Source organism: Kogia breviceps, chromosome 12 (genome assembly GCF_026419965.1).
Source record: "Kogia breviceps isolate mKogBre1 chromosome 12, mKogBre1 haplotype 1, whole genome shotgun sequence".
In the NCBI taxonomy this organism is placed as follows: Eukaryota; Metazoa; Chordata; class Mammalia; order Artiodactyla; family Physeteridae; genus Kogia; species Kogia breviceps.
Window position 1 is genome coordinate 35,777,684 of NC_081321.1, and position 72,089 is coordinate 35,849,772.

General features: G+C 39.8%; 1 protein-coding gene across 1 annotated transcript; it reads right to left on the reverse strand.

Moving 5' to 3' along the window:
* Positions 1–9,020: 9,020 nt before the first annotated feature.
* Positions 9,021–51,432, reverse strand: DBX2 (developing brain homeobox 2). The gene is made up of 4 exons (XM_059081622.2): positions 50,907–51,432; positions 35,450–35,545; positions 19,620–19,807; positions 9,021–13,707 (listed from the first exon to the last, which is right to left on the reverse strand). Exons 1-4 carry the CDS (start codon positions 51,304–51,306, stop codon positions 13,375–13,377), a joined length of 1,017 nt encoding a protein of 338 aa, XP_058937605.2. The 5' UTR covers positions 51,307–51,432; the 3' UTR covers positions 9,021–13,374.
* Between the last annotated feature and the right edge of the window lie 20,657 nt (positions 51,433–72,089).

Here is a 72,089-nt window from a genome sequence, read left to right on the forward strand (position 1 = left end):
TACGGTGGAGAAAAGACAGCCTCTTCAATAATTGGTGCTGGAAAAACTGGACAGGTACATGTAAAAGTATGAAATTAGAACACTCCCTAACACCACATACAAAAATAAACTCAAAATGGATTAGAGACCTAAATGTAAGGCCAGACACTATCAAACTCTTAGAGGAAAACATAGGCAGAACACTATGACATAAATCACAGCAAGATTCTTTTTGACCCACATCCTAGAGAAACAAATATAAACAAATGGGACCTAATGAAACTTAAAAGCTTTTGCACAGCAAAGGATACCATAAACAAGATCAAAAGACAACCCTCAGAATGGGAGAAAACATTTGCAAATGAAGCAACTGACAAAGGATTAATCTCCAAAATTTATAAGCAACTCATGCAGCTCAATAACAAAAAAACAAACAACTCAATGCAAAAAATGGGCAGCAGAACTAAATAGACATTTCTCCAAAGAAGATATACAGATTGCCAACAAACACATGAAAGAATGCTCAACATCATTAATCATTAGAAAAATGCAAATCAGAGCTACAATGAGATATCATCTCACACCAGTCAGAATGGCCATCATCAAAAACTCTAGAAACAATAAATGCTGGAGAGGGTGTGGAGAAAAGGGAACACTCTTGCACTGTTGGTGGGAATGTAAATTGATACAGCCACTATGGAGAACAGTATGGAGGTTCCTTAAAAAACTAAAAATAGAACTACCATACGACCCCGCAATCCCACTACTGGACATATACCCTGAGAAAACCATAATTCAAAGTGAGTCATGTACCAAAATGTTCATTGCAGCTCTATTTACAATAGCCAGGACATGGAAGAAACCTAAGTGTCCATCAACAGATGAATGGATAAAGAAGACGTGGCACATATATACAATGGAATATTACTCAGCCATAAAAAGAAATGAAACTGAGTTATTTGTAATGAGGTGGATAGACCTGGAGTCTGTCATACAGAGTGAAGTAAGTCAGAAGGAGAAAAACAAATACTGTATGCTAACACATATATATGGAATCTAAGAAAAAAAATGTCATGAAGAGATTAGTGGTAGGAGGGGAATAAAACACAGACCTACTAGAGCATGGACTTGAGGGAAGGGTAAGCTGTGATGAAGTGAGAGAGTGGCATGGACATATATACGCTACCAAATGTAAAATAGATAGCTAGTGGGAAGCAGCCGCATAGCACAGGGAGATCAGTCTGTGCTTTGTGACCACCTAGATGGGCGGGATAGGGAGGGTGGGAGGGAGGGAGACGTAAGAGGGAAGAGATATGGGAACATATGTATATGTATAACTGATTCACTTTGTTGTAAAGCAGAAACTAACACACCATTGTAAAACAGTTATACTCCAATAAAGGTGTTAAAAAATAAAATAAAATAAAATAGAAAAAAAAATAAACTGCCATCAACTTTCTCCATGCCACCATCATTTCCTCATTTCCCCTCTAGTCTACTAAATAGTCTTTTCCTTCCTCCCTCCTCCCTTCTTTCCTTCCTTCCTTCCTTCCTTCCTTCCTTCCTTCCTTCCTTCCTTCCTTCTTTCCTTCCTTCCTTTCTTCCTTCCTTCCATCCTTCCTTCCTTCCTTCCTTCCTTCCTTCCTTCCTTCCTTCCTCCCTCCCTTCCTTTCTTCCTTCCTTTCATCCTTCCTTCTTTCTATTACAGAGCAACATGCCCACAGTGCAGAAAGCCAATCTCTGACAGCAGGTGTTTGCAGCAAAGTAAGAATTTATTTGCAGGAAGTCAAGCAAGGAGAATGGGTAGCTCATGCTCAAAAGACTCAACTTCCCAATGGCTTTCAGGTAAGGGTGTTTAAAGACAGTATTAGGGGAGAGGTTCGTAGAATGCGTGATCACCTCTTGGACTTTCTTCTGATTGTTTAGAGGTGAAGTAACAGGGTAATGTTTCAGGAATCCCAACCTTCTGGTTCCAACCAGTCTGGGGTCTACATCTTATGGTCAAAAAGTAGTCATAATCCTCCACCTAGTTGGGGGAGGGGATCTTAGTTTCTACAGAGCGACTCAAAGATATGCATCAGATTGTTATATATATCCCTTCAGGAGGATTTAGGAGTCCTGTGACCCTATTGTCCTAATCATTAACTGCTTGAGCCTGCTCTCTGGAATGGAGGGAAGGCCTAGGAGACTAAAGCCCTTTTCTCTACAAACAAGAAATAGGGAACACAGAGGGGCTTTTACCTGGGAAGGACCCCCAGGGTCCTGCTTGGTTTCGGTCTCCCCTTTTCATTGATACTCCTCAATCCTGAGAGGAACAGGGGAAGGACAAGAAAGGGAATAAAGTTTTGGATAGACAGATTAATCATAAACTCAGCAAGGGAACTCAGTTTTAGGGGGACTCGGTTTCCCTTCCTTCTCTTTCTTTCTCATTCTTTCTCCTTCCTTCCTTTCTCTTTCTGCCTACTTTGTAATCTCTTGCCTATCCCTTCCTACTCCACTCCCCGCAACAAGAAAGTGATTTTAAAAAATAATAAGAAGATTACTCCCTCACCCTTCCTTGGGTTCTATTGCACTTATAATAAAATCCAAACCACTTACCATGTTTTATACTACTGGGCTTCATCTAGTCCCTGCCCAATGCTACAGCCCCTTCCCCTTTGCTGAACAATGCTTATCCCCATAGATTCTGCCCCAGTTCCACAGACATAGCATATTTTTCTGTTTCAAAGCATCTGCACATTATCTTTCCTCTGCTGGGAACCTTCCTCCCGCCACTCCTGCACATCCAGCTTCTTCCCATTCTTCACGACGTGCCTGAAATGTTACCAACCAGGGTAAAGTTTGCCTCATCTCTACCTTGTTTCTTTTCTAGAACTTATTATAATTTACACTTTTTTATTGACTTAGATTGTTCAGTGAAACTGAATATAAGCTATGAGGGCAATGACCACATTGAACTTGTTCACCATGATATTCCTATAGTCTAGGACAGAGCCTTGCAAACATGTATTTCTTGAATGAATTAAATACTGAATCAATGACATACCTGGAGGGGAGTGACATGATCAAATCCATGTTTTAGGGCAGTGGCTCTTAACTGGAGGCAATCCTCCCTCTCCCCCAGAGATGTTTGGATGTTTTGTATTGTCATGACTGGAGTGAAGGAGGGAGGACTTGATAGTGAGTAGAGGCTAGGTTGCTGATAAGCATCCTGTAAGGCAGCCCTACACAACAAAGAATTATCTGGCCCCAAATGCCCACAGTGTCAAGGTTAAGAGATCCTGATTTAGAGAGATCAAGGTAAAATTTAAAGAATAGATTATTGCTAATCTCTTCCTCAGTTGGCAGTGGGGAGACCAATTAGAAGGTCGTTCCAGGTAACAGAGGATGTCCTATAATGTTAAAAAGTATGTGGTAAGGAGAGAAGTAAATACACCTTTAGGATGTTTGGATATAGGGTAAATGTTTAGAGCTAACTATACTTTGTAAATAACCATTGGAGGAGAGATAGAGTCAGACAGACAGACAGACAAAGATATCCAGGATTACCCACAAGTTTCTTGTTTAGATGTCTAGATAAAAGCAGTGCATTCATTGAGTCTGAAGATATAGGAAGTTGAGCTCACTTGGAGAGGAAGATGCAATCAGTCTTGAATGAAACATGAAGTTAATAAATGGTTGGGGAACTCACAATTGGAACCTAACAAATTCCATCGCTGAAGTAAAAAAAAAGCCAAAAACCCAAGATATAAATTCTCAGAGATAAATCAAGACAAATCTTATAAAGGTGAAAACAACATGGTATGAATAAATAGCATACAGTACAATTACTGAGATATTTCACAAAAGGAAAGAAAAGAGAATAACATGAAATAAGGTAAAAAGGAATAAAAACTTCAGAAATGCAGTGATTCAAAATACCTAGAGAAATCATTGAGAGCATAAAATAAAGCAGAAACTGAATTTACAATAAGATGATAATGAGAGTAGAAAACCTTTAAACTGATGTATAATCCCTTTTAGCACAAGTGAGCAATTAAATGGCCAGTTTGGATTACTCATGTGAAAGGAATCTAAAAGTTTTATAATATATATAGAAAAGATCTTTTCTGTATGTATCCCCTTTAAAACAATGGCGTTAAGGCTTCTGATTTTATTTCTGACCTTTATGACTTGAAGTTCTTCATCATAAAGAAGATTTATAGATGTTTACAGAACCACAACATAGAAATATACTTTTGATTGAAAGAAATTATACTTTAAGATCAAGGCTTAATTGTAAAAGACTACAATATTTTAAAATACTGGTGGTGGGACTTTCCTGGTGGCCCAGTGGTAAAGAATCTGCCTTACAATGCAGGAGACACAGTTTCGATCCCTGGTCAGGGAACTAAGATCCCACATGCTGCAGGGCAACTAAGCCTGCGCCACAACAAGAGAAAACTTGCATGCTACAACTAGAGAGAAGCCCGCGCACCAAAGAAGAGCCCGCACACTGCATGGAAAGATCCCGTATGCCTCAATGAAGATACGCGTGTCTCAACTAAGACCCAACGCAGCCAAAAATAAATTAAATAAATAAATAAACAATAAAGAAATTTACAAACAAATATATAAATAAAATACTGGTTGTGGTAGGCTGAGATATCTTCCCTCCAAAGATATCAGATCCTAATCCCTAGCACCTGTAAAATTTACCTTATCTGGAAAAAGGGTCTTCGCAGATGTGATTAAATTAAGGGTCTTGAGATGGGGAGATTATTCTGGATTATCTGAGTGGACTCTAAATGCAATCACATGTAATCTTGTAAGAGGGAGGCAGAGGGAGATTTGATACAGGCAAAAGTAGGGAAAACATAGACAGAAGAGGAGGCCATGTGACTATGGAGACAGACTGGAGTGATACAGCCACAAGCCAAGGAATGCTGGCAGTCAGCAAAAGCTGGAAGGGGAAAGGAATAGATTCTCCTCTAGAAGTTCCAGAAGAAGCTACCCCTGCCAACACCTTCATTTCATCCCATTAATATTGATTTTGGACTCCTTGCCTCCAGAATACATTTCTGTTGTTTTAGGACACCAGTTTGCAGTAATTTCTTATTATAGCAGCCATAGGAAACTAATACAAAAGAATATTATAAATACTTGTATATTTAAAAAACAAGAAGGAAAGTAGGGAGAGATGAGACGAGAGATGTGCAGATATCTGATCTCAGAGGACACTGTAAACTATATGAGGGAGGTTGGTCTTGATCTTAGCTTAGGGAAGAACCACAGAAAGATTTTAATCAGAAGAATGGTCTGATCAAATTTGCATTTAAAAAGGATCCTTCTGGGCTTCCCTGGTGGCGCAGTGGTTGAGAATCCGCCTGCCGATGCAGGGGACACGGGTTCGTGCCCCGGTCCGGGAAGATCCCACATGCCGCGGAGCGGCTGGGCCCGTGAGCCATGGCCGCTGAGCCTGCGCGTCCGGAGCCTGTGCTCCGCAATGGGAGAGGCCACAACAGTGAGAGGCCCGCGTATCACAAAAAAAAATAAAAATAAAAAAATAAAAAGGATCCTTCTGACTACTGACTACAGCCTGGAGAAGGAGTTGGAAGGAAGCTAGAAGGAAGAATGCAAAGAGACTTCTAGGAGGCTTCCCTGGTGGTGCAGTGGTTGAGAATCCGCCTGCCAATGCAGGGGACATGGGTTTGTGCCCAGGTCTGGGAAGATCCCACATGCCACGGAGCGGCGGGGCCCGTGAGCCATGGCCACTGAGCCTGTGTGTCCAGAGCTTGTGCTCCGCAACGGGAGAGACCACAACAGTGAGAGGCCCGCGTACCACAAAAAAAAAAAAAAAAAGAGAGAGACTTTTAGGAAACAAGAAGGGGTTGCAAACGAGAGGGACTGGTGATCTGGAATGCATTAGCAGCTGTGGGGATGGTTAGAAGGGGCCAGATTGAAGAGATGTTTAGAGAATGCATAGACAAGACTCAGTAATTAATTATATATGAGGGGAGCAGGGAAGAGTCAAGCTGACTCCCATGTTGCTGACTTCAGCAACTGTTTGTCCTATTTTACTATTACCAAAAGAAGGGAACACTGCTAAAGATTCGAGGTGAAAGAAGAACTCATTTGAATTTGAGATGTCTTTGAGACATCCAAGTTAATGTGTGTTTTCTAATTTTAAAAGTAATATGATTTGTAGTAGATTATTTGGAAAATGGAGGGAAAAAAGAAAGCAAACATCATCTTTAACCCCACTACTCAGAGACAGTTACAGTTAATACATGGGTGTATAGTCTTTTCTTTAAACCTGTATACACACACACACACACACACACACACACACACACACACACAAGCAATATTAGGTGATTAAAATATTGTTTTGTAATCTGTTTTTCCCTTTAACAATGAATCATGGCCATTTTTATCAATCATCATTCTTCTACAATACTTTCAACAGCTGCATAAGATTTTATTATATAAATTTGCTACGACTGATTTTAGCAGTCCCCTATTGTTATCAAACCCCTTTTGTCATCAAAATATATAATGAGAGGACTTTTACGGCAGTGAAACTATTCTGTAGTTAAATGTCATTACACGTTTTTCAAAACACATAGAATGCACAACACCGAGAGTGAGCTCTGACGTAAACTATGGATTTTAGGTGATAATGGTGTGTCACTGTAGATTCTTTCATTGTAACAAACGTACCATTTTTGTGTGAGATGTTGATAGGAAGGGAGGTCATGTAAATGTGGAGGCGGGAGGCATATGGGAACTCTCTGTACCTCCTGCACAACTGTGCTGTGAACCCAAAACTACTCAAAAAAATAAAGTCAAGTGTCTTATGATGAGCATCCTTGTATGTAACTCTGTTTGCATATTCCTGACTATTTCCTTAAGATAAATTCAGTAAGTGGAATTGTCTGGTCAAAAGGTATGCTCATTTAACAACTGGTTTGTGTTACCAAATACCCCTCCAGAAAGTTTATGGTAAGTTACACCCCTACTAAGAGAGTACACTTGAGTTGATGTCTCATCCTTGACTCAACACTGCCCATATTGTATTTCACTCCACACCTCCATTTACCCCATCCTCAAAATAATGCTATCAAAACATTATTGGATGTTTCCATCAAAAAATCCCTACGTTCTTAACCACAACAGAGTACCAAGTTCACTCTGTTTTTTGACTACCAGCTAGCTGCATCTCTGAGAAAATGTATGCCATGCTAATTTGTCTTTATTTAAATAAAGAAATTCCCACATGAATCCCAGATGTTGACCATTTAATGCAAGAAGGTGTTTCCTCATTATACAAACATGGTATGTGTCCTAAATATTGGCATTGTTTCATTTATGAATCACTTAAAATAACTACATCACAAAAAACAATGGTTCACGTGTGAGTCATAAATTAAACAATGCCAATTTTTTGATGTGCACCACATTTGTAAAATAAGGAAACACCTTGGATTAAATGGTCAACATCTGGAATCCATGTGAGGGCTTTAAAAAATTAGTGCTACATTTTCTTAAATTTTCCCATTGTAGAAAGAAATCCAAAATGGAGGCAATTTTTACAAAAATTTCCCTGCTCCAAATATCCTTGCAAGTAGTGCATTGCTTGATTGGTACAAAAGCCTAAGTCAAAGCAATATAGTCAAATTCCATTACAGGGAATGCCATAGGAGTCTAAGTCTTCTGTTTTCATTTATTTTAGATCTTATGCTATGATACTGAGGAACACAGTTGTAGTGGATTGAATAGTGGTTCCCCAAAAAGATATGTCTATGTCCTAACTCCTAAAACCTGTGAATATGAACTTCTTTGGAAAAAAAAGGGCCTTTGCAGATACAATTAAGGATCTTTAGATGTGATATCCCTGGACTTCAGCTCTAAATCCAGTGACAGGTGTCCTTATAAAAGAAAAGCAGAGGGAAGTTTGTGACATAAACACATAGGAGAGAAAAACATAAGAAGTCAGAAGTAGAGACTGGAGTCACACAGCCCAAACCAAAGAATTCCTAAAGGCACCACCAGAAGCTTAAGAGGGGGCTTCCTAAAACCTTCTGAGAGACCAAGGCCCTGCTGACACCTTGATTTTAGATTTTTAGCCTCCACAACTCTAAGAGAATAGACTTCTGTTATTTTAAGCCACTGTGTGGTCTAAAGCCACACAGTTTATGGTAATTTGTTATGGTAGCCCTAGACAACCACCATGGAAATTCATTGTAATAGGATTAGATTTACATTATGAATTGGTTATGACACGCACTTTTTTCAAATTTAACATGCTTGATATTTTGACTTTTTATTAGCATCAAGCACTTAACAGTTCTATTTTGGGTTTAGATAACATTCAAGGCTCTCTTTTAACCTTGGAATGTTCTGATCCCAAAAGATTCTCTCCATAATTTCTGTTGTTCAAGCACATTAGAGAGAATATCCACAGAGTTGTGAGAGCTGGGGAATTCTAGACTGGACAGGCAAAACAGCCTTATCAACGAAGCCTTCAAAATGGTGACACACGTCAGATACCCATTAGCTTACTTGACCTCTGCCCACATTGTGAACAAAAATATGTACCTGAAAAAGCTAACTAATGTATCAATGTGACCATAAAGCACAATTTAAAAAGAGAGGTAGACTATTACCCTACACTAGTTATGTTTGCTGCTGGCTACTTACTGAAATTCATGTGTATACACTCCCTTTGATTTTGAATGGATGGGGGATGTTTTGATAAATTTCATGGTGGAGTTTTGGAAGAGGCTCTCCAGTTAATATATTTGATATTCCTTGATATTCAACAACACTGAAAGTATAAGCCCAAACTTCCTCAATTTTCATTCTACATCTAGTGTTTGCTGGGCTTTCATTTAGTTAAAATAAATAACAAGCATCAGATTGTTTTTCTTAAGTAAATTTTTGGTACAGGAGCCCAAGATCATTCTTCCCATGACCTACCATCTCCTGGCCCCATCCCCTGGTCCACCTCAAGAAATGAAGGAGTTACAAAGAAATAATATTATGCAGCTGTCAAAACCAGTTTAAAGAATTTTTAATGGCATGGAAAATATTCTCTATAAAGTTGAGTAAAAAAAAAAGATAAACTAGATATACACTAGGATCCAAATTTGTTTAGACATACACATTTACATACACATACATTCATAAGTGAAAAATTTTCACAAGAGCTAAATTCGCTATCTCCAGATGGCAGAATTACACATGAATTTTTCTTTGTTAGCTACATTTTCAAGTGTTTCTTAATAATGAGCATGTATAGCTTTTATAACCAAAAATACTAATGTAATGGAACCCAACTAACAGCTGGAAGTTAAGAACCATCTTTGGGGGGCTAGTACTTTGTCCTTAAGGTATTTGCTTAGTTAAGAACTGGTTTATAAAGGATATAAATTAATTCTGCAAGATTTTCCCTATATAATCAAGAATACTCATCATCCTGATTTCCTCCCACTTGTGTTATTTGCTTTTTCTTCGCTCTTAACACTCACCATGGTTGCAAGTTGATCTGAGGCTGGGAAGGTAGAAAGACGAAAGTAGAGGGTAGAGTGCACTATGAACAAAAAAGTCACTATATTCTTTCCTTAGACTCTTTCTGACTCCTCTTGGGACCAATTGTGGCCTAAATGGAGGGGAGAGAGCACAGAAAATCAGCAATGCCAACTAGCTTGTATTTTTCTGAAAAATGGAGCACTCAGTAATCACCCTCCAATCCACCACCACCACTGCAAATGGATAGATAGGGTTTTGGAGGATGTTAGATTATTTTTTACCCCAAATTTACTGGATCCAGTCACTGGTAACACGGAATATTTCAAAACTAGTTTGGCAAGAAGACTAGATCATAAGTTCCTTAAGGGCAAGGACCATGCTCTCCCACATATTTGTTTACATAGAACCTAGGACAGTGCCTCACACATAATGCCTAAGAAGTGTTGAGATCCAGAAAGAAAAAAATTTTTTGTGGATTTCAAGAGTGCAGAGGCAGTGTCTAACAAGCTTATGAGCGCAGTGGAATGAGCTTTGTTTTATTAAAGGCCAGCAGAACTTGACGAAATCACTGGTCATCAAGGAATTGGAGGTGGAGAAAGCTGGGGAGTATGTACCTTTGCAAAAGATGCATCAGAATGGGGAACGAAGGGGGCCAGAAAGGACATGTGTGGTTTATATTTAATTATGCTTTTATATTTGAAAAGTGAAAAGAAGTATATGTATGATTCTAAGGGGGTGGAGTGGGAGGTGTGGGTGCTGAAGAGTATTATGAGGTATATGCCAAATCTGAGCACGTACCCAAAACTGGTTGGAAGGTATGGCATGTTCAAGGGTACAGATTTTTAAAGACTGTGAACCACTAGACTGAATAATTCGGTTCCCCATTCAAACCACTTCATTACTAAGAAAACAGAATTGCCTTTTAAACATCAGTAATCATGGCCTCACTGTCTCCAGACCCAGTGACCATTCCAAACCTGGTTATACACTTCCAACCCTTTATACTTAGTGTTATAAAATATTTTCCTGTATAAAAGCTGAAGGATGGTGTTCACCATTTTTTTCTTTCTCTTCCATCTAAGATAATTAGACAATGTCTTTAAAAAAATTTTAAACACTTTTGCCTTCAGGCTTATATGGTCCTGGTGCTTTCTGGAAAGCAGACAGAAAACATATTCATATGTGATCATTTGGAGAAAAGGAGTCTGCATTTAGAAAACAGAGGGAAATACATGTGTAAGAACACTGTAGGTGGAAGGAGCATTGGTAAAGCAGAAGTTAAAAGGGAAAGGAGACCTCTGTCAATTAGAATATGAAGCTCAGCACTCCTCTCCAACAATTTGGGTAAATGAAGGCAATGTCAAGGCACAGCAAGCATATGCCTGTGGACCAAGTGCGTGTTTGTGTGTGTTTCCCGAGCACCCCTAATATATTCATCCAAGATGTACTTTTCCTAAGCCTTTAACACATTCTGAGGTAGAAACCAATTAAAAGATGTATCTGTGTATATGATTATCAGGCCAATCATACAGAGAGAAGCCTCCTCTGGGTCTCAGAGCTTGAGATGAAACCCTGGGGGAAGATCATTTAAGCACCAAGTAGCCCACTTCTAAAACCTGGGTGATCGGATGGCCAAGACGCAGGTTTCTCTCATTTGATTTTCAAGTTATTCTCAAGAAACTCTGACCGTAGATAAGCACTCTATGATTTCTAGCAACAGGTGATAGAAAATAACACTTCCATTTCATACTTAAACACCCCTGAGTGATTATTCTCTACAGAGACTTCAAAGTTGAAGACTTTCGTGATTCTTTACTTTCCCAAAACTTCAAAATTAATAGAGAAGATACTGAAGAGAAAATCATTCCCCAAGTAAGAGATTATCAAGTACAACGTGCTTCTGAATTTCTTTAATAAATTTCTCCGCAATCCTCAAAATGTATGTCTTACAATGCACCTGATAGCTGGGTGAATACATTCACAGTGGTATACACCCCCGCATGGTTGGTTAGATTTCAAGAGATGCAACTTGACTGCCAGGGGTCAAATCCCATTTATTACCCTCAGTACCTTGGGCAAATCACCCTAACCATACTGGTCTGGGTCCCTTGTCTGAGTAACAAGAATCCTAATAGTAATAGTCCCTACACTTCACAGGGTTATTTGTCATGAGGATTAAATGAGTTAATCCACATTAAAGGCTTATTAGCAGTCTCCAGCACACAGAAAGGACCTGATAAATGTAAATGAGGTTAACATTATACAAAGAAAAGAAACCGTATTATAAATCATTTTAAGACAGGTTTTAAAATTTAAGTTGTTGGCAGCAGATCCCTGCCTCTGCTTCCCACAAAGAGGGACTGAGACAATCTTCTGAAATTATTTTTGATCTTGTGATAAAGACATAAGCTAGCATACACCAAATCAAGTTCCATTCATACAAAATAATTCCCTGGTGTTGACAAAAACCATTATCATCTGAAATATTACCTTTGCTAAAACTCTAAACTCTCAAAGTCTATAGCTAAGGACATAAGCAAATTAGAAGCTACTCTCTTTAGGCAGCTTTCTTGCTAACAAAATTCCACATCATGTACTTCTACTAATGTTTCTTGTCCACAGATTAATAACAACCTAGTTCAAAGCCACATCATTTCCTTTTTCTGCCTCATTTCCTTCAAAGTGAAACATAAAATTTTCTTGGACCTGGAATAAAAAATTCTAGATGAACTAAGCAAATCGTTACCAGAAATGCAATTTTATAATAATACTATTTCAGAGTACTCAAAAAACATAAAACATCTGTGGTGATGTTTTTGTTAATACATAAAAATAACCTAATATATACTGCATACCACCTAAATGGAAAATTGAGTCTATAACTAGAAATGCAAACAGAAATCACTATAGATCCCATCAGTATCGGGTTTTGAAGACCAGTTGGGAACATTTTAAGAACTGTGACACTTCTTTAAGTCTTGGTTGAAGGTCACAAATTGCTTGGCACAGATGTTTTGTTTGGCCAACACAGTATTTAAAAATTATTAAACTCAAATATCTTTAGGTGAGTCATGCCCTCTATTTACCTGACAGGCCTTTAAAGGCATTTTATTTGGCAGACCCTGATTAAGACCCATCCTTACAGAAAAGAGATCAAATGATAATCATTAGTTAAATGGGTTCCTCCCTCACTGACAGCCTGATAAAGTCCAGAAACCTGCAAATTAAAGATACTAACAGTTACATTCAGAAATTCTTCTAGTTGCTTGTTGGATTAATTTTAAATACATACTTTCAGTGCATGTATCTAATAGTGGCTCATTTGATTAGGATCTCTGAGCTGAGTTGTTAAAAATCATTTACATCTGGATACTGAAAGAAACCAGAAAGTAGAGAGTTTTTTTAAAATGTTCTTTTGATATGAAAATTTGTACTGAAGTCCAAATTTCACATAATTTTCAAAAAATTAAAAACATTCAGTCATCGTTGGTTTTTCTTCATATAAAAGGAAGTGAATTTGCTCAACGCACTATTTAGAGAGAAACTAATTTCTACTAATGTATTTTAATGAATATTTATATATATACACATAGAGACACACGCATATATACACATATTCAGAACAAGGACTGAGCTGACCATTATTCTCGTTCTTTTCAGTTCCATCGTACTTTCTGGGAGATTCTGTTCCATTTACAAATTAAGTCTGAGTCTAGGACCCAAATAAGAGAACACTGGAGAGGGGTTTCCTAAAACATTAGTCCATGCTTCACTCCAAAGGTGTTAGGTTTTAGGCACTGATGAGACACAAGCTAGCAGGCTTAAGAGTCCAAACATTAATAGCTAACTGTTCTTTACGTTTACGTGGCAGAATGCTTCCATTCACACTGAGCCAGTAAGTACACCCTTGTCTCTGGCATCCTCTTCAGAACACAAATACAAGGCACCTTGCAGTGACTTTGCTTCTGGGGCCAATGCCCCTGGACTCTCCAGGATTAGTCTCTCTGAAGGTTCTGGTGAATTCTCCCTCCATCTTGGACTCGAGTGCTGTTGGGAGATTTCCCAGGGTGAAGGACATGGAGAAGGGAAACCCAGAGCAGATCGTGAGAGGGGGTCCTCTTGAAGGACTACTTCTTGGATACACCTGTTGGAAAGCACTTCCTTTTCTTTGGAATTCCGCCATTTCATCCTTCTGTTCTGAAACCAGATTTTCACCTATTGAGAAAGTAATTGGACAAAGTGATCACTTACATCACATTACTTCACTTCAGCATTTTAAACTGTAATTTCTTCCACTGTGACTTCCATAGAATACCTTATCCTGAGAGCCAGCCTAGCAAAGTCCTTGTGGCTTTTTACTTCAGAAATATCTGAGAAATTACTTTAGTACAGCATCTCCACACACTTATGAACCAAAACAACTGTGGTAAGCTGCTAACATCCTGAAAGTCAGACATCTTTCAAGACTGATTTAACTCTCTTCGATATTTTAAAACCTCATTTAGTCTGTGCTAAATTATTTATCCAAAGGAAATGTTATTGACTAGTAATAGCATCTGAGTGTTTATTTTGTGCCAGGCACTCATCGTGAATTATACAATTTGATCCTCACAATGACTGCAAGAAGTCCTTATTTCACACATAAGAAAACTGAGGTTCAACGCAATGAACCAGTTCAAGGTCACATAGCTAGTAAAATAGAAGCATTTAGACTAGAATCCGTGAAGGTCCCACTCCAGCGCTGAGGCTTTTATAAACATTCAGACCTCATCAGAAACTTCTGGAGACTAAATTAAGATTAAGTTTTATAATGCTTGGATAAATTGCAGGCTTTATACAATTTCCAAGTTCGAGTACTTCCAGGATTTATCAAACTCGAAGAATTAGGCTCAATAAATAACAATTGATTGTAATTAACCTAAAAGTGCTTATGATGGTAGTTTCTAATTTGAGACATACCTTCCCCCACTCCACTTGAGACTCTCTTTACTACTAACCTCCCTCTGACTGTGTAGTCAACTGTGCCGGAGCAGGAAACTTCACAACTGGTTTCCTGATAGCTTAAAAGCCAATCACATTGCTCTCCTGTGCATTACATTGCACCCTTTTTTGGTAGCTTTCTCCTTTTAAAACAAAAACTGGAATATTTTTACCTAAAGAAGTAATTATTAAAGTGTACCAACCATTTTTTGGTAGCTTTCTCCTTTTAAAACAAAAACTGGAATATTTTTACCTAAAGAAGTAATTATTAAAGTGTACCAACCAGATATTTCTCCCAATGAAGTAAAAAATTCTACCTGAGATGGTCTTTCCAGATCGGCAAAACAATTCTTTCATTCTTTCAACGTGATGGGCAATGTCCAAAATGGCTACAAAAGAAACCTGCTACAGGCAGTTGAGTCCGAAAGACTGACATCTCAGTTGTAATCCTGTGATTCAGGCTTTTCACAAGAAACCAGTCCTAATGCATACATAGCAGAGAATTTGCTTCTGTTCACAAACTCATTTGTTATTTGCAGTAGGCATTTACTCCCAGAATGCCTGCCAACTATTTCTAATGGGTTTTCACCAAGACAGTTATTTGCCATTAGTGTTTTTTGTCTTTGTCATCACATTAATTATTTTCTTCTCCTCTTAGCTTTTCTGTATATCTAGAAATTTTTAAAGTAATATCTCAATTTAAAAAAATCATGAAAGGAGTTTCTTCATAATCAGTGGTATTGGGACAAATGTACATATTTGGGAAAAATCATAAAATTTCTACCTCTCAACAAAAACAAATTCCAGATGGATTAAACAGCTAAACATAAATACAAAACTATAAAAATTCTAGAGGAAAATATAAGAGATGATCATTACAGTCTTGGGGAAATGAACTTTTTCTTAAGCATGACATAAAAAAATAAGGCTACAAAGGGAAAACTAGATCTGACTACATTAAAAAAAAGAGAAATTTTTGCACAAATAAAGATGCCACAAGCATATGAAAAAGCCACAAACTACCCAAGAGAATTAAAAGCAGGGACTCAAGGAGACATTTGTACACACAATGCTCACAGTAGCATTATTCATATTAGTCAAAAGGTGGAAGCAACCCAAGCGTCCACTGATGGAGGAATGAATAAACAGAATGTGGTATATACATACAATTTAATATTATTCAGTCTTAAAAAGGAAGGAAATTCTGACACATGCTACACCATGGATGAAACTTGAAGACATTATGCCTTGTGAGATATTCCAGTCACAGAAGGACAAATACAGTATGATTCCACTCATATGAGGTTCCTGGAGTAGTCAAATTCACAGAGACAGAAAGTAGAATGGTGGTTGCCTGATGCCTGCGGGGAGGGAGGAATGGGGTGTCATTGTTTAACGGGTGCAGAATTTCAGTTTCGAGAAATGAAAAAAGTTCTGGAGAGGGATGGTGGCGATGGCTGCATAACAAGGTGAATGTACTTAATGCCACTGAATTGTATACTTCAAAAAGGTTAAAATGGTAAGTTTTATATTATGTGTATTTTACCACAGTAAAAAAAAGCCACAAACTAGGAGGGGATTTTTGTGGCAGCTGTTAACAGGAAAATGTTATAAACCATAATATTCCAAATATTTTGATTCACAGCCAAAATAATTGCTGTATATCTATCAACAAAAGGCAATAGAAAAAAAAAGTGGTGCAGCCATGAAAAGGTTAAATTCAGATGAAAAATGACCAGTAAAGTGATTAAAAGATTCCCAAGTTCTGCTAATTAGGAAAAAATAACAAATACAACTGCCCATGAGGTTGGCAACATTTTCAAAAATTTAAATAGTGGAGGGATTGCAAAAAAGGACTGTTTATTAGGAAGAGTAATATTTGATATAATTCAATATCTTGATACAATATTTGGAAAGGAATTTTTAAGTTGATCACAACTTAAAATGTACATAAACTTTAACTTATAAATCCGACTCTTAGTTCCCTATCTTACAGAAATATTTTTAAAGTGCACAAAGATATGCAATAGTAAAAACTAGGAAGTAACTTAAAGCTGAGGATGGCTAAGTGAATTACAGTATATCCATGTACTGGTCTGCTCTGAGACACTCACTAAAAGGAATGAAGTAAATGTGTATGCAAGCATGGAAAGATGTATCCCATGACATTTGAGTGGGGGGGAAGAAAGCAAAGTGCAAAACAATACTCATTGTCAGCAGCATTAATCATAATAGCCAAAAAATGGAAACAATCCAAACACCCACCATTAGAATGGATAAACCCTGGTATACCATGTAATACTAAACAGCAATAAATGTAAATGAGCTACTGCTACAACACAGCCACATGGATGAATCTCACAAACATATGGTAAGTGAAAGAAGCCATATACCAAAGAAAATGTACTGAGTGATCCTATCTATATAAAGCACAAAAACAGGCAAAACTAATATATGTTGTTCAAAGTTAGGAAGGAGCAGGTAGTGACTGGGAGGGGGCACTCAGGGGGCTCCTGGCCCGGTGGTAATGTTCTACCTCTTGAGCTGTGTGCTGGTTACACAAGTGATTTGCATTATCCTTCAGAAAATGTTAAAATATATGCAGAGTGTGATGCCATTTTTATTTAAAATTATATACACGATTCTAGGTCTCAGCTTCTTCATTTGTAAAACAGAAATAGCAAAAGTAGCTACTTTTATTATCCGTAAATAACATCAAGTGTAAGGGCACATAGTAGCCATTATGAAAGTATCTGTGTTTTTATATGTTTGTGCATATATGACACACATGTTTATTTTAAAAATAATACATGATATGTCAATAAACTCAAACAAGAGCCATATATAAATGACAGTAGTAACCAGGGAGTTGGATTGGAAAGGGAACAGATATGTTTTCATTTTTAACTTTACCAATCTCCCTTTTGTGTGAATTTACCGTAATAAATACCATGTAGTAACTGTATAATTAGATATAGTGTACATGCAAATAAGAAAACGTTAAATTACTTCCGACCTGTTCGCCAAATTCAATAAGGTAAAAAGCATTCATTCCTGAAGCACTTGAATTTTAAAAATGATATAATCGGCTATGTAAAACTATGTGCCTATGGATAACAACTGGGAGATAACATACAAATATGGAAACGGTTTGTTATCTCAGAGTGGAAGTATTATGGTCGTGCCCTCATAAATATTCCTTAATAGGCTTGCAGCATTCCCTTTTCAACAGTTCATTGTAAAGAAGATGCTATGTACTATCACGGATTTTCACACTTTCTCAGAGCACTGTCAGATCAATCAATCCTAGCCACTTTTGATCTTTTAACACCTACCTCAAGTACCAACTCCACCAGAAGCCCCCAGCCTCCCAAACCTGCACACTTTCTCCCCTCTGACTCTGGTGTGTCTTACCCACACCAATGCAATGCAGGCCAGGCCCACTGAGCCCCCCACGTGATCCTCTCTCAGGCCCAGCAGTTCCTCTGAGGATCAGGTAATTCCCATCACTAGACTCCCCAGGGGTATAGGAACCAGTCCTATGACCATCCTTTCCAGAGATGGGGATTAGTATAAGGCTCTAGAGAGATACATAAGTTCTAGGAGAACCACTGATCTAGCTCCTTTATTTGGCAGTACATCTAACCTACCAGGGGCTGTTTCCTATATTAATGTCTTATATTGTTATCTAACTGTTCACGAGCTTCTGCTTTGTTTTCCCAGTTGGTTGTATAAATTCCTGGGGTCCAAGGAGTGTTAGTTACCTTCATCAGTATTTATCAATATTCCCTCTTACCTAGCACAGTATCTTACACACAATAGACCACCAAGATATACCTATTGATTTGTCTGTCATAGACACAAAATTGCTCTGTGACATAGACAGAATTCCTATGTTTGTCCCTGTTTTTAAAGTGAGAAACTGAGGCACAGAGCAGTCAATTAAGGTTTTGGGCTCATTAGTCCCACACACGAGGAAAGCACAGACTGGCTGATCTAGGCCAATTATCCTCTACCACACCTCGTACTGCTTCCTACGACTATAAAAAGTCGGGGGACAGGGGGACAGATCACTTCCCTTGGGAAAGGAAGCAAGGTTAAGAAGGGTTTCATCCAAAAATAACTGGTTTAATAACATCCAAAGTTAGAAACCAGGTCATTTGTATTGAGGGAAGTACAGTAGAGCATGGTGGTTAACACAGAGCCTCTGCTAGCCCTTCAATGCCTTTATGCTGATTCAGAAATTCCAGGTGGAAGGAGGCTTGCACCTGGAAAGTCAGTTTGACAAGCAGAGTACCTGCTGCATTTCAGGTGCTGCCATCCCTCTTAGCCAAATGCCCTTGTGCAGTGAACATCCTGCACAACTGTACATGGTGGCTCCAGGTTAAAGAGAATGCAAACTCCAGAGTCAGATTGCCTGGGGTGGGAGCCCAGTTCCAAAGCAGCTTCACTTTGTGACACTGGACCTCTGTTTACCTCTCCACATTTCCTCATCTAGAAAATGGGGATATTTCATATCGTGATTATAAGAAGGATTAAATAGGAAAATGCTAGTGCCTTATACTGTTAATTATTTATAAGTAGGCCAATATTTAAATGGAGTATGCTGCACTTCCCAAAAGGCCAGAAAGTCTCTTTCAAAATTATATGAAATATCATTGTACAAGAAAGGTTTGTAAAGGTTGCAAATGTGAAACTACTTGAATGTACTTGACATAAGCCTACAGTGCAAAATAATGAAATCTATTAAGAGGTATTTATGAGTCACTCATTCATGCCTTGATTTTGGACTGGAAATGAAGAAAAAGACAGGAAAATTGGTTCCTGCTTTTGAAAGCAATTATGTAACCTGTTTCTCTGAAAACAGAGCAAACAATGTAATGATGTAAATGCCACAAGCCTTCGCTTTTCTCTTCATTTGGGAAGAATTAATCAGGCAAAAACCTAGACCTCTTCAGCAAAGGGACCGATTTCCAAATAGGAATTTTGACATATATTTCCACCCACTAAAAAATTATGCAAGTCATTTCAATAATGCTTAAGGGTCCAGTGCTATGCCTACTACAACAAATAGTTACCAAATGAATGGATATCATTGGATTCCTTTAGAAATCAGGAGCAGTAGATATCTTCCTGCTCATTAGTACCTGTGATTCCTTTAGTCCCAAGTTGACGGCAAGTTTCTTTCGGTCTGTTTTGCTGATATATTTCTGCTTCTGAAACATTTTCTCCAGAGCCTTTCTCTGGTCCTCAGAAAAGACAGCTCTTCTTAAAATACCCCTCCGAGCTTTGGAATTCGATTCCTGTGTCAGAAGAGGCAGCACACTCTCTTCTCCTAGAGGGGAGAAAAGATACAAAAAGCCCCATTAGCTGTAGGGAGAATTCCATCTGTCTTTTCCATGACAATATCCTCCTTCTCTGTACCATGGCCAAATTATCTCATCTCTGAACTCTGCACATTTAGAGAGCTTCTTAACCTTTTTTGGGTCATGGACTCCACTGAGAATCTGATAAATGCTCTTTGCTCCCCACTGGGAAAAAAAAGTACATATGCTTGCCTTCCCAATTTTGCATGCCATGTCAGAAGGTCCATGGTCCCAGGTTACAAAGCTCCAGTGCAGAACTAGTAGGAGGTTTAAATACTTAATTTTTCTCTAATTCTTCATTTATTTATTCATTCATTTATTGTCTCAAACTATTGAACACTTACCATATGCCAGGCACTCCTCTCAATACTACACACTGAGAAATAAGACATATGTTTTATCGTACTCATTTAAAATCAAGTGGGAGGCATTTATTGACCCGACATCACAAGTGTGATGAAGTATTCCTAAGGAGAGGGTGCACTGGGAGCACAAAACGATGGGCTTAATCTTCATCTGGGATGTCAGGGAAAGCTTGCTAGAGTCAGAGATGTTTAAACTGAGAAGGAAGGTTTGGAAGACCTCCAATCAGCCCCTCCCTGATTCAGTTGACCATCAACTCCTTCAGAGCAGAGACATTTATTACTTTTTCTGCCTTTCTGCTGCTAGCACAACACTGGTTCCCACCCTCTGTGAGTTTCATTCATCATTCACTATTCATTTATTCAGCTTCCAAGCTGTGGTAGGAAGAATAATGTCCTTTCCAAAGATGCCATGTCCTAATCCCCAGAGCCTGTGAACATATTACATTATATGGCAAGGGATAATTAAGGTTGCAAATGGAATTACAGTTGCTAATCAGCTGAACTTGAGGTTAGGAGCATATCCTGGAGTATCCAGGTAGGCCCAATGTAATCACAAGGGTCCTTATAAGTGGAAAAGGGAGACCAAGAAAGGAAGTCATAGTGATAGTTTTGAAGATGCTACACTTCTTCCTTTGAAGATGGAGGAAAGGGCCATGAGCCAAAAATGCACTAGAAACGGGAAAGGCAAGGAAACAGATTCTCCCCTAGAGTCTCCAGAAGAAATGTAGTCCTGCTGACACATTGATTTGAGTTCAGTGAGACCCATTTCAGGCTTCTGACATCTATAACTATATGATAATAAGCTTGTATTGTTTTAAGACATGAGGTTTGTGGACATTTGTTACAGCAGCAAGCGGACACTAATACACTGGGTATCTGCTGAGGAAACCAGACAAACAGCACATGGTCTCTGCCCTCAGGGAGTTCACCTTCTCATGGGAGGACCAATACATGAACATCACTCCAGGATACAGGCACCAGGGGAGTGGGGACTCCAGTTTACGACTGTATCTGATATGCATTTTGGTGCTTAATAATTATTTCTAAATAAAGAAGCAAATGCATGTCTTAAGTACTGAAACAGAATGATCCCTACAATGCTCTGGCATCACAAAAAAGGAAGTGATGAGTTCGAGAAAATAGTTAGGTTGAGTCAAGTCTAAAAGGACAATTCAGTTCCAGAGAGAAAGAACCAAGGCCAATCCAGGCAGAGTGACTAGCATGTCTCAAAGCACTAAAGCACAAAGGAATGAAGTCTCTCCAAGGAAAAGTAAGCAGTCTGCAAGGCCTTGGAAGGGCATGAAACAGAGGGTGCAAGCTGGCAACCGTATCCAGCCTGCAGACGGGCTTTGCTCAGAGTGTTGGTTAAAAATTCTGACTTAGTTGTTCACATTTGATAATTGGGAGGTTTCATATGAAGTCCAGGTTTCTAACACCTCTTCAAAGGTAGCCACACTAGGCTCACCTTCCCATAAAGCAAAGATCTACCACAGTGAGTGGCAGGTGCCCTCTTTAGATGGAGCATGTGGTCCCCAGTTTGCCATAGCCTCACCTAACTTGCTTCTTATCTGACAGGCTATTGAAGACATCTAGACCTCTGGCACAGAGATTATGGAGTGGAATCGAGCCAGACCATAGAGGACTACAAGGGTTTGGAACATTACCCAATAGTTAGTGAAGACCAATAGAATATGTTTAAGCAGGGTGTGACATGATAATAATAAACCTACACTGAGCACTTCCTCTGTACTCATACTTACTATGCTAAGCCGCCAACATGCATTATTTCATTTAATCCTCCCAACCTATCTATGCCATGAATGCTACTATTATTCTTCCCATTTCACAGATGAATAAAAAGAAGCTTAGGTAGCTTATGGAACTTTGCCCAAGGTCACATGGCTAGGGCTTCAAACCCAGGAATACTGATTCCAAAACAAATGCTCTTAACCCTACAGTGGACTGACACAATCTGACTTGTATTTTAGAAGAAAAATGTCAAAAAGTGGATAAATCTCGTCAATTTTACCTCTGTAATATAATAGCTTCCCTTGCTATTTGTTTAAAAGATTGTAAACATCTCCCAGCTAGTCTCTCAGCTCTGGGTTGTGCCTCATTCTGATTCATCCTGACACTCCCAGAACTACTGGCCTTTCCCTCTTTCTTCCAGGTCTGTAACACCCGCATCTCCGTAGAAATGTCAGAGCCCCTGGGTTGTAATCAAGCCCAGTTCTTTACAAAAGTCTATCCTCTCATGGGATCTTGGTTAATTCTCCATCTACAGAACCAATTATTTTTACCTCTCTCACACCAAGGTCATATCTTGAAGTCAGGCTTTGGCACCTGGATTCACTATTTCTTAGCGATTTGAATAGTTTTATGCAATATTTGTCAATAATAAAAATAGTATAAACATCTCAATATGTTCATATCTTTCTAAATGCTTTTCTTCTCTGAACTATCCTTTGTATAGAGACCATGGAATTGGCCCTTCTGCACTATTTCAGATCACAGATTCATCTGTTGAGACAGTGTCTCTCTAGGAAGCCTCAGGACAAAAGTCTCTGGAGGATGGAAGAACTGGGTTTGGATCTCAGTGCTTGGAGTGAGTTACTCTTTCAGTTTATTTTACAGAGTTTCTTTAAGGACTTGATGAAATAGCACAAAAAATGTCCAGTGCCTAGCCCACAATAAGGATCCCTCAAATATATTTCACTTGCCCCTATTGAATTTCATTTTATTCTTATAGGAATCATATGCCACAGAAATCCTCTGTACAGATGAAGAAGTGTTCAGAGCAGTTAAGATCCAAAGCAGCACAAAGGACACAGATCTCAGTGGTAGCAAGACCTTCTAAATCCAAATTCTTGGCTCCTTTCTAGGCTTCCCCACACTGTTTCTTGATGGGTCAAGAATGGGAAGAAAGGAACATTTACAAACATAGCCAGAGCTCCTGTCTGTGTCTATGGGCTTCTGCCCTGAGTCCCTGTCCTGGGTCAGCCTGTGAGCCTGGACCATAGAGCATCTCCTATACAACCTGGTAACAGTGTCCTCAGATTCCAGCATACCCTTCTCACTTCATATTTTGATCTGGAATTCTTAATTTGTAACTGTATACAATCTACCATTATTATGGCCATATGCATTAAAAATTAGGAAAGAAACTTAAATATGCAAAGGTAAAGAAATGCATAAGCACATTATGCTACATCTACTAGGTGAAATTTTAAAGAACCACTAAAGATGATGACTAGGAAGATCAGGCAGCAGCAAAACAAACAAACAAACAAAAAACATTATAATACGTATGATATTTAAGATACATACTAAGCTCACAACTAAGTAAAAATGCAGAGAAAAAAGACTGAAAGGCAAAAAAACTCCACTAAGATAGGCTACTGTTGTAGAGTTAGGGACAAATAATTCCCCTCCACTCTACACTTTAAGTCTGGCTCAGTTTTCTAAGGAAAACAAGCAAACGTTGTAGTAACCTTTTGGGGAGTAATCTGGCCAAGTGACTGAGTCGTCGCTGAGTGACAACTGAAAATGAATCCACTCCATCCTTCACAGATGCTCACGGTTGATAAGGAGAGGTACGAGAAGAATAGAGACAGCCAGGGTACAAGTGAGATAAACACCCGCAGACCACCACAAAGGAGGCTTTTAAGCACCAGATAAGAAGCCACTTAGTCTTGGAGGCCAACAGAGTGAGTCCTGAGAGAGAAGAGCTGCCAGAAGACTAGCAATTCCTCTTGCTGGCAATCCTGACAAAAGTGGGCAGAGAGAGGGACTGACATTTGCAGACGCATGAGTGGGGTGAGGACAAGTGTGAAACGTGGTAAATCTAGGAATCTCACACAGCTTGGAACTTCCAGACTGCAGGGGATGAGCGGGAAGAACACAGGACATTAGCTGGGAGGTAGATTAGGGCCAGGGGTGACTGAAACAAATCTAAGGGATAATTTGCCACAGAGGAAAGCCTTTCAAGGACTTGACCAACTTAGTATTTTAGAAAGGCCAATACTTTTTGAGCTAACACAACTTTCTACTTTTTAAAATAATTTTATTTTGTTCTTATTGAAGTATAGTTGATTTATAATGTTGTGTTAATTTCAGGTGTACAGCACAGTGATTCAGTTATATATATATATATATAGTCTTTTTCAGATTCTTTTCCCTTATAGGTTATTACAAAATACTGAGTATATATAGTTCCCTGTGGTATACAGTAGGTCCTTGTGGGTTATCTATTATATAATACAGCATTTTAAATCTGTATAGAAATACAAATTTTGGACCAATAAAGCTAGTTGTTTTGGTTTTGTTTGTTTGTTTATTTTTATTTTTGTGGTACACGGGCCTCTCACTGTTGTGGCCTCTCCGGTTGCGGAACACAGGCTCCGGACGTGCAGGCTCAGCGGCCATGGCTCACGGGCCCAGCCGCTCCGTGGCATGTGGGATCTTCCCGGATCGGGGCACGAACCCATGTCCCCTGCATCAGCAGGCGCACTCCCAACCACTGCGCCACCAGGGAAGCCCAAAGCTAGTTTAAAAAAAAAAAAATGTGCCTACATTTTTTTCTAAGCCGAGGTTTTATAAATAGGGATCATGATTTTACTCATTTTCACCCCCTTCTTCACCAAGATCTACATGTTTACATAAAACAATGGGGTAACACATTTAAATGCCCCTAAGACTTTTAATAGGAACCTACAGGTTTTCCTATTGAGTTATGTTTAAGTGAAGAGAAAGAAGAGTCCCATCAAGGGGATCTACAGATAAATTATTCTCACCAACATGGTAAAAGCTAACATTGAAGGGTCATGCACACAAAGCAGACCTCAATTTCTGAAAGACAGAGCTGGAGTGGTTGTGAGGGTCAGAGGGTTAACTCCTGGGTCTGGTCTTCGGGATTCGGTGCCCTATAACAAACACGAATACAACCACTGAACAAGCAAAAAACATGGCAAAGATAAAGAATATTCCATTCTTCCTTTCTTTGCTAGTTGCCTGGTTTCTCTTAGCATTTCTCTCAATACACAAATTGCACTTGTTTTCATAAACGGATGTGGCTCAGTTTCCTACAAGAGCATGTGACAAGATGCTACTTCTACCACTGATGTTCCTCTCCTTGTCTCCCCCATGAGTCTTTTGTGGGCTGTCTTTGGATCTAGCCATAAACTACTGATGAACCTATACCATCTTCCTACCTTCTAAATCTAGGAATATGGACTCAATTACACCTGCAAAACAAACATAGTGACTTCAAGAACTTGGTAATTCAAAAATCTCTCAGAAGCTACTGAAAAGTTATAAGCAACAAACACCTCTGATTATTCCTAAATTCATGACAAAAGCCTGATTTATGTGGAAACTTACAGGTAACAAATAAAACAAAACAAATAAATAAAAGAAAAATAACAATTAACAGGGACAGAGTTTAAGGCATGCAGTAGAAAAGACACTTTAAAATCCAGGGCCGCCAATTCAAGGTGCTATATAGGCTCTGCTAATTTGCGAATATCATTATTATTATTTTATAATGTGGCTTCCATATATATTGGGGGCTCAACATGTGCTGATGTATGCGCCATCGACAGGCAGCATGGCATGAAATCTTTACCACAATCCCCAGAGGTACATATTATCATCCCCATTTTCCACAGGAAGAAACTGAGGCTCTGGAAAGATAAGTTGTGCAATTGAGGTCATACACCCAAGCAGAGTGAGGCCAATCAATGCTCTTTAAAATTATACCAAAGGGCTTCCCTGGTGGCGCAGTAGTTGAGAGTCCGCCTGCCGATGCAGGAGACACGGGTTCGTGCCCCGGTCCAGGAAGATTCCACATGCCGTGGAGCGGCTGGGCTCGTGAGCCATGGCCGCTGAGCCTGCGTGTCTGGAGCCTGTGCTCCGCAACGGGAGAGGCCACAACAGTGAGAGGCCCGCGTACTGCCAAAAAATAAAAAAATAAAGCATAAAATTATACCAAAGATTCTCAAAATTACCAATGTGCTGGGAAAGAGGTCGGGAGGTGGGGAGAGTCATTAAAATGGCAGAATGACCTAGTATAGAAAAGTTTACAAAGGCCTAATTCCCTGCATCCTGAGACAGCCCCCATGTACCACATCCCCCTGGGAATCCCTGTGTGCAGCGAGCCTTGTGAAGGCCATTTTGAACAGAGGTATGCTGTGTGTGAATGATACAGTATGGGGTGGGGGACAGCGAAGAGCAATAGAGAAACACAGCAGTAGATAGGCCTCTGTCTACCCCAGGGTAGGCTACTACTACTACTTATGAACACTTGGGGAGAAAGGGAACCCCATTCCAGGAACAACCCTCGAATACTTTCACTGCCTCTGTGGAACTGCTGAATAGAGCCATCAACTTGGAAAATCTATTGTCTTCGAGTCTCTGACTCCTTTAAACTTTCCTCCTGGTTGACCAAGTGTCATTTAACTCCCTTCACTATTGAGAAGTCAAAACCTATGTTCAACTTATCACACAAACACAATTATGTTTTCACCACAATACATTAGGCTTCTTTCTCTGTTAGCACAAAATGTTGCATCCCTCTGAAAATCTTAAGAGTTCTAAAGATAAATCCTTATAAAAGAAGCTCTCAGGCAGCCTTGTATGGATTTCCATAGGTCTTGATCAGTTCCCTAAGCCCACTCACTGCTCCAGCTGAGAACAGGAAACATCCAGGTCAGGTGGTAAGAAGACCCATCAGAGCACTGCCACCTTTGACAGTGTCACTCATAGGACGAACCTACAGTAATAAAAATAAGGTCCTTTCCCTGCTGCCTTCAACAAAATCCTAAATTCAAATTTGAAGAGTATTCTATGTTCTTTTAAGTTTTAATGAGAAAGGGAAGATAGTAAAATGATCTCAAAATGCAGAATCTAAGTTCACCTCCCAAGAAAAAGGGAGAGCAATTTATCCCAGAAGAATATTTCCTCACTCATATTTTTATAATGCTGCTCCAAATCTAAACTTTGTCTTTTAATGCATAAAAGTCTTGAAAGGTCAAATTCAAGTTGGGTACTCAAAGACAAAAACGAAATAATTATCTCATTAATTCAATTAGCTATTCTACAAAATTAAGACTCCTATACATTGTCATGTAGTCTTTTTCTTAAGGTCATTCTCTGCAGAACTTCTACAACTTTCCACCTCATTTTATGAAGTATGTTATTTTGAAAAGAACCTTATGGATATACTATCAAAGATTATCCTTACACTGCTTTGGGAGAGAGGAGAACTTTTACCACTGCCTTTAAATTTTTCCCCACTGTAAGGATTGTGCTTAAATAGCCTATTAAACTATTTATTATATGGGAGAAGGGCACTAGATGACTGATTGTTTCCACACTGCCACAAGTCAATCATAAATCTAAAAGGTTAACAAGAAAAACTAAATCAACTTTAAACAAGTGAATCATGTAAACAGTCAAAATGATATATCACTTGCTAGCTAAGGATGTGTTGCTCTAATCCTACACTTTTTAGAAAGAATGAAGTCAATATTGTGAAACGATGAGGGCCACTGATTTCATCTCTTATTAAAATTTTTAGTGTAAACCATAATTTTGGCTATCCGAACTGAAATACAAAATAACACAAAATTACTTCAACAGTTCATTTTCCTTCTTTCGTACAAATGGAAAAAAACTTAAATGCTTGGGCATAAAATCATTCTTCTTATTAAAAAAAGAAGAAAAGAAAATCTAGTAAATGCCTTAAATTAAAAAGCTTACTGGGCAGTTGGAAGTCTTATTAACTGTTCCTTGGCATCATGATTATTTATGTAATATTCTTAATTGAAAGCCTAAATCCACCATTTCATTATTATTTGCTGCCAATACAATGAACATCATAAGAAAATAAGAAATTCACTTCAGATTTATCACTAATGAGACACCAATGTTTATTAAGAACACTTGTGGCATCTCTAAGCTGTTTTATTTTATTTATTTATTTTTTCTAGTGTTCTTTCTTTTTTTTTAAACATCTTTATTGGAGTATAATTGCTTTACGATGTTGCATTAGTTTCTGCTGTATAACAAAGTGAATCAGCTATATGCATACATATATCCCCATATTCCCTCCTCCTTGCACCTCCCTCCCACCCTCCCTATCCCACCTCTCTAGGTGTTCACAAAGCACGGAGCTTATCTCCCTGTGCTATGCAGCTGCTTCCCACTAGCTATCTATTTTACATTTGGTAGTGTATATATGTCCATGCCACTCTCACTTCATCCCAGCTTACCCTTCCCCCTCTGCATGTCGTCAAGTCCATTCTCTACGTCTGTGTCTTTACTCCTGTCCTGCCCCTAGGTTCATCAGAACCTTTTTATTTTCTTTAGATTCCATATATATGTGTTAATATACAGTATTTGTTTTTCTCTTTCTGACTTACTTCACTCTGTATGACAGACTCTAGGTCCATCCACCTCACTACAAATAACTCAATTTCGTTTCTTTTTATGGCTGAATAATATTCCACTGTATATATGTGCCACATCTTCTTTATCCATTCATCTGCTGATGGACACTTAGGTTACTTCCATGTCCTGGCTATTGTAAATAGTAATGCAATGAACACTGTGGTACATGACTCTTTTTGAATTACGGTTTTCTCAGGGTATGTGCCCAGTAGTGGGATTGCTGTGTTGTATGGTAGTTCTATTTTTAGTTTTTTAAGGAACCTCCATACTGTTCTCCATAGTGGCTGTATCAATTTACATTCCCACCAACGGTACAAGAGGGTTCCCTTTTCTCCATACCCTCTCCAGCATTGTTTGTAGATTTTTTGATGATGGCCATTCTGACCAGTGTGAGGTGATACCTCATTGTAGTTTTGCTTTGCATTTCTCTAATGACTTGTGATGTTGAGCAGCTTTTCATGTGTTTGTTGGCAATCTGTACATCTTCTTTGGAGAAGTGTCTATTTAGGTCTTCTGCCCATTTTTGGATTGGGTTGTTTGTTTTTTTGATGTTGAGCTGCTTGTATATTTTGGAGATTAATCCTTTGTTGGTTGCTTCATTTGCAAATATTTTCTCCCATTCTGAGGGTTGTCTTTTCATGTTGTTTATGGTTTCCTTTGTTATGCAAAAGCTTTTACGTTTCATTAGATCCCATTTGTTTATTTTTGGTTTTATTTCCATTTCTCTAGCAGGTGGGTCAAAAAGGATCTTGCTGTGATTTATGTCATAGAGTGTTCTGCCTAAGTTTTCCTCTAAGAGTTTGATAGTGTCTGGCCTTACATTTAGGTCTTTAGTCCATTTTGAGTTTACTTTTGTGTATGGTGTTAGGAAGTGTTCTAATATCACTCTTTTATATGTAGCTGTCCAGTTTCCCCAGCACCACTTATTGAAGAGGGGGTCTTTTCTGCATTGTATACTCTTGCCTCCTTTATCAAAGATAAGGTGACCATATGTGCGTGGGTTTATCTCTGGGCTTTCTATCCTGTTCCATTGATCTATATTTCTGGTTTGGGGCTAGTACCATACTGTCTTGATTACTGTAGCTCTGTAGTATAGTCTGAAGTCCAGGAGCCTGATTCCTCCAGCTCCATTTTTCGTTCTCAAGATTGCTTTGGCTATTTGGCATCTTTTGTGTTTCCATACAAATTGTATAATTGTTTGTTCTAGTTCTGTGAAAAATGCCTTGGTAGTTTGATAAGGATTGTACTGATTCTGTAGATTGCTTTGGGTAGTACAGTCATTTTCACAATGTTGACTCTTCCAATTCAAGAACATGGTATATCTCTCCATCTGTTTGTATCATCTTTAATTCCTTTCATCAGTGTCTTATAGTCTTCTGCATACAGGTCTTTTCTCTTCCTAGGTAGGTTTATTCCTAGGTATTTTATTCTTTTTGTTGCAATGGTAAATGGGAGTGTTTCCTTAATTTCTCTTTCAGATTTTTCATCATTAGTGTATAGGAATGCAAGAGATTTCTGTGCTTTAATTTTGTATCCTGCTACTCTCCCACATTCATTGATTAGCTCTCGTAGTTTTCTGGTAGCATCTTTAGGATTCTCTATATATAGTATCATGTCATCTACAAACAGTGACAGTTTTACTTCTTCTTTTTCCATTTGGATTCCTTTTATTTCTTCTTCTTCTCTGATTGCAGTGGTTAAAACTTCCAAAACTATGTTGAATAATACTGATGAGAGTGGGCAACGTTGTCTTGTTCCCGATCATAGAGGAAATGGTTTCAGTTTTTCACCATTGAGAACAATGTTGGCTGTGTGTTTGTCATATATGGCCTTTATTATGTTGAGGTAGGTTCCCTCTATGCCTACTTTCTGGAGGGTTATCATAAATGGGTGTTGAATTTTGCATTTGTTGTAAAGCTGGTTTGGTGGTGCTGAATTCTCCTATATTTTGCTTGTCTGTAGAGCTTTTAATTTCTCCATCAAATCTGAATGAGATCCTTGCTGGATAGAGTAATCTTGGTTGTAGGTTTTTCCCTTTCATCACTTTAAATATGTCCTGCCACTCCCTTCTGGCTTACAGTTTCTGCTGAAAGATCAGCTGTTAACCTTATGGGGATTCCCTTGTATGTTATTTGTTGCTTTTCCCTTGCTGCTTTTAATATGTTTTCTTTGTATTTAATTTTTGATAGTTTGATTAATATGTGTCTTGGCGTGTTTCTCTTTGGGTTTATCCTGTATGGTACTGTCTGCGCTTCCTGGACTTGATTGACTATTTCCTTTCCCATGTTAAGGAAATTTTCGACTATAATCTCTTCAAATATTTTCTCAGACCCTTTCTTTTTCTGTTCTTCTTCTGGGCCCCCTATAATTTAAATGTTCATGCATTTAATGTTGTCCCAGAGGTCTCTGAGATGACCCTCAATTCTTTTCATTATTTTTTCTTTACTCTGCTCCCTTGCAGTTATTTCGACCATTTTATCTTCCAGCTTATTTATCTGTTCTTCTGCCTCAGTTATTCTGTTATAGATTCCTTCTAGAGTATTTTTAATTTCAGTAATTGTATTGTTCGTAACTGTTTGTTTGCTCTTTAGGTCTTCTAGATCTTTTTTAAATGTTTTTTTGTATTTTCTCCATTCTTTTTCTGAGATTTTGGATCATCTTTACTATCATTACTCTGAATTCTTTCTCAGGTAGGTTGGCTATTTTGTCTTCATTTATTTGGTCTTGTAGGTTTTTACCTTGCTCCTTCGTCTGTAACATAATTTTTAGTTGTTTCTTTCTTTCTTTTTTTTTTTTTGATGGATGGTACTGTATTCCTGTCTTACTGGTTGTTTGGACTGAGATATCCAGCACTGGAGTTTGCAGGCAGTTGGATACAGCCAGGTTTTGGAGCTTAGATGAGGACCTCCAGGAGGCCTCACTCTGATTAATATTTCCTGGGGTCTGAGGTTCTCTGTTAGTCCAGCGGTTTGGACTCAGAGCTCCCTGCACAGGAGCTCGGGCCCAACCTCTGGTCTGGGAACCAAGATCCCACAAGCTTTGTAGTGCAGTAAAAAAAAAAAAAAAAAAAAAAAGAAAGAAAGAAAGAAAGATAAGAGCAGTACAATATCAAAGAATAAAAAACAAAATAAAATTAGAATGATAAAAAATATATTAGGAAAAATAAAACTATAATTGGAAGAACTGCAACAAAGTAAAACCACACCAGAAAAAAGAAAAAGAAAAAAAAGGGGGGGACAAGCCAAAAGGAGAGAACAATAACAAAGTATAAAGAATAAAATAGGGCTTCCCTGGTGGCGCCGTGGCTGAGAGTCTGCCTGCCAATGCAGGGGACGCGGGTTTGTGCCCCGGTCCGGGAGGATCCCACATGTCGCGAAGTGTCTGGGCCCGTGAGCCATGGCCACTGAGCCTGCGCGTCCGGAGCCTGTGCTCCACAACGGGAGAGGCCACAACAGTGAGGGGCCTGCGTACCGCAAAAAAAAAAATAAAGAAAGAAAGAATAAAATAAAATTAGAAAAATAAAAGAATTGGAAAAATAAAAATATAAAAGAATCAACCACAATGAATCAACAAGGTAAAACAATCCCAATCTAAAAGAGGAAAAAAGAAAAAAAAAAATAGCCTTGGCTATGGGGGTGGAGTTTAGGCAGGGATGGAACTTAGGCAGGGGCGGGGTTTAGGGTAGGGCGGGACCTAGCTGGGTGGGGGGGTCACATTTGAGCCTGGGGTGGGGCGTTCAAGTGTGGGGCGGGGCCTCTGCTTAGGACTTGCGTGGAATAGGAGAGGCAGCACGTCAAAAAGAGGGACTCTGGAGTGCAGAGTTGAGGAGTTTGGAAGTAGCGCCCTGAATGAGGGTACATGGGTGGGGCTTGGGTTCTGCATGGCAGTAGGGAGGCTCCAAGGGCAGAGCATTAGGCCCGGGAGCCCAACAGGCTTCCCGGTGCCTAAGTGGACAGGGAAAGCACTGGCGGCGTTCCTTCACGGCCCCCCCCCCACCTCCCCCAGGGTCTCCCCTGTCACCACTGCTGGACCCGTAACTGTGGGTCAGTCCCACTGGGTGTATGAACTCCTCCCCTCCCCCAGCCACCCCTCAGGGGTGCCGGTCCTGGAGGTCTGGCCTTAACTTTTGCTCCCCCTTTCCTCCCTCCCACTCCTCAGGACCTGCACGGCTGGAGGGGGCCTCAGTGGGCAGAGGATCAGGCCCGGGATCTCAGCAGGTTCCTGGGGCCCCAAGTGGGCAGGGGAAACCTGGCCATACTCCCTTTTGATCCTCTGCCCTCCCAGTGGTTCCCCAATTTCCCCCTTCGGGTGTGGGATCCCTTCCCCTCCCCCAGCCGCCCCTCAGGGATGCCAGTCCCATCCCCGCTCCAGTTCTCCTCCCCCTTCCTTCCCCCAACTCCCCATGTCCTACCCGGTCGCTGGGGGCTCCTCCCATCCCCTTAGGTGTCCGTGGTTCCCCACCGGTGCCTGGTAGGTGCCCTAGTTGTGCCGAGACGCGAATTACGCGTCCTCCTAGTACGCCATGTTGACTCCATCCTTCTACGCTGTGTTAAAATGCCAACTTAGAAATGGAGACAAACCAAATGCATTCTCATCCTCAGTCTGAACTGTGCTGATTTTCCCCTTGTATGTTTTATTAAATAAAAAAGATAAACACAGGACTTCATAAGCCTCCAGGGATAGACACCACAATTTACAACAGCTACACAAATGCATAAAGTGGGAAGGGCTGAGAAGGAGATGGAGAAACATGAGACATGCTTAGGGTGATTTTTTTTCAAGCAGTCAAGAAGATGAGGTTATCTAGGAAATGACTTTGGACTTACTTTTATGTGCTCTATTTAGTAAACTAGCCTGGGCATTAGTATACTTTTATGGCTTAGAGACTCATTAAAACAGTACTATAAAATGAATACACACACACATTCATGCATACATGAAAGTCCACCTGTTACATGGAATATTTGGGTACATTGCCCCTTACCTGTCTACATTTCCAGAGAGTTTCTAAAGTAGAAGACCAGTATTATAACAGGGTGAAAACACTGAAACTAGGGGTTGGACCTTTTTCAATCTCCACCTCTGGAATACCACACTGAAGATTTAATTCCACAGAGATGCCACCATGCTGTGGTATCAGATATTTGGGGTTTAAGTCTCTACTCCAGGCGTCCTTTCCTGATACTCTAATATATGGTGATAAATGTCTCCTTAATCTGTACAACAGTTTTCAATTATCCTCATAGGAGACCACCTTGAAGGAGCGAGAAAAAGGTTTAGTCATGGTTTCTATTTTTCTGTTTGAATCAGTACATTCTAGTTAAATGGACAATTAATAGGTCACTTCCAAAATAGTGTATCAGTCCTGGTTAATAAACAATCCCCACAGTGGATAATGGGCCCTATGTATTCAGCAAGTCCTGTATACACTCAGCTCATCCACTAAATCCTTTTTCAGGTGGACAGGGTTATATGGGAAGATGAGCTAGAATGAGTCTATAAAAGTCAGTTTCATTCACTGCTTTATTTTTCAGCCAAGTGCTTTAAATGGTGTCCAGAAATTCACTTGGAATGTGAGACAGGAGAAAAGACTGACACACAGAGCCTTGCTTTATGACCATACAAAAGGGCAACTGACCCTTGCCCGAGCCTTTTCCCTGTGAAATGGTTCTGAAAGTTCATCTGCACAGTGAAAAATCGTGGTGAGGTCGCGTGTGGATGAGTCAAGTGAAAGTGACGATTGGTCACGGGTCTGTCACCCATTGTGGCCGGGTCCCAGCCATGTAAAGTGCTCTGTGGGAAAGTATCAGCCCCCTAAAGAGATGCTCAGAAGGTTGCAGCTCATTAAATGGCCAGCATTTGCTGCCTCACTTGTCAGGAATCATTCTGTTGAGCAACTGCTCTCCTGAAACATTCATAAAACACATGCAGAGAGGCAACAGGGAATCTGAATTCAACCATGATACAGCTCTGGACTTCTGCCTGACTCTACCCCTATTTCACTTTTCACCTGACAGAGATGTTAACCTGAATCAAAGTTTTCTCTTGGGCAGCTGAAATAAATGTTCCCTTCCTTTAGACTTCTTTATCATAAATTCTAATCCTCTGTCTACAGATTCTCAGCTGACCTAGAAATCTCAAGATCAAGGTGAACTTTATTTCTTTTTATTTTCAGTTAGACATTTTTTTCTTTGTGCGTGTGAGCATGTGTGTGCTCTTCAAGTTTTTGAAAGTTGTCATTCTCCCTCTACCCTGCATGCTATTACAATTGTATAATGTTTGAAAAGTTCTCTTGAAAATGTTTTCTACAACCCTGGTTGGTTTTCTTAAAGATCATAAGAGAAGGTATTTATCTCCTTTTACAATCTTGACAATTTTTGATGATTTTCCATGGATATCTAGTGACTTTCTGTGTCACATGTTCATTTGAATGGAAATTTTACACAATTTCTTAGCTTTCTTTCCTTCCTTTCTTCTTCTTTAAATGAGCATTGCTACACGTTTCAGACAAAGAGCCAAATGGGTCCCTCTGAGATCTTTTACATCAAATGGAAAATAAGTTGCTTTCCTTGGTGTGTCAGCCCTGGGTTTCAATGCCATTAGAAGCCGCTCACAATCGCTCAGTGTGCTGAGGTTCGATAAATCTCTGGAAACCTCCTGAATAGGATCGCTGTGATTTTTAGTGAGGAATTATCTCCTTGCCATTGCATTACCCATTAGTTTTCCAGAGCACATTAAATCCTGCTGCTTTGGTTTACAGAGTAACTGAGGCATTGCTGATGAAGTATAAAAACTTACTTGGAAAAGCAGTGGGGGAGGAAGGGCACCGACAGGACCCACCACAGCACGACGAGTAGAATGGCGGGACGCTCAGGAAAAAAGGCTTGGAAGGCGCTGCAGAGAAAGCAGCACATTGATTAGCCATATCTCTTAGACAGTATTCAAAATTCCAATTTCCCCGAAATCATGGAGTAAAGCACTACCTCTTCTGAGACTTTAGTTAAACTTTTACTGGAATTAAAGTCATTTTAAAGCAGGCTTTACCTGTCAGAGAGCTTGCTAAATAATTGAATCAAGATTTGGAAGCTGTGGTGTAAACAATCAAATGATCAAAACCAAACTTTAGTCATTTGTTTTCTGTGTGGTTATAAGTAGTAAATATCAAATAGTCCTTTATCTAATATAACCTCGAGCAACACTGCCCAGGAGAACTCTCTGTGATGATGGACATGTCCTCTACTTGCACTGTCCAATACGTATCCACTTGTCACATATGCCACTAAGCACTTGAAATGTGGCTAGTATGTCTGTGTAACTGAATTCTTACTTTAAGTTCTTTTTAAATTTAAATAGACTCATGTGTCTAAAGGCTTTCACATTGAACAGCACAGGTCTGGATATAATACTTATCAAGAAACAATCTGGATGTTACACACTTCAGTTTACTCTTTTAAGAGATGGTATTACTCTACTGTTCATTTTCAGAAGGTTCTTTGAAATATATAGATAGCTAGATCCAAAGATGATAATAGTTAATTTACTGAGCAATTCCATAACAAAAAGTGGTCTTCCTGATTACTTTTACATGATTCAAAGTATTTGAGAATAGTAACAACATTTACTCTCAATAGATATCTATTAACCTGAAAGCATTTGTTTATAGTATAGGGAGTTGCCATATAATTCTGCTCTTCTCATTTTATTAAACTATTCTATTCAGAACATTTTCAATTCATATACACGGAATATTATCATTACTCTTGTAAATAAGGAAATTTTATACTCTGTTCCTCAGTAGATGAAAAATAGCTATAAAGGTTGTCACAGAATATTAATGGCTCTTCTTTATTAAGCACTTACTATATGCCAGGCTTTGCTTTAGTACCTTAGATACAACATGTCCTTTAGTACAGTGGGGTTTAATACACTATAAATATGGGTGATATTTCTTTAGGTGGGCAACTTGCTTTTACCATCACATACCCAGCAGAGTGCATGGCACATTCTAAATAGTCAAAAAATGTTCAATAAATGAATGAATAATCTTAAAACTAAGAAATAGGAAATCACGAATTAACCTCCTCCCTGCTCCCCTGACACGCCCTGAAACAGTGTCTTCCATTATAGATGACCTTGAAATCTAGAACATGACTTGAAAATAAATATTTTTACTACTCTCCCTTCATTTTCAATCGAAACTTTTTTCTTTTCTTAATCATATACAGTGAATATTATTTTGCTACAAATACATGTCTTTTTCAAGAACACAGTAATTTCAGACTCATATTTTAACCAACTGATAATAAGTATGTGTTTATTTTACCAGTATCTTTGAAGGATATATTAAAATAAGTATATAAGTATATATAAGAATTTTATGGTCTCATGGTCCTTAATGCAAATTAATCATAATGCAGGGTCTTTTCTATAATATGATGGAAAGTTGTCAATGTCAGTGTTTTTAGTTTTTAAACATCTGGATTTTCAAATAATAAAATGTCTTAATGCTACCTTGAAAATAAGGCAACTAAGCAAAGTATGAAAAGGAGACCCACTTTGGTGCTCAATAAGTTCTATGAAACTTTTAAAAAATTTTCACTTTTATCATAAGTTCTAATACTGACTGAAAAACCATCATAGAAATGATAAATTTACTTGAATTTGATATCTTAAATTATAAGAGTACGGCATAATTTAGGAAGAGTTACATTTTATAATGTTTCTATGAATGTATGAAGCACTTTGAAAAGTGGAAATACATTTCCCTGTATAAAAGTTACCTCATTACGTTTATTCTCAAGTATTTCTGTTAACTAACTTACTTCACCTCCAAACTAAACACTCCATAGATAATTAAGTTATGGCTATTGTGCTGTTTGGCATTTTTTAAATTGAGGTAAAAGAAAAAGGCTGAGCCATGTTGCATTTACATACATGTGTGTAAGCATTTATCATGATAGTTGGAAATACACACACAAAAAAATGTTTTTGCTCAATATCTAGTGCAGAAAATAAGCACATTACTATTAGTATGTAATAGTATTACATACTATTAAAATAACAATGCAGGACATAGACAAATTACAAATTTTACTATTCTAGCCAAAAAGTTTCTTAGTCTAACCCTATGGCCCTAAAATGAAAAAATAAATAATTTTTTTTTAAATGGACGGTTCATTTGAGACAAGTGTTCAATTAAATTCATTTGTGATGATAAATGAGGTTCTGACACATAGGATCTTAGTGTTAAATTTAACCAGAAAACTGGTTAAAAAGTTTTAATCAAACAGTTTGTTATAGTGCTATATATTATCCTATCTTAATATAGTAAAGCTGTAATCAAAATGACATTCTGTCTACAGTAGCAACTCTAGAGGCTAAAGAACTACATGTGACATGACAAGGCTTAAAGTTCCACCGTGTAGCATTTCTTCACCATTTAAAATCACCTCATTGACACACATATATTTACACACCTTGTTGAAGCTGGTTTATGTAGAAATCACTGTGAAATTCCAATTAAGTGCTCCATTTTTTTATGTGCTCCTACTTGGACATAAGTCAAATGCTAATCCAGCTGAGCATGTGACTGCAGGGATGTTGAATGGTGTGAGGAAATAGCCATTTAAAATAATGTAGTGCGTTAAAAACATGTATAACACTTTGAAGTGTTTGTAAACCACATGGTTTTTAAAGTGGTGAGCAAAAACAGAAACTCAAGTGTGATAAAAACAAAGTGACGAGTTAACAGATGCATTAAAACTTTTGTAAACCATTTAAGAACTACCTCGAAGAAGCTCTGAAAAGGGCAAAAAACAAGGCAATTTCAAGCAGATGATATGCATTTCAAAGCCCATCAGTATAATCTAGATGCAGTCACTTTATCATTTATCATGAGAGGACCAATTCATTTTAGGCATACTGAGCAATACTTATGATAAAACTATTTAAGGAATACCTCCTATACACAGGCACTGGACTGGCTATTCATTTAACACTTGCTATTTCATTCATTAATATTCAACCTCAAATGGGCAAGCATCTGGAATGTGATGATGACTGGTCTCAGCACATTTTTTAAAAGACCAGGGAAACACAGATATTTTAGCACAGTATGTAGTTATTAGCCATGAGGGATAAGGATGTCATGCACACAGACTGCCAGTTATCCAGTAAGAGATGGAACCCAGAAAATGGACATCTCCACATCTCCCCAGCTTTCCATAAGAGAAAATCGAATGGCTTTCCCTGTGGCAAAAATGCATGCTGTCAGGTTCTATAGAGTAATGTTAGGTTCCCTCAGCACAACACTTCAGGATACTCCAAATTTTGTATCCTGTCAACAAATCTGCCTTCTGGGTTCTGTGGGAATCTCTTACAAATTACAAACAAATGACTTAAAATTTCCGGAACAAGACTGTCTGAATCCAAATGACTAAAATCACTTATTGACAGAAAACGTCATGAACTTTTAATTTCTTAATCATATATTCTGACTTATTTGAAGACACAGAATCAAACTATCTATTAATTATTTTGAATGTTTAATTAAGATGGGAACTTAGAGGCAACGTAATGGTGAACTGGCCTGGTTTGTTTTTTTTTTTAACTACACGGCTCTGTGACAAAAGCATCCCACAGTCAAGGATGGTTACAAGCCTAGATACAGAAAAATTATTTTCAAAACTATGTTGTCTAGAAAGCAAAAAAAATTTTTAAATTGTTTTTTATTATTTTCATTTTTATTTACCAATGGAGAACAGAGTGTATCTACATGGGGTGAAACCACAGTCTTTTTATTGTCAGAGCAAACTGGTATGAACTGATTTGTGCAGACATTTCAAAGGACGGATCCTAAAGACCACTGATAATACCTTCAAATAAATTTCAGGAGCTACTGCGATGTTATGCTGACTGGGCAGCACATTTTTTTTTTTTTTTTTCCTGCGGTACACGGGCCTCTCGCTGCTGTGGCCTCTCCCGTTGCGGAGCACAGGCTCCGGACGCGCAGGCTCAGCGGCCATGGCTCACGGGCCCAGCCGCTCCGCGGCATGTGGGATCTTCCCGAACCAGGGCACGAACCCGTATCCCCCGCATCGGTAGGCGGAATCTCAACCACTGCGCCACCAGGGAAGCCCCTGGGCAGCACATTTTAGAAGGACAAGGAGAAATGAGAAAAGGTTCCAAGGTGTCTTACAAAGGCAACCAAAAGGTCAAAAAATACCTCTGGGAAAGAATAACAGGGAATTAAATAATTTCAAAAGAATGGTTTTAATGACCTCCTTCAAGTGCTGGGTACATGGCACCGGGAATAAAGATATCTAAACCCCTGACCTTGAAATACTACACAATCGAACTGACTATAAGGAATAGAGTGGACCCCCCCAAAAGACTCTAAAGAATGACAACCATCTGTCTTGAGTAGTAAGACCTAAGAAATAACACTTATGAATAAGGTGTGATTTATTTTATCACACAACCTGGACGGAATTCATTTATGTGATTCACGTGCAAACTTGCCTTCTATCACAAGGCAAAGCAAGTTAAGTCATCCTTTACTTTTCTGCTCATCAGAAAACAAGAGAAGTCTGCACTTATTTTTGCCTTGAGTATTTCAGAGACAGCAAAACAAAGGTCTTAATGTTCTAGTACAGGTCATGAGAATATAAACCAAATGCAGAGTCTACTTGTTTGATTCTGTCCTTTTAATTCCACGCAAGTAATACTTATTGCATATCTATCAAGTGCCACATAATGCACCGTGTGCTGGGATGACATAGATTCAAAAAGGATAGCTTCCCTCCCTGGAAGAATTTCTACCTTTAAATGTTCCATACCTTACAGGTCTGAATCTGCTGATCAAATAAATGAAATACAACTATCTTCATACTCCAAATTCAGTTTTGTCCTATAAAATCTGGCATTTTCCAAGGCCATGAGATCTAAAAAACATAGTACTGTATGTTCCCCTAGCCAATGTTTCTCAACCCTGAATACACATCAGAATTATCTGGAGTGCTTTTCAAAGATACAGATGCCCAGGTCCCACCCCAATTGGGTTAAATCAGGCTGGCGAGGAGTGGGCCCCCTAGTATACCATTTTTTTTTCAAAAGCTGCACTGATTATAATTTATAATCAGGATGAGGCCACTGAAAATAACACAAAAAAATGCCTGACATGCAGCAGGTACTCAATAAATGTTAGCCTTTATTCCTACCACTATTATATAATTTGGGATCAATTCTAAGACAGCATATAAAAAGAAGCAGCATGGTCCAGATTTCCACTAAAATATACTATCAAGAACAAAGAAAGGAGTATTATTGTTAGGAAGCGTTTGTCAAAGAAGGCTTTAAGCAGGAAAAGCATCTTGATCTGGAAACTTGATTTGGAAAGTATTTGAATGGCAAAAGAAAAGAAAGGCATTCCAGGAAGGAAAGGTGGCATGAACAAAAGGAAAGAAGGCAAGGTTGATGGTGACACCCAGGGCAGGTTAAGGAGACCAGCCTGACTGCTGGCCCAAGGCCAAAGATGTGAATATTAAGAATGGAGTTGGACACCCCAATGTTCACAGCAGCAATTTACAATAGCCAAGACATAGAAACAAACTAAATGTCCATTGACAGATGAATGCATAAAGAAGATATGGTGTAGATGTGTATGTGTGTGGAATATTACTCAGCCAAGAATGAAATGATGCCATCTGCAGCAACATGGCTGAACCTAGAGATTGTCATACTAAGTGAAATAAGCCAGACAGAGAAAGACAAGTATCATATGATACCACTTATATGTGGAAACTAAAAAAATAAGATACAAACGAACTTACTTACAAAACAGAAATAGACTCACAGACACAGAAAACAAACTTATGGTTACCAAATGGGATAGCAGTGGGGAAAGATAAATTAGAAGATTGGGATTAACAGATACACACTACTATATATAAAATAGATAACCAACAAAGACCTATTGTATAGCACAGGGAACTGTACTCAGTATTTTGCAATAACCTATAAGGGAAAAGAATCTGAAAAAGAATATATATATATATATATATATATATATATATATATATATGTAGATGTATAACTGAGAAAAAAAAAGAATGTGGCTGGAGGAGCTAAATGCAACTGATGGAATGAAGGTCTTGAAGGACAAACAATATTTTTATTTGATCTGATAGTCAAATGGGGATAATTAAGGTTTTCCTAAATAGCTTGATGATATGATGAAAGCTACATTAAAAAAATAATCACCTGGGGCTTCCCTGGTGGCGCAGTGGTTGAGAATCCGCCTGCCGATGCAGGAGACACGGGTTCGTGCCCTGGTCCGGGAAGATCCCACATGCCGCGGAGCAACTAAGCCCGTGAGCCATGGCCGCTGAGCCTGTGCGTCCGGAGCCTGTGCTCCGCAACGGGAGAGGCCACAACAGTGAGAGGCCCGCATACCGTAAAAAAAAAAAAAAAAATAATAATAATAATAATCACCTGGCAGTAGTGAATGGGCTGTAGTGGAATATACAGGGGGCTAAATGGAAGGATTCTACTGTGGTCATATGCTGCGTGGCAAGAGGTAACGACCAGTTGTTTGGACACTCCAACTAGCATCTTCTCTTCTGTCCTCACAACACCAACAAGGGGGTGGAGTCTGGCTTTTCCTCAAGCTGTGGGGTTCTAGTTCATTGCAATTATCAAAGGTAGTCCCTTTCCCTTCAAGGAGTCTTCATTAGACAGCTGCCTCTCCCTTCAAGGAGTCTTCATTAGACAGCTTCCAAAAAATGAGCAAAATTTGAGGAAATCCCTTGCTCTTTTTATTATAAAGTCAGTGTCACAGAAGAGAATACCATGGCAGAACAGTACCTGTAGCTCTCCAAGCTCTAAAATCCTCAATAAAGGCTCCTTGAGTTCCCAGCTCTACCACCATATGTGATTAATTCCTGCACTGGTCTCCTCCAGCAAGAGACAGACCTGGCAGAAATTGTGTCTGATGATGGTTATCCTAATTTTACCTTGTGGCACACTTTATTTTTTTATTTTTATTTTTTATTATTTATATATATATATATATATATATATATATATATATATATATATATATATATATATATATTTTTTTTTAGCGGTACGCGGGCCTCCTACTGTTGTGGCCTCTCCCGTTGCGGAGCGCAGGCTCCGGATGCGCAGGCTCAGCGGCCATGGCTCACGGGCCCAGCCGCTCCGCAGCAGGTGGGATCTTCTCGGACCGGGGCACGAACCCGCGACCCCTGCCTCGGCAGGCGGACTCTCAACCACTGCGGCACCAGGGAAGCCCCCTTGAGGCACACTTTAAATGGCTGCAAATTATTTGGCACTCCTCCCATTGAGAGCCATCTCTATTTCCCCTTCTCTTGTATTTGGGATAGTCTTGCTGCCTTGCTTGACCAAGGGATATGGAAGAAGTGACATTCTGGAACTTCCAAGGCTAGGTTGTAAGAAGACTTACAGCTATTGCCTGGGTTTCCAGGATGCTGCTCTTAGAACTCTGCCTTTCAGAACCCAGATGCCATGGTATAAGAAGCTCCAGGCCCTTGGAAAATCCAAGTGTGAATGCTGGAACAGCTCTAGTTGAGCACCGCATCAGCAGCCAGCATCCCTGTCAGCCAAGAGAGTCAGTGGACATCCATCTTGGACATCCAGCCCAGCTGAGCCCTCAGATGATGGAGGCCCCAGCTGATCTCTAATTGCAATGAGAGTCCAAGTGAGAACCACCCAGCTGCGCCCTGTCAGTCCACAAAACCGTGACAGAAAATAATAAATTGTTCCTTTAAGCCTCTAAGTTGTGAGATGGTTTCTTCACAGCAATACCCCTTTTCCAGTATGTAGTTTACTTACAGCGGAAGGGTGGAAAGCTGTCTTTCACATCTTTCCCTGTGTGTTGTCAATGGGCTCTTGAGGTATGTGGTTGAAAGTCAAATGGTGAGCCTAACATCTGCGCTCATTTTGAAATGAGGCTCAATGCAGTTTCATGAATTGCTTAGGATTATATAATCAGTAATTTAAAGACCTTAGATTTGAATCTAGACTTTAAAATTAAAGAAATACTGCTAAAACCAGCTCAGAAAACTATACATTCTTTTAGAATTGACTCAATTTGCCATTTATGCTTTGGAAAAGGTTTTGGCAAACTTTTACTACAAAGGGCCAGATAGTAAATACATTAGGTTTTGCAGGCCATGTGGTCTCTGTTGCAGCTGTTCAATGTGTAGTGCGAAAGCACCTATAGAAAATACGTAGATAAACAGAAATGACTCTGTTCCCGCTTTGAAGAATCTGTCTTTTGGTTTCAGACCCAATCTAACTCTAGGGTAGGTTCAACACACCTAAACTCAATCCAGTCCTAGATTAGTCTTATTAAAAAAATTCACCAGCAGTCATGGTTTTTATTCTCTTTTAATGTACATAAATCTTCTCAAAGAATAATTCCTCCACATATTTTAATTTTGAAAGTATTAGGGATTTAAATTTTTAAGGAACAAGGAATTTTGAGACCTCTCAAGAGGACTGGTATAAATGTATATATTGTATATTCTATTTCTGATTGCCACTTAGAACTAATGAAATCAAGGCTGTTACGGCATGTGTGGTGCCTGAACATGTGAAAGAAAAGGGAGAAACTTAGTTCATCTTTGGAATATCTATAAACAAGAAGGCGATTAAATATTCAGTAATATATAGAAAAAGACCTGATGTTTTTTTCCTTTCCTTTTCCCCATGCTTTGTTTGATTCTGAAACAAAAGTCTAAAAACTTATAGAAGCTTTCTGATCTTTGACTTCAGAGAATTTTAGTGCCTTAAGTTTACTGTTCATATAACTTACAAAAAGAGTGTGCCCCTGAAATACTCCCAACTAATAGCTGGCTGACAAAATGAATAACGTTATTAAAAATAAAATCAGTTATGGTAACTTTATATACAGTGATGAATCACTCAGCATTGCCAAATCAAGTATTGACTGGAGGCTAAAAAGAATGAAAGGGAGAGATAGTGGAAACATTACTGAAAGTAAAATAAAATATTTTTGGAATAAAATATACAAGGGTCTGGTAAGCATATTATACGTTAAGGCAAAAGTCCAATTTCTCACAAGAAAGTTTCAAATGGAAGCATGATCTAATGAAGTCTTTAAAGAAGGATTCTAACAAGCATTCCTAGATAAAAATCATATTGTTTCTTTTTACAGTTTGCCTTTTTATTCCTGACAGACTCCAGGGCATTTGAATGAAAACAAAGTGATTAAAAATTGTTTTTAATTTAAAATTAATTTTTAAAATTTTTAATTTTTAAAAATTGCTTTTAATTTTTAATTTGACTTAAAAATTGTGTACCTTCACTGTGGAAAGAAAAATGACAGTAATTAAGGTAAAAAACTTTATTTAGGGCCTGTTAACCCAAGATTAAGTGGACAAACACTGTTTTAAGAGCTACAAATCAAGCCTCCCCAAAAGATATAAAATGGATTCTAAAATTATGGGAGATATCAGCAAGAGAAATAGTTTGGTGGAAAGTAGGTTGAGGAGAAAATAAGGTATTTACCCCCCAACTGTAACATAAAAACACATTTCTTATGCAAAATATTTGATAATCCTATTGATTAATGACTTATAAGACTTTAGAAAAACCTTATAAAGCAAGGGTACATAGAAATATGAAATAAATGGTAACTTATCAGTGACTTCTTTTATGAATCCAACAAAAACCTTGCATTATGACTTCAAATTATAGAAGTTAAAAACTAAATCAAGATAAGCAGGATACCAAACAAATAAAATCTGCCTCAGGAATTCAGACACATTATAAACCAGTCTCACAACATGATCCAATGAATGATTTGTTAACTCTTAGAGTTTGAGAATAAATAAATTTATGACTCCAAAAAAAAAAAAACAACACACATTTGTTTAAATATTTGAAAGACGATCACATTTTTGCTTCTGTAAAAACTTTCATAGCAATGAAGCTAAAAGTATTTTATGAACACAGCTATTACCTATGTTGCTTCCCTTACTTTCAACTTGATACCATCTCTATCATCGTTCAGCAGCAAAACTAACCATAAGATGTCTTCTTATAGCAAAAAGAGACTTTTTCTGGTGGGCACAAAACAGGATGCAGGCGGCACACTCCAAAAGGAGTACAACGGAGTCTAATGCACAGCATTGGGTCCCACATCTGAGCCACACTGATGGCAAACAAAAGTAGCTAAAAATCACTGTTGACAATTCTTTTAAGTTGCCCACAACATATGACATCCTTTGGCTTCCTGACATGACCCTGAACCCTCTGGAGCCTACATTTACTTCTGCATAAATCCGTACGTAATTTTCTGGGCATTCAAACCACTGTGCCTCTTAAAATAATCCTCAAATCCCTAAAGTGAGTAAGAGTTAAGGGAGAAATTCTAAAATGTTCCTACTTGCCTACTGTATTTCCTCCTATTTGATTATTAAACCTCAGTAATAAAGCTTCAATACATGTTAACAGACTGAAATTTCTTGCTGCTAAAGCAAAGTAGAGAAGCACATTTTAGGGATTGGGAGAGGGATAGGTGCTAAAGTGAGAGGCAAATAAAATGCACATAAATTGCTACCCTTTTGTAATTCCAACTCAGACATTATTTTGGAGGGAGTGTGGTTTTCTCAATCTGAACCAGAAGTAAAAGGACTGTCACTGGTTCTCGTCACTGCAAGAACTTCCTGAACCTGAAGTTTATGAACTTGGGGATCATATAACAATTTGTTCAGAGCTGATTCCTCATGAACTATGTAAAAGCTATTAATATGTTACTATAAATCCAAAGATATGTCGAGCAGATTATTTTTAAAAGTACAGGTGTAGTAAGAATATTGTTTGGTATTATCTACAAATCCCACCAAAGGATGTTGGGGTGATGGCCTGAGCAAGGAACTACCAGCATGGGTCCCATCATTACCCTTTTCTGGATCCCCCATTCTCTTTGTCCTGGTTCTGGGTCAGTGTCATCAATAGTCAAGATCCTGTGACTTTAATTTGCCAAAACAAACCTAAAGCATGGCATCAGCAAAAATAAATGACAAACTCCGGCTTCATAAATCAAATCACAGTCTTCAGCTGGACTGGAATCCCCACCTGAAGCACAGATTCGTCTTCTCCTCCCTCCCCAAAGTGCCTAAGATGTAACAGAAGCTTTTTTTTTTTTTTTTTTTTTGCGATACGCGGGCCTCTCACTGTTGCGGCCTCTCCCGCTGCGGAGCACAGGCTCCGGACGCGCAGGCTCAGCGGCCACGGCTCACGGGCCCAGCCGCTCCGCGGCACGTGGGATCCTCCCGGACCGGGGCACGAACCCGTGTCCCCTGCATCGGCAGGCGGACTCCCAACCACTGCGCCACCAGGGAAGCCCCAAGAGAAGCTATTTTATGTCACACTTTCAGGGTATCTCAGTGAAAGCGGATAAAACTACCAGTTGGAAAACAAACAAACAAACATAATTGCAAGTAGTTTAAGACAGAGTCAAGGATTAATATGCCAAGAGTAACTGGCACTGTGAGGTGGACAAGAAAATCAGAGGGCACGTGACGCATAAATTAACAACCCTAAAGGGGTACCAGACAAAATACTATGGATCTGGTTCCATTACTGTACTACATGGTACAACCTACTCGACAAAATTACTTTAAAAAGAAGAACAGTTCAATTCAACTATTCAGAATAAACATTTGCTTTCTAATCCTTTTATATGCAGCACTAGGAGTAGATTTAATAATCACTAAATTATATTCAGGAAATTATCTTCATTTCAAACATTTTCTAAAATGTTTAAAATAACAAATGTACTGAAAAGCAAGGCTATTTGTTCTGCTTACTTTGAAGAAAATTGGTGGCATAACTAAGAGAAATTTTAAATTTTCAGCTTTTTAATATTTCAGGACCCTCTTTAATATACAAAAACATGGCTATTTAAATCTAGCACAATAGCCACCAGATAATGACATTAATGAACTTCTGGGGGAGGATCTCTGATGATTAGGATTTACTTGAAAAACCTGGTTTCCATGAATAAACTATAATATCCAAAATTCTTTTTTTCACATATAACCCCTGGAGGTGGATCTGCTCAACTACCTGTTATCACACTGAACATGCTCCTTTCAAACTTTGAAGAATACCCTCTGACTTTTTAAGTTTTTAAACTACTCTATATACACAACTTGACAACATACAGCTATGGAATGTTCCTTTGCTTGCTCTAAATACTTAAAGGCTTGCCAGTTTTTCAGGGATGAAGTACTGACAGCTAAACTTTCATCTGTAATCTGTAAACCTGTGTTACTAACTGTCACCACCTTTCCGACATGTAACAAGATGAAGGGGAAGGCCAATTTCTTTCCTTATGGGCTCAGATATAACATCCCAGTCTGACTTATTATTGTGATACGTGCAATGGGTTATCCCATAAGCCCTCATTCGTTTTCTCACATTCAATGAAAGACTAATCCAAGGAATATGGAGATTTGGGGCAATTTTGTTCTCTTTCACAAGACCACAGATGTTTGAAACTGATATTTCAGACAAAAACAAAATTAGGGAGTGGAATAATCTTTGTAGTAAAATATTGGCCTATTATGAGAATTAAAGCAGCTAACCATTATGAAAATGCTTGGTAAACCATAAAGTAGGACAGAACATGGACTATAAGCTTCACAGGGGCAGAGACAGTCATCTGTTTTGTTCACTGATTATCCCAATGGCCTGGGGCAGTCTGAACACATGGGAGACAGTCAGTAAGCATTTGCTGAATGAATGAACTATATGGTATCATTAATAGTGGGTAACAAAAATAATGAAGCCGAAATGCATGCAGTGGCATAAATCCCCTAGTTAAATGGTGCTGTCTTTCACCAATGCCCTTAAAAAGAACTCCGGGGTTTTCTTATTCAACATCTAGACTGGTGCACTCAATAAATTAAGTTGAGAAAAAAAATGAGTAGTCAAGTACACAGAAATCATTAAAAATCACATTTTGTGATCCACTCCTAAGTTAGTGTCTAAAGGATTAGAACTGGTTGTTCACTGATGTTTCAGAAAGAAACATTTTATCGTTCTGAAAACAGTAGCTCTTCTAAATCTCCTTTCTACTCTTTACAGAACCATCAATCACTATTTCATCCTCATCTAATTTTCAGGTGATAGCTAACATTGTCAGCACTCATTATAACTTCATAATTCTACACAGTACAAAAGAATTTCCACATTTGGTAGGGCAAGAATCTGTCATTTAAATAAAACTGGAGCACGGTTCAGAAAGCTATATTCTCTGTCAAAAAAATTTTTTAAGGTTTTTAAGCAGCATATTTGTGCGCACGAATTTATGGGGTTCTAATCTTAAGCTATTTTTTGAGTTTCAAAAATTAAATGCACTCTTCACAAGAATGATTTTTTTGAAATAAAAAGTTATTTGTTCAAATAAAAATTAACCTAGGAAAGCATCAAATCTTCAATAAGGACTGAAAAAAAATTAGGAAAAAGATAGGCTTAAGCTGTATGAAAATACTTCAAAGTGAAATTTAAATTCTATACTCTCAATTATTCCAAAAAGCATTTTTGCATTTTGATACTTTAGTAAGTGTACAAGAATGAGTATGTTCTTGAAAATAAAAATAATGTAGTTAGGAAACCCTTTACCCAGCAACTGTAACATTTTGAATGAAAATGAATAGGTATACAAAATTATTTTTCAGAGTTATTGAAATGTCTGCATTTGATTCGCATTTGATTTACTTAAATTTAACCTGTAAAATCTACAAAGGTTAAAATTAATTTTTTTGAGGAGCCAGTCATGATCACGAGCAACTTAAGAATTCTAGAAAAATAGCTTCTATGAACACAATGCCAAACCACCAAAAGTTATACAAATCACCAAATTTTCTTGAAAATGTTATTTTTATGAGTCATTATTTACCAGCTCTTGTCTACACAAACCTTCTTTACACGTTTCTCATTTTCCTAATACTTCAAAAAGAACAGAATGGCCCATATTTCCAAGGCACATAAACTTGGTCTTAACTGTACTTGTTCCTCTCCCAGGGTGCAAAAAGGCTACCTAGAATTTAGGTTTTACACTATGTGAATGAGACCGGTGCTGATTTAATTATATTTGTTCCATTCTGTTAGTAACCATTTCAAACTGAAAGACCAGGACAGGTTCTAAACATGTTCAATTCTATAAAGCTATTAGCAATAAATTTGATTCGGCAGTTTGGTGGGACAATGAAATCTGCTGAAAAAGCGTCTATTAGTCATTCTGGACAAACCCACCGGGATTTAAAGAATGAGTTAATATCGTCTAAGGACGCAAGCCAAAAAAAAAAAAAAATTAATCCAACTGGATCTCAGTTTTTGAGTCTCTAAGAGGCTTTCCCTTTCTCACTGCCAATTTCGGCAGTCCCTCCGTAAGCTTTAGCTAATATATTGACTAAACTGTCCGCATCCTCTTCCCAGTCACAACGCTTAGGTTTTATTCGGGAATTAAAACAAGCAAACCATAACTGCCCTTCTTTTGGTAAATTCTCATTTATTGGCCAACTTCCTACTCCAGGTGCCAATTAGGCTGTTCCAGCTTAGCACGAAGAAAAAGCCAGCCTCGATTTTCTTGCGTCTTAGTGATCCAAAACGTAAGAGTGAATAAAGCCAAAACTTTGCGCAACTTTTTCCAAAGATCTCTGCGAACGTTCTGCAACCGCCTCGACCGTCGCAACGGTTTGAAGAGGCAAAAGCCCCCAAAGCGGGCCGAGCGAGGCTCTCCAAGCCAAGAACTTTCCAGGGAACGGGTGTCGCGCGGCCTCCGGGACAGGAGCGGGCGGGTGGAGACGCTGAACTTGGGAAATCCAGTGAAACTGGTCCTGCGAACCCAGAGATCTCAGGACCGGGGCTGCCCTTTCGGCTAAAGCCAGGAGGTGCCTCCAGGGTTTCTTCAAAAAGGTCTTAAATTCAAGGCAGCCCTACCACTTGTAGAAAGAGGGGACGGAGAGGAAGCTGGTGGTACGCTAAGGGGAGGAAAATCACAGTTAGTGGTGGTACCCTCCTCACCTCCGAGGCGGCATCTCCACAGAATCTCTAGATGCTCTCGGAAGGTCCAGGCCCGGGCGGATTCCTGCGCACTAGGGCCGGCGCGCCCAGGTCTCGGGACCCGTAGGCCAAGAGGCGCCGCGCGCGGCTGGGGAGGGGAGAGCGGACTCACCTGGGGTTGACGGCTGGAAGGCACAGTCTCGGTCCCCCGGAGCCCGGCCCGGCAGCCTGGCGCCGTCCGCCGAGGGGCTGAGCACTTGAAACGCCCACCGCGTGCCGTAGGGCGCCCCGCTGGGGCTGACTGGTTCTGCCGCGGGGCACAGCTTGAGCGGAACCGGGCTGGCGGGCAGGGGCCGGACCTGAGCGCCCGCGGCGAGAGCTGCCGCCGGGCCGTGGGGCGGGGGCGGCGGTAGCCTGTGCGGCGGGGCGCCCCCAGCCCGCAGCAAGTTCTCGATCAGGAAACTCTTGCCCAGGTTGCCGAAGCCCGGTGCGGCGGGGAAGTTCAGCAGCGCGGAGGAAGCTACCACGTCCCAGTAGGCGCCGGCATGGGCCGCCACGGCGCTGGGGAGCATGGTGCGGCGCCCTGGACCGCTGCGCGCCCGCTTCCGGACCCGCGCCCCGCGCGCCGCCTCCCGCAACGCTGGAGCGCGCTCAGTCGGGAAAGGAGGTGAGAGCACCGCGGACGCCGGCGGGCTGGGAAAGATATTATTTTCTGGGCTGGGCGTTTTTTTAAAGGAGGGGAGGAGTGAGTGTGGGAGGGGGAGCTGTGCGTTTCCCCTGCCCGCGGCGTTGGCTCTCGGGGCGCCGGGGGAGTCCCTCCCGCCTCTATGCAGATCCAGACTTTTTTTTTTTTTTCCTATAAGGCTGGAAGGTGTGTCCAGCCCATCCATTCATGTCACCCGGCCCACAAAGTGACAGACGCGGCCAACAATAAGGGCAACCCCGAGAGTCCGAGCTTTGGCAAGGGGAGGGGACGCGTAGCCTGGGGAGACGGGAGTGGAGGCGACGGGAACCGGGCGCTCGCCCCCTCCCAGCAGCCCGGCCCCGGCCCTCTCTAGGGAGCCAGCGCTGACCCGGGAGCGGAGCGCCCCGAGCGCGGGCGGCGCTCTCACCTGGAGAGCGCTCGGCGGACCACCTGTTGGGCGACCCCTGGCTCTCCCGTGCTGGTGTCACTTCAGGGCATCCAGGGGAGGAGAATGGGAGTCACCAGTGTCTTGAAGGGCTATAGTCATCAGAGAAAGCCACATGTGTTACTGAGACTTGTGGTGGTACAAATGAAAAGGTACATTTTCAAGAATGGGTTTGTTCGCGTATTAAATGTGGCCCCTGTTTGTTTTTAAGAGGAAAAGAAATGTTTTTCTTGAAGACCTTTAAAGAAATTTCTCAGGTTCCAGCAATTCATTTCCAGTGTCTTTTTAGTAAGATTTGATTTAGGAAGCACTCAGGAAGAGGTGATCTAATAAATTTTGATCTAGAAAAGGGGATCTTGGTTGGAGTTGGTTAAATGGCAAACGACAGATGCTTGAGTCCAAAACCCGGGAAGAAAGCCACCACCAAACCGAAGGTGGCTGGGGCCTCCTCAAGAGACCCGGGTGTGAACACTGAACTCCTTAGAATTATAGTTGCTCTTTTTTCTTTTTTCCCTTAGAATTGTGGGTATTTTCGATTTATTGACAGTCTGCCAAATAGAGACTGGACAGGTGAAAAAAGCATGTGTGTCATTAAAAGTTCTAGTTAACCACAAGGCAACCTCATTTTTAAAATTTATTTTTTTTAAATTTATTTATTTATGGCTGCGTTGGGTCTTCGTTGCTGCGTGCAGGCTTTCTCTAGTTGTGGCGAGCGGGGGCTATGCTTCACTGTGGTGCACAGGCTTCTCATTGCGGTGGCTTCTCTTGTTACGGAGCACAGGCTCTAGGCGCGCGGGCTCAGTAGTTGTGGCTCGCAGGTTCCAGAGCGCAGGCTCCGTAGTTGTGGCGCGTGGGCTTAGTTGCTCCGTGGCATGTGGGATCTTCCCGGACCAGGGCTCGAACCCGTGTGCCCTGCACTGGCAGGCAGATTCTTAACCACTGCGCCACCAGGGAAGTCCCGGCAGTCTCATTTTGCTCATGACTGTCTATGTCAATGGAGTGTTTACACTGTGACTTCTCTACCAGTTCACAGTTCCCACTACTACTCTCCTGTACAAATTTAGATGCATTTATTTAGAGTACAGTTTTTAAAGGATGTCTGCAAAGTTTGAGGTCACATGTATAGTTTTACTCTTTACCCTAAGAATGTCCCTAGCTTCCATTTACTTACAAGTTGGCTGGAGTTGCCAGGTTTGTGAGATAAATTTCCTCTTGAAAATTCACCTGGTTGATTTGTGTTTCATTTACCTTGGTATGTCCAAAGATTTTGAAAGGTCCACCCTTCCCCGCTGCTGCCAAATGGGAGAGAAGTTTCTGGCAAGGCTGGTGCATATTACTAATATTCATTCACTTATTGATTTAATCAACATACCTTTACAGAGCATTTCATGTATATTGAGCACTTGTGGTGGTCCTGGGAATATATAGAGTAAAGAAAGATCTTGTCCTTGCCTTGTGGTTCACAGCCTAGTGAGGGAGAAAAACAAGTAACATCTTGTAATTTGGAGAGAAAAGTGTGAGAAAACTTCCGGAAGTCTCCCCTAAACTGAGTCCTAAAAAGTGGACTGTGGTTGAGGATAGGATGTGAAGTAGTAACCTTTGAGATTAGCAAGGAATAGAGAGATTATTACATCATCGCTGCCATTCCTGTATCATAGCCACCATTTATCCAGTGTTTACATTTAGACAGGTATAGCACTAAGCACTTTACCCATTTTAACTTGTTTATCTCCACAATAATCTTATAAGGTTGGTGCTGTTGTTATCCCAGTGTTACCATGGGGCCCAGAGAAATTTAAGTGACTTTCCTCAAGCTGCACAACTACCAGAGTGACAAGGCTGAGATGCAATTTAAACTGGATGATTCCAAAGCCTTGGAACCTTTAAGTTCGACTGTCACCCTCTCCACAAACCTGATTTGCCATATGCTAAATGGTGTTGCCTGGCCGTTGGAAGAGGGGTGGAAAAACAAGTATTCCCTTTTTTTTAGTGGAAGGTGACAGTGAAGATTTGAGCAAAGAAACTATTGGGTCAGTCAGCCAACTTGCCACAGATGGGTAAGAGGCAACTGGAGAAATCCAGACACAAGATGATGTGGAATTTAATAAAGTTAATGGTAAGAAAATGGAATGGAGGAGATAAATATTGTAAGGATTGAATCAATAAGACTGGAGAATGCAGTTCTCAGTGGGGGGTGACCCCCTCCCTCCCAAGGGGACATTTGGCAATGTCACAACTATTGGCTGTCAGAACTTGGCGGGAGTCAGGGGTTAGCTACTAACACCTAGTAGCTGGAATCCAGGGGTGCTGTTAAACATCTTATAATGCACAGGACAGCTCCCAGCCTGAAATGTCAGTAGTGTGGTGGCTGAGAAACCTCGGCTATAGAGGATAAGGGAAGAATGTAGGATCACTTCTCTGGTTTTCTGGTTCAGTGACTGAGCAGATGCGCACTTATCAAGATGGGGACTTGTAAGAGGAGGAGCCGTTTTACATGGGGGTATGAACAAAAAGATGGAGATAGATGTTCTGGTTGTTTATGAAATCTTCGAGGGAGAATAATGTAGTGAAAAGGGAAGTGAGTCAGGAGATAGATGCTGGGGGATACCAACATGGAGGGATAGAAAAAAGAAAGAGGAGCTGTGAAGGAGACTGAAAAAACAATCAGTCAAGATTTGAAGACAGAAACCAGGAGAGAATGGTAGACAAGGGAGAGACAGTTTCAGAAGACTGTGAATGGCAAGCTTTGGTAAAGAATTGCTGTATGCTCAGCAGTTTCTTCTTCCAGCTGGACAAAAGCCACAGTGCATTTCCCAGCCTCCCCTGCAGGCCGTGTATGGCCGATGGAGTAAGAGGGGAAGTGATCTACTTCTCCTCCAAGGCTGCCCCCTGCTAACAATCCACACAGTCCTCTGCGCTCTTTGCTCTTCAGCCGCCAGATCAGAGGTCCAGCTGAGGACCCAGAGTCCCCAGGGCATGGTGGAGCCACAAGGTGAAAGGAGCCTAAGTCCCAGAATCACCCTGGAAGGCCAGTGACCATGAATATTTCCATGAGTAAATTATGACATAAGTAAACCTTTATTAGCTAATGCCATTAAAATTTAAAAAGTTGATTTCCACAGCATATCCTCACTTACCTTAGTTAATATGCAACTCTGTAAATGCTTCAGACCAAAAAAAAATAACTTGATTCTAAGTGACTAGGGCAAGAGGCTTTTCATGGAGAGCAAGAAAGGCAGAAATCAGTTTGTGGATGATTGAAGGTCAATAGAAGATAGGAAAGTAGAGATTGAAGAAACATGAGGGAAAAGCTAAAGGGAGTCATGGGTTAAAAGAAGAGATGGGGGCTTCCCTGGTGGCGCAGTGGTTGAGCGTCCGCCTGCCGATGCAGGGGACGCGGGTTCGTGCCCCGGTCCGGGAGGATCTCACATGCCGCGGAGCGGCTGGGCCCGTGAGCCATGGCCGCTGAGCCTGCGCGTCCGGAGCCTGTGCTCCGCAACGGGAGACGCCACAACAGTGAGAGGCCCGCGTACCGCAAAAAAAAAAAAAAAAAAAAAAAAAAAAAAAGAAGAACTGAATATATCTATATGATGAGAAAAAAAGAGGTGCTACAGACAGGAGGCTGAAGGTTCAAAAGAGGTGGGGATGTTTGATGGAGCCAAGAGAGGCGATGAGCCCGGCACAGGCTGGCTGGGCTCTTTCTTTCCTGGTAAAGCAGTGTTCCAGGCCCCAGGCCCATTCTTACGCAGCCAAGTGGGGGATGATACAGACTGCCTTTCCCAACAGTTATCTTTATCTGCAATTAACACCAGACTTCTTTAGTTAGTTCAATGAACATTACAAATTATTTTTCAGGAGATCAATAAGTGGTGTTTAAGATGTGGAGGGAAGCATTCCACTCTTATGTGAAAGCCTTTAACCTCCAGAAGGGAGCCCAAGGCTTAATTCTGAACCAGGCCTGTGCTCAGCCACTGACTTAGAGAACTCATTTCCTAAACGCAACTAGGATTAGCAGCATCCCAGGACTAGAACACTGTCACATTTCCTCAAGCAAATCTCTCTTAGAGGATATGACCTTGAAAGGGCCAAGAGCTGGATATTATTGAGCTTCCAAAACCTTTTATATGACTGTCTCTGTACCCGCTTGCACATAAATGTTTAAGTGCATCATAGAATTCAATCTGACACTTGCTTTCACACCTAGTGGTAGTGGGGTTATGGGGATGGCTCTATATCCCTTAATTTGCTTAACTAGTTGTTAGAAGCTACTGATATTTATGAAAAAGAACCTAATAATTGAGAATGTACAAAGAGGCTCAGCCCATTTTGGTATATAGAGTTTTCATTCCTTAAAGAACCACCTTGGCCTATGCTAAGATCTGGTCCAAAAAAAAAAGCATCATGACAAACTTAAATGACTTCAGGGTCAGATGGGTAAAACCTATGGGAGAGCCCGGTATAAAATGATTGCGAGTTAGCTAGTAAAGAAGGGTGGGAGGGGGAGAAGAGGAGAGGAGGGGAGAGAGCCTGTAGGGAAAAGTGTAGGCCGAGACCTATATTGTCATTAGGCTGCAGAAGTAGGCTGGGGCCAGATTGTGCCTTGTATGCAGCGCTCAGGATTTTGGACTTTGTCATTAAAGCAATGAGATGTGCATAAGAAAAAAAATTGTAACTATGTGTGTTGATGGATGTTAACTAATCTTATTGTGGTAATCATTTTGCAATATCATATGGTTGTGTGGCATACCTAAAACTAATATAATGTAAGTCAGTTGTATCTCAGTAATGTCTGTCAGTTGTATCTCAGTCTCTGCATTGAGATATGATCTCCTATATGCATTTTAAAAGACCACTTCTGTGGTACGGAGGCTATGCTAAGATTTGGAGAAAACTGGGATTGGAGACCATTAAAGTAATCCAGATAAGAGGTCCCAGGAGTTTGGGCTGGGTTTGTGGCAATGATGATGGGGTGAAGCAGGAGAATTTGAGAGCTATCTGGAAGGTATCTGTGAATTTAGAGTCTGAGGAAGTCTTGACTCTCGTAAGGAACCAGTATGCTTAGTTTTATCAGACCGTGAGAACTATATAGCCATTGTGTTTCCTGATGTGTTTTGAATGCCAAGAAGTTGAGCTAATTTTAGAGTTCAATGGCAGTAACTCCCTTAGCCTTCCTTTCCCTCATCTCCATCCTCTCCTTAGCTCACTTTACATTTTTTATGTTTATTTTAATGTCGCTGTTCTATGTGTCTCCTCAAATCCTTTAAGTGGTAAACAGATACAACAAACAAAGTATATCTTTTTTTTATTTTAAACTCACATGCTTAACAATAGTTCCATTAAGACCTGGACCTCTGTAATGGAGTCTGAAGAAGCTCTTCCCATCCCTCCATGATCAGCAGAATTCTTCCTTTTGAGCAGGAGAGTCTCTGTGCTTAGTGGAGAGAGAAGCCTTCTCACAGCCCTGGTAATACAGACACTGGATGAAGTCCAGGATGAATTGCCGACCTCTCATTGGCAGCCTCTGAGCACCTGCTCCAACAATCAGACATCTTTTAAAAGGAGATGCGATGGTGGGGAGCTAGGTTCTGTTCTCAACTTAAAGGAGAAGATTCAGGAACCCTTTGTATCCCTTTTAGTAACCTTTAAGTCTGGCTGGTGCCGGATTACTCAGGGAGAAACAAATATTTCCCAATAACTGCTAACTGTGTAGATTCTCTCCATAGCCCATCACACACTCAAGACTCAGAGCCTTAGGCAGATTACATCCTAATCCTTGAATTAGAGGAAAAATATATTTTAAAGAAAAGTACAGGAATATGTTAAGAGTTAGGCATATTCAACCACTTCAATAATCATTACTCAATTGATTTCTATACAATTCTATTCTTGACTAAACATTCTCCCACTTCCTCTACCCCATCTCATCCCATATACTCTCGGGTCTTTGAAATAAATTCTAAAAATCTGGCTAACCTCTGAAATATGTTTTCAGTGGTGATCTGGCAGGACTCATGCTCTGATTGTCCTGCTTTTCCTGCACATGTCTTTCCTGGCTGGCTCTGTTGGCATTGGTGTATTATTTCGCCATGCCTCGGGCATTGTTCATCTCCGTGCCCTGCATTCAACCTTCAAGCTCTATTTTACTGACTTTCTTCTGTAACTGGGAGACTTCCCAGTTTCTTTCCAGGCCATTCAGTTTCTCTGGCATTCCTTGCTCATTGATCATTTCTAACCACGTCTCCCCTTGTACTGCTTGGCCCCAAGTGAAATGTGAGAACCACTGAAAGATTTTGAGGAAATTACCCTGGGTGCTGCTGAGCAGCAGCCTTTTCAACCGTTTCTCATTAGCTCAGTGTCCTCAGAGTCACAGGTGCCTCTCATTCATATTGAAATCCTGCAAAGCTTTCTGGTTGGCCCTGAATTACTGCTTTGGACAAAAGGAAGGATACACATTGCATCGTGAATTTTGTTATGTTCCCCAATGTTTCCACCAAAGTCGTGCCTTCTGATGAACATTAAGTTGTTTGTATTTACTGCCAAAATTATGAAGTACTCACAGAGAAGTTAATCCCATGTGAAGCTCCACTCTAAGGCTATGAATCCAGGCTCTCTGAACCAAATTTAGATGTGTTAATCACCTTGCTTCAGAGTGTCCTTTCTCTGGTGAGACTTTGTTTCATGTAAAATACAACAAGTATTTTAGGCCAATAAACAAAAATTTAAAAACTAGAGTTTTTTCTAGTCCCCCAGTCCTCTTGAGTTTCACAGCTTTGATTATTTGGAAACTAGAGTAACGTTACAAAGCTTCTAAAGTAAGCATTGCTTGAAAGTCAACCATTTAAATTGTGGGGTGTAATTCTGCAGTGGCATTCCTTATGTCACTCCAATACCCTCCCTGTTTTTCAAGTTACTACATATATTTCACTCTCTCCATCACTCCGTCTAGTAATCACCCCAAGCCCCAATCCAACACTTCTGCTCTAGCTACATATTCTTCATTTAACTTTGACCAGTCATTCATCAATGAACTTGTGAAATGGTACACCACTTAATTGAATGACACACCAACATCTTTCATTTCTTCTTCCATTGCAATATTGCATTACAGATCGCATTGTTTCATTAGATAGATTCTGCCAAAGTCTCACCTTTTTAAAAGAGCATAACTACTAATTAGTCCACTAATTAGGTTCTTGTTAGATTTGGAAATAATAAGTTTTTATTTCTTTAAAATATTCTACAACTCCGCCTTCTTACTAATTCAAATGGCCTTCTCCTAGGCAACACTCTCTCAATGTAAAGTGTTACTCTACTTGTTCTGTAATGTTCAAAGATAGGGATAGGTTAGTTATGCTCTGGTAACACATGACTCCAAAATTGTAATGGCTTAAAGCAGTAAAGGTTTATGTCCATCTCTGTGGGCCATAACTCTCCTCCACGTAGAAGTTATTCCTGGCTTCAAGCTGATGGAGTAGCCTCTAACTGAAGTATTTCTGGCCTTTTGGTAGACGGAAAAGAAAATATATCAAAGCTTAAACTCTTAAAATTTCTGCCCAGGGCTTCCCTGGTGGCGTAGTGGTTGAGAGTCTGCCTGCAGATGCAGGGGACACGGGTTCATGCCCCGGCCCGGGAAGATCCCACGTGCTGCGGAGCGGCTGGCCCGTGAGCCATGGCCGCTGAGCCTGCGCGTCCGGAGCCTGTGCTCCGCAGCGGGAGAGGCCACAACAGTGAGAGGCCCGCGTACCGCAGAAAAAAAAAAAAAGAATTTATGCCCAAAGGGCACATGTCACTTCTGCTCACATTTCGCTGGCCAAAGCAAGTCACGTGGCCACGCTTGAGTTTAATAGGGTGGGGAATAAAATCTTCCCATAAGGAGGGACACTGTGCATGTGTGAACAGTTATAAAGTGCACTACATTATCCTAATCATATAATATTCTGCATTAATTAAAAATCAAAACAGACATATAATACTACTGGCTTATAAAATCAAAGGAAAATATGATGATAGAAAACAATAAACTCACTTGATCATATGAGGAATTACCTTTGGTTTGCCTGAGTACTAACAAAGCCTCATAGTAATGCCATTAAGTTATTTAGTTAGATACCTATGCAATTTTTTTCTTCATTTATTTCCATTAATTATCTGGATTTTTCTTACTTTGCGTAATATAGCTATTAAATTGAGATAGCATTGAATAATTTCTAGTGATATTTTTGTATAATACAGATCACTGATATCAGAGTTTTAGACATCTTAAACTGTAGCTTAAATGTTTCTATATAAACCATAGTCTTCTTCAGTCATTAAAATAACATAACTATTTATTCTCTAAAAATATGTTGTTTAGTAAACTACTCCAGTTAAAAATAGAGGAACAAACTTCCCCCCTCATCACCCTTCTTTTTTTGAATTGAAGATACTTGCTTGCTTCTATTAAATGTAGTTACAGTTAACCAAAAGATAAATACAGATTTTTAAAGATGAATTAATGCCCTTTTGAGCTATAGCTACTACCAAGCATGTCCCAGTTTATTTATTCAAAAATACTTATCAACTGCTCTAGTACTTACAGTGGGCAAGGAACTGGGGATACTGTAGTAAGTAAGACAGAGATGGTCTCTCCTCAGGGAGTTTAAACTCTAGTTAAAGAGATAGGAAATACATTATTAAACAAGTAAAATAATTATATACTGTTGAGAAATGATAAGAAAAAAATGAAATGGATGCTGTGTTTAGGGAACGAATTGAGACGGACTGAATATATTCCAAACTATTATATTTTGGAAATAGAATGTATAGATCTTATTGATGGATTATTTGTACAGGATGAGCAATAGGGAGAAATCCAGGCTCACTCAATGTCTGGGTAGATCAGCTGGGTAGATGGTAGTATCATCAACTGAGATGGGGAAAATAGAGGAAAGTCAGGTTTTGGAGGGAGCTGGCAGCAGAGGGCTTCTGTGTTTGACACGTTAAGTTTGAGAAGCTTATTAGATATAGAAGCACAAAGATCAAATAGAAAGAAACCTATATAACATCTGATATGTGTACTGTTGTACATAATGGTATTATATGTTAGAATGTGCATAACATTTTATATATATGTGTATAGAAAGAGAGACGGAGACAGACTACATCATTTAGAGATAGAACAGAGGAGGCAGAGCCAGCAAAGAAGATGGAAAAAGAATGCAAAATTTCTTCTGTAAAGGGTCAGATCATAAATAGTTTAGGCTTTGCAAGTTCTAAGGCCTCTGCCATAACTACTTAACTCTGCAGTTGCAGTACAAAAGCAGCCATAGACAGTACAGAAAGGAATGTATGTGGCTATGTTCCAATAAAGCTTTATTTGTGACACATTTGAATTTCTTATAACTTTTACATTAATGAAATATTATTATCCGTTTTATTCGTTTTCAACCATTTAAAAAGGTGAGAACAATCCTTAGCTCACAGGCAGGACAAAAGCAAGCAGTGGGCTAGGTTTGGCCCATTGCTGTAGTTTGCTGACCTCTGAGGGAAACTTCCTTGTATTAGTTATCTATGACTGTGTGACAAGTTACCCCAAAATTTAGCAGCTGAAAACAACAAATATTTATTTTCTCATAGGGTCAGTGGATCAGGAATCTGGGCTCAGCTTAACTGAGTCCTTGACCCAGGGTCATTCACAGGCTGCCATTGAGGTGTTGGCTGGGGCTAAGTCATCACAAGGCTCTACTGGGGAGGATCTGCTTCCAGGCTCACCTGGTGGTAGTTAGCAGGATTCAGTTCTTCCCTGCCTGTTGTCCAGAGACCTCTTTTAGTTTTTGTACCATGTGGGCCTTTCCATAGGGAAGTTCACAACATGGTATCTGGACATCAGAATAAAAAAGATCAAGCAAGGGGGAGTGGGCAAGATAGAAGCCAGAGTATTTTGTAATCTAATCTCAGAAGTATCACCCATCACTTTCGCCATGTTCTATTCATTTAGAAGCAAGTTGCTAGGTTTACCCCATGCTCAAGGTGAGGGGATCACACAAGGGCATTACTACCAGGAGAGGGGATCATTGGGAGTCATCTTAGAAGCTGCCCCCTGCTGGGAGAATGTGGTGTTACACACAGAGGCTAAGAAAGGAGAGTGGTTCCAGAATGCAGAAGTGGTCAGCTGTAGTCAATGTTGCTTAAAGGGTTAGAAAGATAAGAATGGAAAAGTATTTATTAAGTATAAGGAGATATGAAGAATGAATTGCAGGAGAGTTAAGTGGAGACTTTATAAAGGCCACTTTCAAGAATTTTTGCTAGAAGGAGTCTAAAAATGAAGTAGTTGCTAGAAAGGTACATGAAGTAAGGAGGGGCTAAGAAAGGAAAAAAAGGCAGGTGGTTCTTGAGCATGCTGTATACCGATAGGAATAGTTCAGTAGAAAAAGAGAAATTCTTCATGCAAGGGAGAAGAAAAACTGAAGGACTGTCCTTAAGAACAGAAGTGATAGAATCCAGATTACTTGTGGAAGGATGGTTCTCTGATGGGAGGAGGAGTGCATCTCCTGTTGTAACTGCATAGAAGAACATGGGAAGAGATATCAATGCTAGCAGTTAGTTGATTTGGTGGTGGAAAGATAAACGAGTTCCTGGATGGCCTTCATATATTCAGAAAAGTGTGAGATGGTGCAAACTGGTATAGGAGATTTGAGGATGGAGGTGTAGATATGAAATAGGACACTATTTTTTGGAAAATAGGGAAGTAAACTTACTGGGAACACATTTTAAGATTGCCTGGCATGATTGAGCTTTGTGTTCATGTTTTTAATGTCAATTAGTCATCCTGATGGTTTGGTTTTCTATAGTACTTTTCAGCTGCTCAAGTTTGCATAGGATAAAATAGATAGTTTAAGGTTTTGCTGACATGTACAATGAGGAGGAGGAGTAGAGGCAACGATTGTATTTAAAAGGAGTAAATAAACCATAGAATCAAGGTGAGTCCATAAAATGAAACCAGGCCAGTCTGATAGTGAGAGAGTGGTGAAATAATAGAATAGAGGGGATGCCTCTTTACAGAAAAATGAGATTCAGAGGAGAATTTGACCACTTAAAAATGCTTCTCATACATAAAGTCTCCTTAATAAGAGGATATTTGACAGGTGAAATCCACGTTCAACTTTGAATTAGTTTGATTTGGTGATTTTAAATCACTCAGATGGAAAGGGGGTTTTTTCCTTTAAGAAATATGGCACTAAAATGAAGGAGAGTGATCTTTAAAAGGAAACGGAGGTTTGACCAGGAAGGGTAGGAGAGGGTTGATGCTGATGAACCAACTGGAGCAATCAGTGTTTCTCCTGTAGCTTCCTAACCCTGTAATTTCAAAGCCTGGATATGCCAAAGCATCACCTGTGTAGAGCTTGCCGAAAATCAGATGTCAGGCACCACTCAACACTTTCTGATTCAGAATTAGCATCAGAACCTTAACAATCACCTCAGATGTTGCTGATGGACAGTGGGCCTAAGTGTAGCCTTTAACTGGCTGGAAACTTCTGCTTCCTGCTTCTTGGAAGCAAGTCACCATAGAAGTGCATCTATCCAAAGACCATCATGCTGAGACAAGCCCAAGCCACATGAAGAGGCTCTGGAAAATGAGGTGCCACTTAAAAAGAGAGGGGCTGACATGGGGAGTATCAGAGATAGACACTAAGACACATAAAGGCAATAAACATATGAATGAGACATCTTGGATATCCAATTAATATGTCCCTCTCTTTGGGTCTTCCCTATCTGTATTTAAACATGCAAGTTTCTCCCAGCTGGCAAAGCAAAACTCATTCTTAACTCCAGAGATTCTTCTCTAGCATTTCTCTCTCTTTTTACCTTCAAGTTTACCTTCTAGAAAGGGTTGTCTACTTTCTGTCTCTCCTCCCCATTCATTCCTCAAACTACTATAACATGACTTCCTCTCTCATCCTACAGAGACCTGCTCATGCCTGAGTCGTCAGTGATTTTTTTTTTTTTTTTGCTAAACCCAGTGGTCACAGTTGGTCCTTCTTGAAATCTTCTTGATTTCTCTTAAGCTGATGATGCCTATAACCGTTTCCTCTTCCTTGAAACAGTTCCTTCTTTAACATTGGCTCTAGTCTCTTCTAATTTTCCTCTTACTTTTTGAACATCTCATTCTATTTAGCAGTGTCCCTTCCTCTGCCTGTCTCTTAAATTTTAGTGTTCCATAGGAACTTCTTTTCTAATATTTTACAAACTCTCATTGGTTGCTCTAAATATCCATCTCTGTGGCTTCGACCACTACCTCCATGATGAGAATCATCAAACATCTCTAGCCAAGATTTCTGTCTGAACTAGAATTCTTAACCTGGGGTTCACAGACCCATTGGGGGTCTGTACAGAATTCAGAACAGCTTAGGGGGGAAAAATTATATCTTTCTTCTCATTATTCTTTAAGTGAAATTTAACATTTCCTTCAATTATGAATGTAGGCAACAAACCACATTTTTGGAATAATGGAACAATTAGTACCTATACCAATAGAAGCCACAAATACTTTTATATCAAAATGCAGTTGTTGCAGATATCTTGAAATATGACTTACACTTATTGCCACCTCAAAATTTTGGTAGTTATTAGACCTACCACTGGATCCTCTTATTATTTAACATATTAATAGGAAAATTCAAATACTACTAAGTCACAGATTTCCTTTTCTATATTTTGATAACTGCTTTTCAATATCGTTATTTTCCTTTTTTACTCTCTATATTTTATGATTTTAAAACATTTTTCTAAGTAGGGGTCCATAGGCTTTATCTACAACAGACTGATAAAGAGATCCATGAGACCAAAACTACATTTAATTCCTGAGATAAACTCAACTCTGTCATATACATGGCTAGATTTAGTTTGCAAATACTTTGTTTAAAATTTTTGCATCTATATTCATGAGTCAGATTGGCCCATGATTTTGCATTCCTATACTGTCCTTTTTAGGTTCTCTTTTTTTTTTTCTATTTTCTGGGGATTATATAAATTGAAATTATGTTTCAGGAAAGTTTGGTGAAGACTTTTCTGTATAACTTAATAGATCAGGTGTTTGTGGGGGGCAGATTTCAGCCACTGATTCGATTTCTTTAAAGATTAAAGATTACACTGATTTTCAGTCAGAATGGCCATCATCAAAAAATCTGCAAACAATAAATGCTGGAGAGGGTGTGGAGAAAAGGGAACCCTGCTACACTGTTGATGGGAATGTAAACTGGTACAGAGTTACCATATGATCCAGCAATCCCACTCTTGGGCATATATCTGGAGAAAAACATGGTTCAAAAGGATACATGTACCCCAATGTTCATTGCAGCACTGTTTACAAAAGCCAAGACATGGAAGCAATCTAAATGTCCATCAACAGATGAATGGATAAAGAAGATGTGGTACATATGTACAATGCAATATTACTCAGCCATTTGCAGCAACATGGATGGACCTAGATATTATCTTACTAAGTGAAGTAAGTCAGAGCAAGACAAATATCATATATCGCTTATATGAGGCATCTAAAAAAACTGATACAAATGAACTTATCTACAAAACACAAACAGACTCACGTAGTTAGAGAAGAAATTTATGGTTACGGCGGGGGGGAACAGTGGAGGGGAGGAAAAGACTGGGAGTTTGGGATTGACATGTACACATGGCTATATTTAAAATAAAATTCCTTTCCATTAAAAAAAATTAAAGATTACACTGGTTTTCTATATTTTTCTTGAGTCACCTTTGGTAAGTTGTATTTCCTAGAAATGTATTAACTTCAAATTTATAGGCAAAAAAATATAATATAGTTTTTCTGTTTATGCTCTGTGGAATTTCTAATTATATCTCTTTTTTATCATAATATTATTTATTTGTTCTTTTTCTTTTTTCTCTTGATTAGTCTTGCTAAAGTTTGCTTAGTCAATTTCATTAATTTTCACAAAATATCAAATTGGTATTTTGGATCCTATTTTATGTGTTTCCTATTTTCTGCTAGTTGTATTTTTATCCTTTTCTAATTTTTATTTTCTTTGGGTTTATTATGATGTACTTTTCCTAATCTGAGGGTAAAGTGCTTAGCCAATTAACTTTTATTCTTTCTTTCTAATATAAGCATTCAAGACTAAACTTAATTACAGTTTATAAATCCTATTAAAATTGGCAAACAATGTTTCACATTTCAGGAAATGGTGCCACCATCCACCCACATTCAGGGTACAATCTTCAAGTCATACTTGATATTTTTCTCACTCCTTCATACACATATCCATTCACTCACTAAATTTTGTTGATTTTCATCTTTTAACTATTTCCCTGATCTATTGATTTCACCTTATCACCATCTGACAATATTCTAATCCAAGCCTTGATTATTTTTGCTCATTCTATTACAATAACCACTATAATTTATGTTTCCTGAGAGCAGAGTGTTTCTTGTTCATTGTTATATCCTCAGAGATGAGAAAAGTACCTTGTACTTAAAAGTACTCAATAAATCCTTGTTGAATGAATGAATGAGAACCATTCTAACTAGCCTTCTCCTATTTACTTTTGGCCCTCCAAGATGTTTCTTTTTCTTTTTAATAATGAAATACTTTAGGCTTAATGTCTGGACAAGTAGAGATCCAGATGGCAGAGTAAGGAGGACACTGAGCTCATCTCCCTCCATGACCACATCATCAAAAATACGACTACATGTGGAGCAACTCTTGCTGGAACAACCTGAAGAATGGCAGAAAGTCTCTTCTACAACCAATACTGTAAAGAAAGATCCACAAAGGGACTTCCCTGGTGGTGCAGTGGTTAAGAATCCACCTGTCAGGGCTTCCCTGGTGGCGCAGTGGTTGAGAATCCGCCTGCCGATGCAGGGGATACGGGTTCGTGCCCCGGTCCGGGAAGATCCCACATGCCGCGGAGCGGCTGGGCCCGTGAGCCATGGCCGCTGAGCCTGTGCGTCCGGAGCCTGCGCTCTGCAACGGGAAAGGCCACAACAGTGAGAGGCCCGCGTACCACAAAAAAACAAACAAAAAAAAGAATCCACCTGTCAATGCAGGAGACACGGGTTCGAGCCCTGGTCCAGGAAGATCCCACATGCTGTGGAACAGCTAAGCCCTTGCACCACAACTACTGAGCCTGCGCTCTAAAGCCCATGAGCCACAACTACTGAGCCCGCGTGCCTAGAGCCTGTGCTCTGCAGCAAGAGAAGCCACCTCAATGAGAGGCTCGTGCACTGCAACAAAGAGTAGTCCCTGCTCACTGCAACTAGAGAAAGCCCATGCACAGCAATGAAGACCCAACACAGCCAAAAATTAATTAATTAATTTTTAAAAAATAGAAAGAAAGATCCACATGGAGTTTGGTAGGAAAGGAGGAGAAGCAATCTGATTGGGATCTGCACCCTGGATGGAGGACCCAGGAGAGGAGGGGGATATCACAGGCTAAGGATATTCCCTGGGGAGCAAGAGGTTCAAGCCACATATCAGGCAACCCAGCACTGGGATCCAACACCAGGAATGCAAATCCCCTTAGCTGGACTGAAAACTAGTGGGGCTTACCAGAAGGCTAAAAGAAACAGAGACTCTGCTCTTGAAAAGCATGCACATGCTTGCCTACTCCCAGTCACAGCACAAAGGCAGCAAACTGAAAACTTCCTGGGGCTCTAGCTGGCTTGCCAGGACTGCCCCAGCAAACCTCCAAACCTGAACCAAGCATCCACTCCTGCCCATATTGCTCCAGTGCTGCTCTCCACTAGAGCAGGGGCTGCCATTGCCAATGACAATGGCACTTAGAGGGAATGGAGCCAGCTTGGACATGACCCTATCTCTGATCAGAGTGAAGGTAGCCATTGCCAGCACACACATCCCTACCTACATTTAGGAGGACTGAAACTAGCTCCAGGACAGAGACCCACATTGCCAGCAGGAGCGAAACCAGCTCAGTAGTGTGAAACCACCCCTCTGTCCCTGACCCAGCCTCTAACCAAGGCACACACAGGGAAAAAGTAAAAACCAACACAAAAGTGAAGCCCCAAACTTGTAGGCCCCTGTCACTAAACCAACCAAGGTAGAGACAGCCATCACCCACACAAGAGAAACCCAACTCCTTCAGGGGTTCTGCTTCAGCACCTTGAGCCCTGCACTCATACCTGATAGAGTAGGGACTGCCACGAGCATCAAAGAAGCCCTGCTTTGCACCTGGCTATAGCTCTAATCCCTCCATCTACAGCCCTGTCTCCCACCAAGGTGATAGCTGACAGCACACCCTGGGGGAAGATGTGACCATGCTCACTTCAGACCCAGCTTTCCCACCAAAGCCAGTGGGCATACACAGACTGCATAGAAAACTCCCACACAGGGACACCCCTTCAAGACTAGGATAGGTAACTGTTTCATGTAATTACATAGAGACAGAGGAATTTAAACAAAATGAGAAGACAGGAAAATATGTTGCAAATGAAAGAAAAGGAAAAAACCTGAAAAACGCTAATGAAATAGATATAAATAATTTACCAGATAAAGAGTTCAAATCAATAACAAGAATGCTAACTGAACTTGGGAAAAGAATATATGAACAAAGTGAGAATTTTAATAAAGAACTAGAAAATGTAAAAAAAAAAGAACCAGAGTTGAAGAGTATAATAGCTGTAATGAGAAATAAACTAGAAGAATTAACATCAGGCTAGGTGATACAGAAGAATGAATAAATGATCTGGAAGATAGAATAATGGAAATCACCCAATCAGAACAGCAAAAAGAAGAACAACTTTTACAAAATATGGAAAGTTTAAGGGACCTTTTAGACAGCATCAAGCATACCAACATTTGCATTTTAGGGGTCCCAGAAGGAGAAGAGAGAGAAAGAGAGAAAAGGATCAAGAATGTATTCAAATGAAATTATGGCTGAAAATATCCCTAACCTGAAGAAGGAAACAGATATCCAGGTATAGGAAACACAGAGAGTCCCAAACAAGATGAACCCAAGAAGATCCACACCAAGATATATCATAATTAAAATGCCAAGAGTTAGAGAATTCTAAAGGCAAAAAAAGAAGTCACATACAAGGGAACCCCCCTAAGGCTACCAGCTGATTTTTCTGCAAAAACTTTGCAGGATAAAAGGGAGTGACTTGAGGGCTTCCCTGATGGCACAGTGGTTAACAATCCACTTGCCAAGGCAGGGGACACAAGTTCGAGCCCTGGTCCAGGAAGATCCCACATGTCACAGAGCAGTTCAGCCTGCGTGCCGCAACTACTAAAGCCCGTGCGCCTAGAGCCTGTGCTCCACAACAAGAGAAGCCACCACAATGAGAAGCCTGTGCACCACAACAAAGAGTAACCCCTGCTTGCCGCAACTAGAGAAAGCCCCACACGCAGCAATGAAGACCCCACACAGCCAAAACTAAATAAATAAATATTTTTTTAAAAAACAGGGAGTGACTTGATACATTTAAAGTGCTGAAAGGTAAAAACCAACAAACTAGGATAGTCCACCCAGCAAGATTATCATTCAGAATTGAAGGAGAGATAAAGAACATCTCAGACAAGCAAAAACCAAAAGAGTTCATCAATACTAAACCAACGCAAGAAGAAGTGTTAGAGGATCTTCTCCAAATGGAAAAGAAAAGGCTGCAATAAGAAGTAAGAATTTGATCACAACTAATTGCTGAACAATCACTGACAGGAAGACACTGGAACTCATCAAAAAAGATACCCCACATCCAAAGACAAAGGAGAAGCCACAATGAGATGGTAGGAGGGGTACAATCACAATAAAATCAAATCCCATAACTGCTGGGTGGGTGACTCACAGACTGGAGAGCACTTACACCACAGAAGTCAACCCACTGGAGTGAAGGTTCTGAGACCCACGTCAGGCTTCCAAACCAGGGGGTCCAGCAACAGGAGGAGGAATTCCTAGAGAATCACACTTTGAAGGCTAGCAGGATTTCATTGCAGGACTTTGACAGGACTGGGGGAAACAGAGACTCCACTCTTGGAGGGCACACACAAAGTAGTGTGTGCCTCGGGACCCAGGGGAAGGAGCAGTGACCCCATAGGAGACTGAACCAGACCTACCTGCTATTATAGGGGGGTCTTCTGCAGAGGTGGGGAGTGTCTCTGTCTCACTGTGAGGACAAGGACACTGGCAGAAGAAGTTCTGCGAAGTACTCCTTGGCGTGAGCCCTCCCAGAGTCTGCCATTAGCCCCACCAAAGAGCCCGGGTAGGCTACAGTGTTGTTGTCTCAGGCCAAACAACCAACAGGGAGGGGACCCAGCCCCACCCATCAGCAGGCAAGTGGATTAAAGTTTTACTGAGCTCTGCCCAGCAGAGCAACAGCCAGCTTAACCCACCACCAGTCCCTCCCGTCAGCAAACTTGCACAAGCCTCTTAGATAGCCTCATCCACCAGAGGGAAGACAGCAGAAGCAAGAAGAACTACAGTCCTGCAATCTATGGAACAAAAACCACATTCACAGGAAGATAGACAAGATGAAAAGGCAGAGAGCTATGTACCAGATGAAGGAACAAGATAAAACCCCAGAAAAACAACTAAATGAAGTGGAGATAGGCAACCTTCCAGAAAAAGAATTAAGAATAATGATAGTGAAGATAATCCAGGACCTCAGAAAAAGAATGGAGGCAAAGATCGAGAAGATGCAAGAAATGTTTAACAAAGACCTAGAAGAATTAAAGAACAAACCAAAAGAGATGAACAATACAATAACTGAAATGAAAACTACACTAGAAGGAGTCAATAGCAGAATAACTGAGGCAGAAGAACGGATAAGTGACCTGGAAGACAGAATGGTGGAATTCACTGCTGTGGAACAGAATAAAGAAAAAAAATGAAAAGAAATGAAGACAGCCTAAGAGACCAGTGGGACAACATTAAACATAACAACACTCGCATTATAGGGGTCCCAGAAGGAGAAGAGAGAGAGAAAGGACCCAAGAAAATATTTGAAGAGTTTATAGTTGAAAACTTCCCTAACATGGGAAAGGAAGTAGCCACCCAAGTCCAGGAAGCACAGAGAGTCCCATACAGGATAAACCCTAGGAGAAACACGACAAGACACATAGTAATCAAATTGGCAAAAATAAAAGACAAATAAAAATTATTGAAAGCAGCAAGGGATACACAAGTAATAATATACAGGGGAACTCCCATAAGGTTAACAGCTGATTTCTCAGCAGAAACTCTACAAGCCAGAAGGGAGTGGCATGATATACTTAAAGTGATGAAAGGGAAGAATCCACAACCAAGATTACTGTACCCAGCAAGGATCTCATTCAGATTCGACGGAGAAATCAAAAGCTTTACAGACAAGCAAAAGCTAAGAGAATTCAGCACCACCAAACCAGCTCTACAACAAATGCTAAAGGAACTTCTCTAAGTGGGAAACACAAGAGAAGAAAAAGACCTACAAAAACAAACCCAAAACAATTAAGAAGATGGTCATAGGAACATACATATCGATAATTACCTTAAATGTGAATGGATTAAAGGCTCCAACCAAAAGACACAGGCTTGCTGAATGGAAACAAAAACAAGACCCATCTATATGCTGTCTAAAAGAGACCCACTTCAGACCTAGGGACACATACAGACTGAAAGTGAGGGGATGGAAAAAGATATTCCATGCAAATGGAAATAAAAAGAAAGCTGGAGTAGCAATTCTCATATCAGATAAAATAGACTTTAAAATAAAGAATGTTACAAGACACAAGGAAGGACACTACATAATGATCAAGGGATCAGTCCAAGAAAAAGATATAACAATTATAAATATATATGGACCCAACATAGGAGCACCTCAATACATAAGGCAACTAACTGCTAACAACTATAAAAGAGGAAATCGACAGTGACACAATAATAGTGGGGGACTTTAATACCTCACTTACACCAATGGACAGATCATCCAAACAGAAAATTAATAAGGAAACACAAGCTTTAAATGACACAATAGACCAGATAGATTTAATTGATATTTATAGGACATTGCATCCAAAAACAGCGGACTACACTTTCGTCTCAAGTGCACATGGAACATTCTCCAGGATACATCACATCTTGGGTCACAAATCAAGCTTCAATAAATTTAAGAAAGTTGAAATCATATCAGGTGTCTTTTCTGACTACAATGCTATGAGATTAGAAATGAATTACAGGGAAAAAAATGTAAAAAACACAAACACATGGAGGTTAAACAATAC

Coding starts and splice junctions, on each gene's coding strand:
- DBX2 (XM_059081622.2), bottom strand. CDS start 51,306: ATGCTCCCCAGCGCCGTGGCGGCCCATGCCGGCGCCTACTGGGACGTG. Junction 35,546..50,906: donor CTTCCAGCCGTCAACCCCAG/GTGAGTCCGCTC, acceptor CTTTCTCTGCAG/CGCCTTCCAAGCCTTTTTTC. Junction 19,808..35,449: donor CTCCCCCACTGCTTTTCCAA/GTAAGTTTTTAT, acceptor TCTCCCCTCTAG/GAGAAGAGAGTGTGCTGCCT.